Source organism: Pan troglodytes, chromosome 1 (genome assembly GCF_028858775.2).
Source record: "Pan troglodytes isolate AG18354 chromosome 1, NHGRI_mPanTro3-v2.0_pri, whole genome shotgun sequence".
NCBI classification, from domain to species: Eukaryota; Metazoa; Chordata; class Mammalia; order Primates; family Hominidae; genus Pan; species Pan troglodytes.
Window position 1 is genome coordinate 223,935,319 of NC_072398.2, and position 61,674 is coordinate 223,996,992.

Consider the following 61,674-nt stretch of genomic DNA (forward strand, 5'->3'; position numbering starts at 1 on the left):
TTGGTGAGGTTGCAGAGATAAGGGAATGCTTGTATGCTGTTGGTGTGAATGTAAATTAGTTCAGCCACCGCGGAAAGCAGTTTGGAGATTTCTCAAAGAATGTAAAACAGAACTAACATTTGATTCAGCAATCCTGCTACTGCGTATATACCCAAAGGAAAATAAGTCATTCTACAAAAAAGACACATGCACTCGTATGTTCATTGCAGCACTATTCACGATAGCAAAGATCCAGAATCAACCTAGATGCCCATCAACAGTGGACTGGATAAAGAAAATGTGGTACATATACACCATGGAATACTATGCAGCCATAAAAAAAGAATGAAATCATGTCCTTTGAAGCAACATGGCTGCAGCGGGAGGCCATTTCCTAAGCAAATCAATGCAGGAATGGAACATCAAAGACTGCATGTTCTCACTTCTAGGTGGGAGCTAAGTATTGAGTACACATGGACATAAAAATGGGAACAATAGACACGGGACTGCTAGAGGGAGGAGGAGGGGAGAGGAGCAAGGGGTAAAAATCTACCCCTTCAGTACTATGCACACTACCTGGGTGATGGGATCATTCGTACACCAAGCCTCAGCAACACACAATTTACCCAGGTAACGAACCCGACCATGTATCCCTTGAACCTAAAATAAAAGTTAAATAATAATAATAATAATAATGTCTTCACTGTCTGGAGTTTAAGGTCTTGTGATTCTTCTTAATCATACTTGATACATGCAATTAAAACTTATTAGATATTAAAAGTTTTGGCTATTAAAAATCTTGTAATCAGGCCAGACCCAGTGGCTCATGCCTGTAATCCTAGCACTTTGGGAGGTGGAGGCAGGCGGATCACCCGAGGTCAGGAGTTTGAGACCAGCCTGGCCAACATGGTGAAACCCCGTCTTTACTAACAATACAAAATTAGCCGGGCGTGGTGGCACATGCCTGTAGTCCCTGCTACTTGGGAGGCTGAGGCAGGAGAATCACTTGAACCTGGGAGGTGGAAGTTGCAGTGAACCGAGATCATGCCATTGCACCCCAGCCTGGGCAACAAGAGTGAAACTCTGTCTCAAAAAAAAAAAACAAAAAAAAAGAAAGAAACCAATCTTGTAATCAGAAAAATCGTGGAATCTGAAGCATAAATCTTTTATTAAAAACTAATAAACTAAATAAGTGCAAGTAACGGGATGATACACCTTCATTTTTCTTGGCCTATAAAGTTAGGAAAGATTAAAAAAAAACATTAACACTCATTGATAGCAAAATATAGAGGAAATGAACACTGAAACACTGTTGGTCAGAGTGTAAATTAGTTTAACTTATTTGAAAGGTAAGCTAGCAATTGGTATCCAAAGATTCAATCATTTCCTTTGATCTGATCATTCTGCCTTGATCAATTTTTTCTAAGGAAAAAATTAAAGATGTACAATAAGTTTGGGGTGAAAAGTTGTTCATTTCAGCATCATTTACAATGATCAAAATTAGAATCACCCATGCACGGGAGAACTGAGAAAATAAACTGCAATTCCCGATTGGTATGGTCATGGAACCAAGTGTCAGACTTTGTGTGTGTGTGTGTGTGTGTGTGACGGAGTCTCGCTCTTGTTGCCCAGTCTGGAATGCGGTGGCCCGATCCTGGCTCACTGCAACCTCCGCCTCCTGGGTTCAAGCGATTCTTCTGCCTCAGCCTCCCGAGTAGCTGGGATTACAGACACACGCCACCACGCCCTGCTAATTTTTGTATTTTTAGTAGAGACGGGGTTTCGCCATGTTGGTCAGGCTGGTCTTCTACTCTAACCTCAGGTGATCCGCCGCCTCGGCCTCCCAAAGTGCTGGGATTACAGGCTTGAGCCACCACACCCGACCAGAAATGTTTAATTGTCACTTCTAGTTCTGCTAAGTACGTTAATATGAGGCAGGCAATCTAGGCACTGCATTCTTCAGAAACAGAATATATTAGTTTAATAAACTGTAGGTAATCTACCAGTCAGTCAAGGCTCTGACTAAAATTACTAAGCCTAAGTACATTAAACTTTTCTGCCCAAGAATATAAAATTCCAGCCTGGCGCGGTGGCTCACGCCTGTAATCCCAACACTTTGGGAGGTCGAGGCAAGCGGATCACTTGAGTTCAAGAGTTCGTGACCAGCCTGGCCAACATGGTGAAACCCCGTCTCTACTAAAAATACAAAAAATTAGCCGGGTGTGGTGGCGCACGTGTGTAATCCTAGACGCATGGGGAGTCTGAGGCAGGAGAATCGCTTGAACCCAGGAGGAGGAGGTTGCATTGAGTCGAGATTGCACCACTGCACCCCAGCCTGGACGACAGAACGAGACTCCATCTCAAAAAAGAAAAAGAATATAAAATTCCTTTGTTTGAAGTTTTTCATTTTCCTGAGGAAAAACACTATGGATAACTAGCAATTTCTTACAACTGATTTTACATTATGCAATTATTTATTTCACAGATGAATATAGCAATAAATAAAATAGTTTAAAAAGTATTTTCTCAAATAAAATCTATGCAATTTACATAATGGCTTCCTCATGGGATGAATAAAGGGCTCAGTAAATATTATTTACTGTCACAGCCAAGAGCTTTACATATATTGATTCACTAAATCTTCAGCCCTATGAAGTGGGCCCTATTATTATCCCCATTTGACAGACGGCACGCTGAAGTACAGGCAGCTTAAGTAATTTCCCCATATAACCCAGATAGGAAATGCCAGAGGCAGAACCAGAATCCAGGCAGTCAGCATTCAGAGCCAGAGGCCTCAACCGCTGTGCAACCCTGTTTTTAAAATGCAATAATTAGATACAAATATCGTAATTAAAACTCATGTAACCGAGATTAATATTTAAAATGCATTGGGATTTTGGTTCACTAGAAGCAAGAGAGGGGCCATGAGTGCTGGCTCATGCCTGTAATCCCAGCACTTTGGGAGGCCGAGGCGGGCGGATCACTTGAGGCCATGAGTTTGAAACCAGCCTGGCCAACATAGTAAAACACCGTCTCTACTAAAAATACAAAAATTATGTGGGCACAGTGGTGCACATCTGTAATCCCAGCTTCTCAGGAGGCTGAGGCATGAGAATCACTTGAGCCTGGGAGGCGGAGGTTGCAGTGAGCCGAGATCCAGCCATTGCACTCCAGCCTAGACAACAGAGTGAGACTCTGTCTCAAAAAAAAAAAAAAAAAAAAAAAATTAGCTGGGCGTGGTGGTGCATGCCTGTAATCTCAGCTACTTGGGAGGCTGAGGCAGGAGAATCTCCTGAACCTGGGAGGCAGAGGTTGCAGTGAGCTGAGATTGCACCACTGCACTCCAACCTGGGCAGCAGAGCGAGACTCCATCTCAAAAAAAGAAGAAGAAGAAGAAGAAGAAAGAAGGAGGAGGGGGAGGAGGAGGAGAAAAGGGAGGAAAGAGATGATCAAGGAAGGCTTATCCTGGAGGTGGTGATGCCAAGGCATCCACGGAGGTCCCAGGTCCGGTGGGGGCAGGCTGGTGAAGAACATTCTAGGCCAAGAGTAAAGTTTAGCTGAAAGGACGGACCATGGTTTGTCCCTGAGGCTAGAACACCTGCGAATGCAGAAGGAACAGTGGGCAACGATTAAGAGGCAAGGGCTCTGTGTCTGACCTTGCCTTTATTCTGTGCCTGAGTCTTATGTTGTCTTTTGTTTTATTCTGTGAGAAATGAAGATGGGAGGATTTTAAGTGGCAGCGTGACATGATCAGGTATTGTTTTCAAAACAGCCATCACCCAGGTGGCAGTGTGAAAGATAGATTGCAGAATGGAAGATCTTGGAATCAAGAAGACCAGTTAAAAGGCAAGAGATATAGCAGCTGCAGGCAGCTGGACTGCAGGGAAGGGATGGATGAAGTGTCATTTAGCAGCTGGAACTCAAGGCTTTGATCCCCAGTTAGATCTGAGGGATTAAAAGAACAGTAACAGGCCTGGCGGGGTGGCTCATGCCTGTAATCCCAGCACTTTGGGAGGTTGAAGCAGGCAGATCACCTGAGGTCAGGAGTTCGAGACCAGCCTGACCAACACGGAGAAACCCTATTTCTACTAAAAATACAAAATTAGCCGGGCGTGGTGGTGCATGCCTGTAATCACAGCTACTTGGGAGGCTCAGGCAGGAGAATCGCTTGAACCCGGGAGGCGAAGATTGCTGTGAGCCGAGATCGCGCCACTGCACTCCAACCTGGGAGACAGAGCAAGACTCCGTCTCAAAAAAAAAAAAAAAAAAAAAAAAAAAAAAAAGAACAGTAACAGTGTGACAGAGATAATTGACTAAAGAAAAACTAGAAACTAGTTACACACATACACATATATTTTAGAGGTATCATGGTGATATGGTTTGGCTGTGTCCCCACCCAAATCTCATCTTGAATTCCCACGTGTTGTGGGAAGGACTCAGTGGGAGGTAACTGAATCATGGGGCAAGTCTTTCCCATGCTGTTCTGGTAGTAGTGAATAAGTCTCACGAGATCTGATGGTTTTCAAAAGAGGAGTTCCCCTGCACAAGCTCTCTCTCTTTGCCTGCCGACATCCATGTAAGACGTGACTTGCTCCTCCTTGGCTTTCACCATGATTGTGGGGCTTCCCCAGCTGTGTGGAACTGTAAGTCCAGTTAAACCTCTCTCTTTTGTAAATTATCAGGTCTCAGGTATGTCTTTATCAGCAGTGTGAAAATGGACTAATACACATGGTAAGTAAACTACTTTTCGTAAGACCACTTAGGTTCCTAAGAGGGGAGTCTATTTTTTTCCCTCCTGACATTACCTTTCCTTATAATAACATCCTGAATCACAATTATTCTGATTTCTCTATTAATTACTAGGTCACCTCAAAGGAAGCAAAATATGAAAAGCAGAGAATTTGCTTCTCCAGAATTACGCCTTTGCATAATCATTGAAATTGAATCATGTCGAAGAACTCATATTGAATGTAGGCAATTCTTGAATCTTGTTTTTTGTTTGTTTGTTTTGTTTTGTTTTTTGAGATGGAGTATCACTCTGTCACCCAGGCTGGAGTGCAGTGGTGCGATCTCAGCTCACTGCAACCTCTGCCTCTTGGGCTCAAGCAATTCCCCTGCCTCAGCTTCCCGGGGAGCTGGAATTACAGGCGCCCACCACCACAACCAGGTAAGTTTTGTATTTTCAGTAGAGATAGGGTTTCACCTTGTTGGCCAGGCTGGTCTGGAACTCCAGACCTCAAGTGATCCACCCACCTTGGCCTCCCAAACTGCTGGGATTACAAGGCGTGAGCCACTGTGCCCGGCCTGGAATCTTGTTTTTTAAAACACTTTTTAAAAAAAGGTTTTTCAAGTATAGATCTGATATTCTGATTTAGAAATGCAAATACCAGCCGTAAATTCAGTTATGTTTTATGTATAAAAAAAATTATAAAACGGCAACTCAAAGTACTGTTTAAAAAGTTCTAAATGACTTTTTAGCTATACCTGCATCCTTAAAGTAGTCAATTCGGTTTTAAAAAATACGGTACATTTAAAGGAATACGATTATAAATTTATGTTCTGAGGATAATTCAACAACCAAGTTAAGTATCTTAGTAGATAAATGTTCCTTTATTAAATGTACCTTCACCTTATATAAACTGCAATTGAATTCTAATTCGGGATCGCAAATTGTTTGAATAATGTTCAAAGCTGATTAAATTATGAACTAATTGGCCGGGTACAGTGGCTTACGCCTGTAATCCCAGCACTTTGGGAGGCAGAGGCAGGCGGATCACTTGAGGTCAGGAGTTCGAGACCAACCTGGCCAACACAGCAAAACCCTGTCTCTACTAAAAATACAAAATTTAGCTGGGTGTGGTGGCGGGCACCGGTAGTCCCAGCTACTCGGGAGGCTGAGGCAACGAATAACTTGAACCCCCGCGGCGGAGATTGCAGTGAGCCGAGATTGCACCACTGCACTCCAGCCTGGGTGACAGAGCAAGACTCTGTCTAAAAAATAAAAAATATGAACTAATAAACACATTTTTCAATTAAACAATAAAAGCCTTTGAAAACTACTAAAGCACTAAAAAAATAATAATAATAACATTTAAAAATTAGCCTTAAAGAACCAGAAAGCAGCCTCTGAAAACCCCATCCTGGTCACAGTGCTGACAGCACTCCAGAGTCCCAAAGCAAATCTGCTGTCCTCAAAGACAGGACGCAGATCTCTCCTAAAGCTGCAGGTCCCGACCTCCCCGGTGATGAGGCTGAATTACAGCCTAATTAAAGCCAAAGAAGAAGGCTTTGTCTCTGTCTCCTCCCAAGAGATGGAAAGGAAAAGCTGGAATTGCAATTTGCAGGATAGCCTAGCCCAAGCTGTAACTCCCGCACCATCCTCTGAAGTAAAAGCTACGTATCTAAAGGGAAGGCTTTAATGGAAATATAAGACCCTGAAACAATGCCAAAGAAGGCTGTTTTAGAAAAATGACAGAGTACACATATCCTCTAAATCCAGTAACATTCCCTTTTAGCAGCAATTGGTGTCATCAAGCAATAATGGGAATAAGCAAAAGCACACAGGCTTCCAAGTCAGACAGACTGCCACCGTTTAGTAGCTGTGTGACCTTGGGCCAGTTACCTAACCTCTCTGACACCTCATTTTCTTCATCTGCAAAATGGTGATAATTATACCTACTTTTAAAAGATTATGGTATAAAGGTTAAATGAAATAATATATGTAAATGCACAATGCCTGGCACACAATAACCTCCAATAAACAGTCACTACAATCGTTTGCCTGAAGATTCTTCGTTGGCTTTGCATTTCTAATAAATAAATAAATGTTTCGAGACTTTCTTTTTTCTTTTTACCACCAAGTGAGGCAAAGCTGACTCTGCTTTCTGTCCAACCCTACTTTTTTTTTTTTTTTTTTTTTTTGAGACAGGCTGGAATGCAGTGGTGCCCTCATGGCTCCCTGCAGCCTTGACTTCCTGGGCTCAAGCAATCCTCCCACCTCTGCCTCCCAAGTAGCTGGGATCACAGGCGTCAGCCACCATGCCCCGCCAATTTTTGTATTTTTTTGTAGAGATATTTGCCTTGGCTCCTATCTCATCTCTTGATTTGAATCGTGACAAAAATAGAAGCAAAAATCCTTGAGTGCCAACTCATGGGTCCTGAATACAAACAAGAAGGTGAGACTTCCATAAATGAAGCAACTAGAATGAGGTTTTAAAAATGTATCTCTGAGCCAGGCACAGTGGCTCATGCCTATAATCCTAGCACTTTGGGAGGCTGAGACATGAGGATCACTTGAGCCCACGAGTTGGAGACCAGCCTGGGCAACATAGTGAGACCCTGTCTCTACAAAAAAAAAAAAAAAAAAAAAAACTTAAAAAAATAGCTAGGCATGGTGGCACACGCCTGAGGTCCCAGCACTCTGGGTGGCTCAGGAGAGAGGGTCACTTGAGGACAGGAGTTTGAGACCAGCCTGAGCAACATAGCAAGACCCCATCTCTATGAAATAAAAATAAATAAATCATAAATAAAAACTGTATGGTCCAGGCTGGGTGCAGTGGCTCACACCTGTAATCCCAGGGCACTTTGGGTGGCCGAGGCAGGTGGTTCACTTGAGGCCAGTAGTTTGAGACCAGCGTGGCCAACATGGTGAAACCCTGTCTCTACTAAAAATACAAAAAAATTAGCCAGGCGCATGCCTGTAATCCCAACTACTCGAGAGGCTGAGGCAGGAGAATCACTTGAACCCAGGAGGCGGGAGGCAGAGATTGCAGTGAGCCAAGATGGCGCCACTGTACTCCAGCCTGGGCCACAGAGTGAGACTCCGTCTCAAAAAAACAATAATAAACCTGTATAGTCCAGTCCTAGATTATGTGATGTAGACTGAAATACTATGGTGATTCACAAGTGGCAAAATGTGATATGGGTTACAGCAGTGACTCACAAACTTTCTGTGATAAAGGGTCACTTCTTTCGTTTTACTTTGTTTGGTTTGGTTTTATTTTGTTTTGTTTTAATTTCCACCCCTTCAGGAACCAAAAATCAGTCCTATTGCCCATGACTTTAACACAGCTCATGCAGCATGCAACTCATCACAAGTTCAACAGCATCCAAAGGGGTCCATGCCCCGTCAAGACTAATTCCCTGATCATATGCTTGGGTGTTGGGGACAAATGCTCAATTGCTAAAAAGTCTCTTACCCTTATTTACTTTCGATTTCTGCGTTCCTCTTGTCACAAACCGTAACAAGCAGATTCCGAACTAGTTCTAAACTAGTAGTTCGCAAACTACTCTGTGAGTTTGTCCTGATCTGGATGTAAAGGGTAGGATTTTGGTTCTCAGAGGAGCATCCCGGAAGGAGCAGTGGAAGACAAAGCCAGGTCCTAGAGGCTGGAAGAAACCCTGCATGTACTTGGTATCATTATTTTTATCACAGCTCAGTACAAATCAGTAGAATTTGGGGTGGGGTAGAAGATACAGCAAGAACCTCTATATTTCATAAAATGAGGGGAAAATTATTTCAGTAAGGATCCCAAAAACAACAAAAAGAAGAAACATACATGAGGGTGTTTCCAAACCACCACCTATCTCACTGGCTTAGCAGCGGCAGCTGAGGAGTGGAAGCCAGAAGTACATTCCCATGGAGGAAAGTCAACACTTCATGTTTGCACATCCATCTCAGGAATCCTCTTAGTCACTGAAGGAAAGCAGACAGGAGTGAGTCCAAGGTTTTGGTCAAACCCTGCCTGGCATGAACTAATGAGCTCAGGCTCAGGCCACACTGCCTGGGTTCAGATCCTGGCTCATCCATTTCCTAGCTGTGCAGCCTGGGGCAAGTTGCTTGACCTCTCTTTGCTTCTATTTCCTCAGCCATAAGGTGGGAACTACCCTTCATCAAAGAGTAGCTGTGAGGACTGAAGGAGGCAACACATGTAAGTCCTTTAGAACAAAGCCTATTACATTGGAAGTGTTGTTATTATTATTATTATTATTATTATTATTATTATTATTATTGAGACAGAGTCTCGCTCTGTTGCCTAGGCTGGAGTGCAGTGGCACAATCTAGGCTCACTGCAGCATCCGCCTCCTGGGTTCAAGTGATTCTCCTGCCTCAGCCTCCCATGCAGCTGGGATTACAGGTGAGCACCACCACACCAGGCTAATTTCTGTATTTTTAGTAGAGACAGGGTTTCACCATGTTGTCCAGGCTGGTCTGGAACTCCTGACCTCAGGTGATCCGCCCAACTTGGCCTCCCAAAATGCTGGGATTACAGGTGTGAGCCACCACGCCCTGCCATTATTATTATTATTCTGAGACAGGGTCTTGCTCTGTTACCCAGGCTGCAGTGCAGCGGTGCGATCGTGGCTTACTGCAGCCTAGGCTTCCCAGGCTCAAGTGATCCTCCCAGCTCAGCCTCCTGAGTAGCTGGAACCACAGGCACACACCACCATGCCCGGCTAATTTTTTTATTTTTATTTTTTGTAGAGACAGGGTCTTGTTATGTTGCCCAGGTTTATTTTTTATTTTTTATTTTTTTGAGACAGAGTCTCACTCTTTTGAGTTGCTCAGGCTGGAGTGCAATGGCGCCATTTCAGCTCACTGCAACCTCCACCTTCCGGGTTCAAGCAATTCTCCTGCCTCAGCCTCCCAAGCAGCTGGGATTACAGGTGCCCACCACCAAGCCTGGCTAACTTTTTGTACTTTTAGTAGAGACAGGATTTCATCATCTTGGCCAAGCTGGTCTCAAACTCCTGACCTAAGGTGATCCACTCGCCTCGGCCTCCCAAAGTGCTGGGATTACAGGCATGAGCCACTGCACCTGGCCCCAGGTTGACCTTGAATTCCTGGGCTCAAGTGATCCTCCAGCCTCGACCTCCCAAAGTGTTGGGATTCCAGGTGTAAGCCACTACGCCCAGCCAGCTATTACTAGTACTGCTACTACTGCTACTATTACTATTTTTATTAGGCTTTTTTCTTCTTGCAGGTTCATTCCCAAGACCAATTTTAGAAGTATTTAAGAAGTCCTAGTCTAATTCAGCAGCTCAGATGATGAACCCCTGATATTCAAAAGCCCTAAGTCTGAACAGAGCCTCTAGGAATTACTGTTTCATTGGCCCCCTTCTCGCAGTTAGTTGCTACTCACATCCTTCAAAGCCCTGATCAAATCTCACCTTCTCAAGTAAGCTGTATTAATTAGAAATTGTGTATAACTGCATGGAATAGAAACCCATCTCTTCGACCAGGGGCAGGGTCTCACACTTGTAATTCCAACACTCCGGGAGGTTGAGGTAGGATTGTCTGAAGCCAGGAGTTTGAGACCAGCCTGAGCAACAAAGCAAGACCCCTGTCTCTACAAAGAAAATAATAATAATAATAAAAGAAACCCATCTACTGTGGCAGAATGAAAAAGGAGCACATTGTCATCACTTAACAAGAAGTCAGGACAGAAAGACCAGGTCTGGGCCGGGCACGGTGGCTCACGCCTCTTAGTACTTTGGCAGGCCGAGGTGGGAGGATCACTTGAGCCCAGGAGTTCAAGACCAACCCGAGCAATACAGTGAGACCCTATCTTTACAAAAATAAATTTAAAAATTAGCCGGGCGTGGAGGCACATTCCTGTGGTCCCAGCTACTCAGAAGGCTGAGGTGGAAAGATTGCATGACCCTGGGAAGTTAAGGCTGCAGTGAGCTGTGATTGCACCACCGCACTCCAGCCTGGGTGACAGAACAAGACCCTGTCTCAAAAAAAGAAAAAAAAAAAAAAAAAAAGAAAGAAATATTTACATGCCTTATAAGGTTAATGTTATGAAGAATATGTCAAAAGGAAACCAAGAAGCAATGGGAAAATATGTTGGGTAAGAGCTTGATACATGTGGTGACAGAAATGCCAGAACCTTAGTATTCATATGGGATCGACTTCAAGATCATGAGAACAGAAAAATGTCAAATAGGGGAATCCCAGGAATACGAACTGTGTTATTTGGTAATAAACATGGGAGATGGAGATAATGAGATGAGAGGTGGGGACATATTTATTTGGTTGTGGTTGTCTTTTTCTTTTCTTCTCCTGGTTCTCTCTTCCCAGTAAAAGAGGGACATGTTTATATAAAGTGAATTAAACTACTCAGGGAAACTCACTGACCAATACAAGCTTTTTTTTTTTTTTTTTTTTTTTTAATTTTTTAGACAGAGTTTCTCTCTTGTTTTGCAGGCTGGAGCGCAATGGCACAGTCTCGGCTCACTGCACCTTCCACCTCCTGGGTTCAAGCGATTCTCCTGCCTCAGCCTCCCCAGTAGCTGGGACTACAGGAGTCTATCACCACACCCGGCTAATTTTTATATTTTTAGTAGAGATAGGGGTTTCACTATGTTGGCCAGGCTGGTCTGGAACTCCTGACCTCAGGTGATCCACCCACCTCGGCCTCCCAAAGTGCTGGGATTACAGGCATGAGCTACCAAGCCCGGCCAAGATGTTTATCTTTGTTCACTTACTTAACAAACACTTGTTGGAGCCTGCTGAGTCCTAGGTGCTGTAGTAGGTCCTGGGAGTACATGGTAATCAAACAAACTTGGTCTCGACCCACGTGGCACTGATATGCCAGTTGGGGTGCTAGGGCAAGTCAATAAAGAAGTAAACAATCTCTCCTCCCACTGCCCAAGATGCCAAAAAGAAAGAAGCCCAAGGGGAAGAAGGCGGCTCCCGCCCCTGCTGTCAAGAAGAAGCAGAAAGCCAAGAAAGTGGTGAATCCCCTGTTTAAGAAAAGGCCAGGCCAGGCACGGTAAGGCCAGGCCAGGCACGGTAGCTCACGCCTGTAATCCCAGCACTTTAGGAGACTGAGGTGGGTGGATTAGCTGAGGTCGGGAGTTCGAGACCAATCTGACCAACATGGAGAAACCCCCCGTCTCTACTAAAAATACAGAATTAGCTGGGCGTGGTGGCACGTGCCCATAATCCCAGCTACTTGGGAGGCTGAGGCAGGAGAATCACTTGAACCCGGGAGGCGGAGGTTGCCGTGAGCCGAGATTGCGCCATTGCACTCCAGCCTGGGCAACAAGAGCAAAACTCTGTCTCAAAAAAAGAAAGAAAGAAAGAGAGAAAGAGAGAAAGAAAGAGAAGGAAGGAAGGAAGGAAGGAGAAAGAAAAGAAACAGCCTAAGAATTTTGGCATGGGACAGGACATCCAGCCCAAAAGGGACCTCACCGGCTTTGTGAAATGGCCCCACTGTATCAGGCTGCAGTGGCAGAGAGCCATCCTCTATAAGAGGCTGAAAGTGCCTCCTGTGATGAACCCGTTCACCCAAGCCCTGGACCGCCATACAGCTACTCAGCTGCTTAAGCTGGCCCACAAGTACAGACCAGAGACAAAGCAAGAGAAGAAGCAGAGGCTGTTGGCTCTGGGCTGAGAAGACAGCTGCCAGCAAAGGGGATGTCCCCACTAAGAGACCACCAGTCCTTCAATGTCCTTCAAGCAGGAGTTAACACCGTCACCACCTTGGTGGAGAACAAAAAGTCTCAGCTGGTGATCACTGCACACGACATGGATCCCATCGAGCTGTTGTCTTCCTGCCTGCCCTGTGTCGTAAAATGGGGGTCCCTTACTGCACTATCAAGGGGAAGGCAAGACTGGGACGTCTAGTCTACAGGAAGACCTGCACCACTGTTGCCTTTGCATGGGTTAACTCGGAAGACAAAGGAGCTTTGGCTAAGCTGGTGGAAGCTATCAGGACCAATTACAAAGACAGACACGACGAGATCTGCTGTCACTGGGGAGGCAATGTCCTGGCTTCCAAGTCTATGGCCCGCATTACCAATCTCAAAAAGGCAAAGGCTAAAGAACTTGCCACCAAGCTGGATTAAATGTACACTGTTGAGTTTTCAGTATATAAAAATAATTAAAATAATACAGATTTTCCTTCCAAAAAAAAAAAGATGTAAACAAATATACTGCTGTAAAAAGCACAATGAGAAGGCACCCATGAGAACAGCCACGGAAAGAACACTGGCACTCTAGAGAACAGAAAGAGAAAAGGCACAAGACAGCAAGGACAGGTGTGTTCCAGGAATGTGACAAGGCCAGGTGGCCGGCAAATCACAATCAAGGGGACAGTGGCTCGACAGGGTCCACCTTTCTGAATGCATCTCCTAGCACTGGCCCTCACTCTAAGGCCAGCCTTGCTCCACTTGAACAAGTGAAGCACTCTCTTGCCTCAGGCCCTTTGCATGGCCTCAAACACTCTTCCCCTGTGTCTTCTCATTGTTCACCCTCATTCAGATCTCTGCTCAATAGCCCCATATCAGTGACCATCCCTCTAAAATAGCCCCTTTACAGGCCAGGCACAGCGCCTCATGCCTGTAATCCCAGCACTGTTGGGAGGCCAAGGCAGAAGGATCACCTGAGGTCCAGGAGTTCAAGACCAGCCTAGCCAACATGGTGAAACTCCATCTCTACTAAAAATACAAAAATTAGCCAGGCATGGTGGTGCGTGCCTGTAATCCCAGCTACCTGGGAGGCTGAGGCAGGAGAATAACTGGAACCCGGGAAGCAAATGCTGCAGTGAGCCGAGATCGTGCCACTGCACTCCAGTCTGGGTGAGAGAGTGAGACTCCATCTCAAAAAAATAAAATAAAATATGCCATTTAGCCCCACTCTGTCTTCTAACTTTACTGCACCTTTTTCCCTTAATCATTTGTCTACTTACTGTCTTGTATATAAACAGATACATTATCCGTCTCTAGAATGTAAGTGCCCTAAGAGCAGGAACTTCATTTGCTCATTGATGGAGCTGAGTACCCATAAAAGCACCTGGAATGGAATAGGCTTTTAATACGTATTTGTGGAATGCATAAATGCATTACAAGTGTAAGAGCAAGCCAGAAAGAACAGAAGATACATAGAACAGTAAAATTGCCACATCTTCTCTGGGTTCATGAGTCATCACAAATGGGTTACGTCAGATTACTTGAGGATATGAAAGAAAATAGATAACTTCAAAAGCGATGCCTTTCAATATAGAAAAAAAAAACCAGGCCAGGTGTGGTGGTGCACGCCTGTAATCCCAGCACTTTGGGAGGTTGAGGGGGGTAGATCACTTGACCCCAGGAGTTCGAGACCAGCCTGGAAAACACAGTGAGACCTTGTCTCTAAAAAAAATTTTTTTTAATTAGCTGGGCATGGTGGTGCATGCCTGTAGTCCCAGCTACTAGGGAGGCTGAGGTGGGAGGATTGCCTGAGCTCAGGAGGTCAAGGCTGCAGTGACCCATGATGACACCACTGCACTCCAGCCTGGGTGACAGGGAGACCCTGTCTCAAAAAAAAAAAAACAAAACAAAAACAGGAAGAAAAGAAAAAGAGGTCGGGCACGGTGGCTCACACCTGTAATCCCAGCACTTTGGGAGGCCGAGGCAGGATCACTTGAGGTCCGGAGTTCGAGACCAGCCTGGCAACATGGTGAAACCCCATCTCTACTAAAAATACAAAAATTAGCCAGGTGTGGTAGCGGGCGCCTATAGTCCCAGCTACTCCGGAGGGTGAAGCATGAGAATCTCTTCAGTCTGGGAGGCACAGGTTGCAGTGAGCCAAGATCATGTCACTGCACTCCAGCCTGGGCAACAGAGTGAGACTCCATCTCAAAAAAAAAAAAAAAAGAAAAAAGAAAAGAAAAAACACTCTGCTAAACCTGTAAATAATTTTTAATTGTACCCCAATAAAGCTGAAAATGGCAAAATAGATGCCAAGAGCAAAGGATTAACTGTGCTTATCATATAGCAAATCCCTCTCCTGTAAATTAAACAAATAGATTATAACAAGGCAAGAGATATTCAAGACTTAGAGAATGAATCCAAGAAACCCCTTTGTACTAAACAAAGGTACCAGGGTAATCAGGAAAGATCAGCAATGTGGAAACTAGGCTGGAATGCAATGGGGTGATCTTGGCTGATTGCAACCTCCACCTCCTGGGTTCAAGCGATTCTCCTGCCTCAGCCTCCTGAGTAGCTGGGACTACAGGCACCCATCACTACGCCCAGCTGATTTTTGTATTTTTAGTAGAGACTGGATTTCGCCATGTTGGCCAGGCTGGTCTGGAATTCCTGATCTCAAGTGATCCGCCGGCCTCGGCCTCCCAAAGTGCTGGGATTACAGGCATAAGCCACTGCATCTGGCCGGAAAAAGGAACTTTTCTAAAATTAAAATTAAAATTTTCTCAATGAAATCCTAGTATCATTATTAGGCTGCATAGGAATTTTCTCAGGAACACTCTTAAAAACAAGAACAAAAGAAAACAACAGAAACCAAGGCTCTAAACATTCATACATCCATTTCTTAAGTTTTCAAACCAAAACTTAGAAAGAAAACCCAGAAAACATATCCAAATAAAAGTGATTTGACCTCAGAGCTAAGAGAAAGGTTACTAGTCCCACAGCTACAGTGTACCAAGCTCACATTTCTGAAAGGTGAATGGAGACGATTTTCAGAACTAGAAAGGTGAAATAATCCGTAAAGATTAGTGACTACAAGCCAGGCACGATGGCTCACACCTGTAGTTCCAGCATTTTGGGAGGCTGAGGCAGGTGAATTGCTAGAGCTCAGGAGTTTGAGACCAGCCTGGGCAACATGGCAAAATGCAAAATGTCATCTCTACCAAAAATACAAAAATTAGGTGGGTATGGTGGCACGCCAGTGGTCACAGCTACTTTGGAGGCTAAGGTGGGAGGATCACTTGAGCACAAGAAGCTGAGATCACGTCACTGCACTCCAGCCTGAGCAACGGAGTGAGACTCTGCCAAGAAAAAAAAAAAAGAAAGAAAGACTAGTGAGTACAAATTTCATGTTGTAGAAATGTAAAAATAGAGAGAAAGAACAGAAAAAAATCAATAAACACTAGTGACAGCTTTGATCACAATCAGAATAAAATAGGCAGCTTAAAGTATGTGAAAGCAGACAGATAAGTAGATTAACTCAATAAAAAGCAAAACCAGTAATAGCAAGTTATCAATCAGTAAACAGAGTGTAAAAACTATAAAACGTGTAGAATTTCAAAAAGAAGGTTAGACTACTAAACCACAATTTGGAGGAGAAAGAGGATTAGAATGAACCAAATTTATCTTTCCTGTAAGGAAGATCGAGGTTTAGGTAAGTGAAATAAATTAAAAGTAGAAATATTGAAAAGCAGACATAAAAGTCAAAATAACCACCCAATTTACATTCTTAAAGCAGCCCTAAGACATTCACTCAAAGAAACATTGTGAATTAAAAGAAGCAAAGACTGGCAATAAAGTGATAAGGAAATTGACGATGCTCCAATTATCTTCATTCTTGCATTGACTAAACACATATTTATTGGGCACCTCTGTACCCCAGGCACCGTTCTAGGCCCTGGGGATGTAATGATCAGATGCAAGACAAAGTTCCTGCTCTCATGGTCCTTTCTGGGGAAAGCAACACCACACAAACAGACATAAGACCAGGATGAAGTGTAAGCAGATGAGAGTTTCCATTTTAGACAGGGTGGTCAGAAGAGGCTTCTTTGAAGAAGGAAGTTTTGAGCAGATTACTGAAGGGCCTAAGTAAGCCATGAGAAGCTGGAGGCAAAGAGACCAGCAAATAAGGTCCCAAGGCAGAAAATACCTTTTTTTTTTTTTTTTTTTTGAGACGGAGTCCCACTCTGTTCTGTTACCCAGGCTGGAGTGCAGTGGTGCAATCCCAGCTCGCTGCAACCTCTGCCTTCTGGGTTCAAGCAATTCTCCTGTCTCAGCCTCCCGAGTAGCTGGGACTACAGGTGCATGACACCACGCCTGGCTAATTTTTTGTAGTTTTGGTAGAGACGGGATTTCACTATGTTGGCCAGGCTGGTCTCGAACTCCTGACCTCAGGTGATCTACCCATCTCGGCCTCCCAAAGTGCTAGAATTACAGTGCCCAGCCAGAAAATATCTTTTATAAAAACCACAAGAAGATACCTCAATGAAACTTAAAAAAATTCATTATGTATGCAGATATGGGGGATCTTTTGGGGTGATATGTTCTCCAACTGGATTGTGATGATATTTGCACAACTTTACAAGTTTATTTAAAAATCTTTGAATTGTGGATTTAAAACAAGTGGATCTTATGGTATGTAAATTATGCCTCCATGAAACTACTTAAAGCACTTTTTTGGGCTGGGTGCCATGGCTCATGCCTGTAATCCCAGCACTTTGGGAGGCTGAGGCAGGAGGATTGCTTGAGCTCAGGAGTTCAAGATCAGCCTGGGCAACATAGTGAGACCTCGTCTGTACAAAAAAATAAAAAATTGGCCGGGTGCGGTGGCTCACGCCTGAAATCCCAGCACTTTGGGAGGCTGAGGTGGGTGGATCACCTGAGGTCAGGAGTTTGAGACCAGCCTGACCAATATGGTGAAACCACATCTCTATTAAAAATACAAAAATTAGCCGGGCCTGGTGGCCAGTGCCTGTAGTCCCAGCTACACCAGAGTCTGAGACAGGAGAATTGCTTGAACCTGGAAGGCAGAGGTTGCAATGAGCCAAGATCGTGCCACTGCACTCCAGCCTGGGCGACAGAGCGAGACTCCGTCTCAAAAAAAAAAAAAATTCAAAAATTAGCCAAGCGTGGTGGCATGCGCCTATGGTCCCAGCTACTTCAGAGACTGAGGCTGAAGAATTGATTGAGCCTGGGAGGTTGAGGCTGCAGCGAGCCGTGATCGTACAGCTGCACTCCAGCTTGGGCGACAGAGCAAGACCCTGTGTCAAAAAAAAATAATAAAATGAAATAAAGGCCGGCGCGGTGGCTCATGCCTGTAATCCCGGCACTTTGGGAGGCCAAGGCAGGTGGATCACCTGAGGTCAGGAGTTCGAGACCAGCCTGGGCAACATGGTGAAAACCTGTCTTTACTAAAAATACAAAAATTAGCTGGGCATGGTGGCGTGGTGGCGGGTGCCTGTAATCCCAGCTACTCAGGAGGCTGAGGCAGGAGAATTGCTTGAACTTGGGAGGTGGAGGTTGCAGTAAGCCAAGATAGCGCCACCGCACTCCAGACTGGGTGACAGAGTGAGACTCCGTCTCAAAAAAAGTTAAATTAAAATAAATTTTTTGAAATCCCCCACACACAGAAAGTCAGGAACACAACAGCAAAATGAGGGGAAAGTGCAGTGAGGTGAGGGTGAAACAATGCAGCACCCTGAGCCCAAGACTGGCAGTGTAGTTTGTGTTCTGATGGTTCTGGGAAGCTGCGGGAGGGTTTTAGCAGGGGAATGGCATGTTCTTGAAAGATTCTCTCTGGCTGCTCTGTGGACAACCGAGAGCAAATTCTTGGCCAGTGTGGAAGCAAGGAAACTATACAGGAGGTTACTAAGTATTCCAAGCAAGTGGGGACAGTGGCTTTGGTCAGTGCCATGGAGTAGTGAAAAGCAGTGAGGCTGGAAAGACATTTTGAAGGTGGGCTGATGGGACTCCCTGATGGATTGGATTTCGGGTGTGAGCACAAAAAGAGAAGTCAAAGTTGACTCCTGGATGGCATCTGGCCTGAGAAATCATGTGGATGGTGCTGCCATTTACTGAAATGGGAAACACTGAAGGAGAAGCAGGTGTACAGGGTAGAAATTGAAAATTCTCTTTTGACATGCGAAGTTTCAGATGCTGTTAGAGGTTGAATTGCGTCCCTCAAAACAATATACTGAAGCCCTAACCCTCAGGCCGGTGCAACGTAATCTTATTTGGAAATAGGGTCTTACAGATGCAATTTTTTAAAGATGAACTCATTCTGGAGTAGGATGGGCCCTTCATCCACTATGACTGGCACCATGGGAAGATGGAGGCACAGCGGGGGAGGGGTGCAGCTGCAAGTGAAGGAATGCCAAGATTGCCAGCCACAGCCAGAAGCCAGAAGAGGCCAGGAAGGATTCCACCCAGAGTGCAGCATGGCCCTGGTGACACCTTGATCTTGGACTTCGGGCCTCCAAAGCTGTGAAAGAATAAATTTCTGTTGTTTAAAGCCACCCAATTTGTGGTACATTCTTTTTATGGTTTGTTTGTTTGTTTGTTTGTTTGTTTGTTTGTTTGCAATGGAGTCTCACTCTGTTGTCCAGGCTGGAGTGCAGTGGCGCAGTCTTGACTCACTGCAACCTCTGCCTCCCAGGTTCAAGCAATTCCTCTGCCTCAGCCTCCTGAGTAGCTGGAACTAAAAGCAAGTGCCACCACGCCCGCTAATTTTTGTATTTTTAATGGAGACGGGGTTTCACCATATTGGCCAGGCCAGTCTCGAACTCCTGACTTTGTGATCCGCCCACCTCGGCCTCCCAAAGTGCTAGGATTACACGTGTGAGCCACCACGCCTGGCCTGTGGTACATTCTTAAAGCAGCCCTAAGAAATCAACACAAGAAATGTCTAGGCAGGGCAAGGTGGCTCACGCCTATAACCCCAGCAATTTGGGAGGCCGAGGTGGGAGGACCACCTGAGGTCAGGAGTTCAAGACCCGCCCAGCCAACATGGCGAAACCCCATCTCTACTAAAAATACAAAAATTAGCTGTGCATGGTGGGGGCATGCCTGTAATCCCAGCTGCCTGGGAGGCTGAGGCAGTAGAATCGCTTGAACCCAGGAGGCAGAGGTTGCAGTGAGTCGAAATCGTGCCACTGCACTCCAGCCTGGCCGACAGAGCAAGGTTCCATCTCAAAAAAAAAAAAAAAAAAAAAAAAGAGAAATCTCTAATACAGATACCTATTAGACATCCAAGACCTGGAGTCCAGGGAGTGGGGCTAAAGATATAAATGTGGAGATAAGTTACATATAACACTATGAACAAATACACTAGACCTCACTATACAGCAAAACCCAGTCATCTGCTGTCTACAGGAGTTATGAAAACACAAACAGATGCCAACCTTTGAAGTAAGATGATGGTCTTCAGGCTAAGGTATCGTGCAAACTGAGGAGGAGCAGAACTGATCGCTGTGGTATGAGATTAAATCAAAGCCCATAGCAAGGAGCATCAGCAGATAAAATTGCCAAATAATGGTAAAATATTAAATCATACAAATGTAACACTCAATTCATGATCCAATTCATATAATAAAAATCTCTGAAATAGTGGAAATGGAATAAATAGACATATATCATGGTAATGGATGACCTCAATACTTATCAAAGTGATAGAATTAAATATCAAAGAATTTGACAAAGAAAGTAGCTAGCCAGGATGATACAATAAGTACAACAGAATTGGCAGGCATACATCAGAGAAATGCAAATCAAAACCACAATGAGATACCATCTCACACCAGTTAGAATGGCGATCATTAAAAAGTCAGGAAACAAGGTGCCGGAGAGGATGTGGAGAAATAGGAACACTTTTACACTGTTGGTGGGACTGTAAACTAGTTCAACCACTGTGGAAGACAGTGTGGCGATACTTCAAGGATCTAGAACTAGAAATACCATTTGACCCAGCCATCCCATTACTAGGTATATACCCAAAGGATTATAAATCATGCTGCTATAAAGATACATGCACACGTATGTTTATTGTGGCACTATTCACAATAGCAAAGACTTGGAACCAACCCAAATGTCCATCAATGATAGACTCAATTAAGAAAATGTGGCACATATACACCATGGAATACTATGCAGCCATAAAAAAGGATGAGTTCATGTCCTTTGTAGGGACATGGATGAAGCTGGAAAACATCATTCTGAGCAAACTATCACAAGGACAGAAAACCAAACGCCACATGTTCCCACTCATAGGTGGGAACTGAACAATGAGAACACTTGGACACAGGGTGGGGAACATCACACACCGGGGCCTGTCATGGGGTGGGGGAAGGGGGGAGGGATAGCATTAGGAGATATACCTAATGTAAATGACGAGTTAACGGGTGCAGCACACCAACATGGCACACGTATACATAGGTAACAAACCTGCACATTGTGCACATGTACCCTAGAACTTAAAGTATAATAAAAACAAACAAACAAAAAAAATCAAACAAACAAAAAAGAATTGGCAGGCATAGCTTGAGAAAAGTAAAGAATAGGACAATAGATTTCAAGTGTACATGCCCCTCTAATAAAAAGTTAACAAATTCTAGAACAGAATCTGATCATATGTGTTGAGCAAGACTACAGTGAAAACAAAACATGAACAAAAAGTACCTTGAAGCAGTTAAAACTTACAAACTATTAAACAATATCTAGGCTGGGATAAAATTCAGACCAGTGAATTCACAGTGGAAAAGATAACTATAATACCTCCATTTAGATACTGCTGTCTTTTTTTAATTTTTAATTTTTGTGGGTACATAGTAGGTATATATATTTATGGGGTACATGAAAAATTTTGGTACAGGCCTACAGTGTGTAATAATCACATCAGGGTAAATGAGGTATTCATCACCTCAAGCGTTTATCCTTTGTGTTACAAACAATCCAATTATACTCTTTTAGTTATTATTTTTTCTTTTTTGCAGGGAGGGGTTGAGAAGTCTGAAGGTAATGGCATGGGAGGGGGTCTTTAGTTATTTTAAACTGTAGAATTAAATTATTATTGACTGTAGTCACCCTGTTGTGCTATCAAGTACTAGATCTTATTTATCCTTTCTAATTATTTTTGTGCCCATAGATAATGCTGCCTTAAACTTAAAATTATGTCCATTAGGTTCTTGGGTGTGAGAAAAGTACGACTGGGAAATCCATCATCCCACTGGTAGTGGAGGCTGAGTCTCTGGATTGGTCAGGCTAAGTGTATCCTTGCCAAAGCTCAGGCCCCTTCCTGGTGGAGCAGGGCTGGGCTATTCCATAGCAGCTGTTGCTCTCCTTACGGGAACTTTACATAAGTTCTTTTTTTCTTTTCTTTCTTTTCTTTTTTCCCAAAGTCCCTTTGAGAAATCTCATTGCATCTAAAATTCAGGTCCAAATTTTTATTTCAGCAGCCTCATCAAATTAAAAACTGTGTAAAATCCATTTTTAACAAACGATGGTTCTCGGACTCAAATGAGTTTAAGTGGGTGTTTGGCAGTGTCAGGGATTTCCTGTCTCCTCTGTTTGATGAAATCTCTAGTTATAATATTGTTATGTCACCAAGATTCATTGCTTGCCAAACCTCATCTTAGACATTTATGTGGGTTTTCCCAAATACCCTTCAGCAACTTAAATCCTAGATGTTATTGCCAGCTACCAGGGAAATTAAATAGGGGATACAGGAAATATAAAGTGACTAACAGTTAGCAATTGCACAACTCTTTCTCATGGGCATTTTCCATGGCTGGGAAACAAACTCGAGGGGACAGTGGAACACAGAAAATATTCACAGACATCCTGAAGTTCAGCGTCTACAGACATATGGAGAAATTTCTGGTTCTGTTCCTGGAAGGGCTGAATGTTTTAGTCGTAACTTCTGTGCCTGGGGCTTGTTCAGTTATATCTAAGTAGTCATGATTAAACACAATTGGAATTGTGTTTTACCAAAGGTCGAGTTTAAAAGTTTTGCAGGTATACAATCACCTTTCTCTCATTAAAAATAATGAATTCATAATCATTTGAAATTAAGAACTATCAAAAGAAACAATTTACACCTTCCTAGTCAAGCATAACATTCCACAGACATATGAGATTGTCTGATACCTTCATGAAAAACAGAAAACCTAGGTCATAAATGCTAATTTGTTGTCTACATACAGAATGGAAATAATGTTAAGAGACTACCAAGGGTGGACGTTACTCAGCAATGTGACAAAACTGCTGGAGATGAGAAAGCCTGGGAAGGTTGTGTAATTCTTAGGGAAGTAAAGGACATGAACAATGTCAGCTGTCTGGGACCATATGCTCAAGTACATGAAAACAAAACCACTGAAGGTCAGAAAACCTAACATGAAAACAGAATGCGAACCTGTTGGAAATGGACTGAAACAATCCGTTCCACAAAATGGAAAACAGAATATTTTGTCCAGGAGCCCTTACATCTGGAATCTCCTCTATTTTTATAATAGGAATCAACACCCTTACTGAAAACTTCAATTTTATAATAGGCTTATTTAGTCTTAGATTTTTCTGTGGGTTGAGTTTAATCATTAATTTCAATATTAGTATATGAATGTACTCAACACAGGGAAGTCTTAAAAGTTGACAAGATCGATCTCTTTCTCTCTCTCTCTGTGTATGTATCTGCAAAAATGACAAAACTTTTTTTTGTTTTTTTTTGTTTCTTGTTTGAGACAGTCTCTGTGTCACCCAGGCTGCAGTGCAATGGCGCGATCTCGGCTCACTGCAACCTTCATCTCCTGGGTTCAAGCAATTCTTTTGCTCAGCCTCCCGAGTAGCTGGGACTACGTGAGTGCGCCACCATACCTGCTAATTTTTGTATTTTTAGTAGAAACGGGGTTTCACCATGTTGGCCAGGATAGTCTCAACTCCTGGCCTCAAGTGATCCGCCCACCTCAGCCGCCCATTACAGGCATGCGCCACCACGCCCGGCCTAAAACTTTTAAAAAGAGAACTTGTTATTTGTGCAAAATATGCTTATCTAAAATCTGTGACTTATATCCTAGAATAACAAAGCATTTACCTATTTGCCAGAAATTTCGCTAGACAAGAAAACAGTTTGCTCTGTCATCTATTTTTGTAAAGGTTTTTCCTCATTTTAAACTATTTATATTAAGGCATGTAATCGCAAAATAAGTAGCATCTGCTTCTTCTGTCCCCATTCATCCTGCAACTAACCAAAACAAGGGGAAAAACTCAGAATCTATGAAGTCCTGCTTCTGTGAAATGTTCTTTGTAGCCAATAACTCCATCTCAAAACCTAACAAACCATTGAACTCCATATTAGTCCACCCTCCAGAATACACATTAGAGCCAGATGGAAAATCCACTGGCTAAATTAAAACACACTAATTGGGCATCAGATTTCTTCTGAAAATGACAAGGTATCGTGTGGGTGTCGGATGTATGACTAAGAGGAAATTCATTCTTTCTGTACAAATAAATCATTCAGATTCACTTTACTAAACTTTCTTTTTCTTTTTCTTTTTCTTTTTCTTTTGAGACAGAGTTTCGCTCTTATTGCCCAGGCTGGAGTGCAATGGCGCCATCTCAGCTCACCGCAACCTCCGCCTCCCGGGTTCTAGCGATTCTCCTGCCTCAGCCTCCCAAGTAGCTGGGATTATAGGCATGTGCCACTACTCCCAGCTAATTTTCTATTTTTAGTAGAGACGGAGTTTCTCCATCTTGGTCAGGCTGGTCTTGAACTCCCGACCTCAGGTGATCCGCCTGCCTCGGCCTCCCAAAGTGCTGAGATTACAGGCGTGAGCCACTGCGCCTGGCCTCATTTTACTAAACTTTTTTATTGGCTGCTGGAAAAGATTAAATAGGTTGTGGAAAATTTAACCGTTCAAACATTCAAAAGGCTTATTCAGTGAATGGAAACAAGAATCAGTGTCATCGGACAGCTAAATCATTTCTAGAGAACATGTGTTCCTTTGCAAAACAATTCTAGAAAATCAAGGACTATATCTGACATATGGATACATATAGATGTTCTCACCTCCGCATGGATACATGCAAAAATTTTTGCAGTCACAATAATATGCCAAAACTTTTAAAGAACAGATTTTTTTTTTCCTGAGACGGAGTCCCGCTCTGTCGCCTAGGCTGGAGTACAGTGGCGCGATCTCAGCTCACTGCAAGCTCCGCCTCCCGGATTCACGCCATTCTCCTGCCTCAGCCTCCCGAGTAGCTGGGACTACAGGCGCCCGCCACCACGCCTGGCTAATTTTTTGTATTTTTAGTAGAGACGGGGTTTCATAGTGTTAGCCAGGATGGTCTTGATCTCCTGACCTCATGATCCGCCTGCCTCAGCCTGCCTTAAAGAACAGATCTTAAGACTCTGTTCTAGGCTGGGTGCAGTGGCTCACGCCTGTAATCCCAGCACTTTGGGAGGCTGAGGCAGGTGGATCACCTGAGGTCAGGAGTTTACGACCAGCCTGACTAATATGGTGAAACCCTGCCTCTACTAAATACAAAAAAAAAAAAATAGCCAGGTGTGGTGGCGCATGCCTGCGATCTGAGCTACTTGGACGGGTGAGACAGGAGAATCGCTTGTACCTGGGAGGCAGAGGTTGCAGTGAGCTGAGATCGCGCCATTGCACTCCAGCTTGGGCAACAGAAAGAAAAAAAAGGAAAAGACTCTGTTCTAACATTAATTTCTAGTTCACAGCATCACCAAAAACACACTGCATACTTGTATCGTTTTTTAGAGATGGGTGTCTCATTATGTTGCCCTGGCAGGAGTGCAGTGGCTATTCACAGCCTCCATCATGGTGTGCTGCAGCCTTGGATTCCCGAGCTCAAGCAATCTTCCCACATCAACCTCACAAGTAGCTGGGACTACAGGTGTACACCACCACGTCCGGCTCTCACACTATACCAAATTAAACTTATGCTTAAAGAAGTCCCATCAATATATGTATTTGGGTTCATGAATTGCAATGAATATGACAGTTTTCTGTTGTAGATTTCATGGTGATTCAATGACTCAACCCTTCAAATTTTGTTCAGAATAGTTGACCTGAACGTCACTGATTATGTTTATGTAGGCCTTAGAAGGCTACGTATTTCTCAGCAAGGTGATCAAGGTCAACATCAATGGTGATAAATCATGTTACTGCATTTATCCATGATACGATGTCATGAAAATGGAATTTTACCTTTGTGGTCTTCCTCTCAAAAACTGGTAACTCCGGCTGGGCATAGTGGCTCACGCCTGTAATCCCAGCACTTTGGGAGGCCAAGGTGGGTGGATCACGAGGTCAAGTGATCGAGACCATCCTGGTCAACATGGTGAAACCCTGTCTCTACTAAAAATACAAAAATTAGCTGGGCGTGGTGGCACACACCTGTAATCCCAGCTACTCAGGAGGCTGAGGCAGGAGAATCGCTTGAACCCAGGAGGCGGAGTTTGCAGTAAGCCAAGATCCTGCCACTGCACTCCAGCCTGGTGATATCCATAGAAACCCTCCTGGTATGGAATACTTCAACACTGCAAGCAAAATATTTTTTAAATCTTTATAAAGGTATGACTGAACTGACAAAATAGTAAGTGAAATCCTCAGAGGCATGACAGAGAGAGAAAGCATGACACCAACTGGGCAAGAAAATGATGAAGTTGGCATCTTCCCTGAGGGCATCTGCCAATTCCCGATGGCCTAGAGCAGGAGTCAGCAAACTGTGGGCCACATCCAGCTTGTCACACATTGTTGTAAATAAAGTTTTATTGGAACACAACCACTCCTATTAATTTATGTATTGTCTATGGCTGCTTTCATATTACAACCACAGAGATGAGTAGTTGTGAGAGAAACCATATGGCCCACAAAGCCTACAACGTTTACATCTGGCCCCTGACAGAAAAAGTTTGCTGATGCTTAGCCTTGAGTTTTAGTAGGTTGAGTTTGTGGGATTTGGGAGACAAAGCCTGGGACCTAATCGAGTGGGATGCCAAAAGAAAGGCTGCATAAAGTTGGGACCCTAGAAAATGTTTGTCCTGAAGAAGGGGATGGAGGGAATACTTGCTTACTCATGTCTTGGCTGTGATAGAAAGAAAAAAGTTTCCCTGAGAATTCTTCACCAAAAGTTCATCCTTACACAGTAATGAGATATCTGGGCCAGGCGCAGTGGTTCACACCTATAATTCCAGCACTTTGGGAGGCCAAGGCAGGTGGATCACCTAAGGTCAGGAGTTTGAGACCAGCCTGGCCAACATGGTGAAACCCCGTCTCTATTAAAAGTACAAAAAATTGCCCAGGCATGGTGGTGAGCACCTGTAATTCCAGCTACTCAGGAGGCTGAGTATTACTCCTAATTATAAAATTCTCATTAGCATATGAATAGATAGTCTGTATTTTACTTGGCCAGTTGTCCTGGTGGTGAGCACCTGTAATTCCAGCTACTCAGGAGGCTGAGTATTACTCCTAATTATAAAATTCTCATTAGCATATGAATAGATAGTCTGTATTTTACTTGGCCAGTTGTCCTACTACCAGGCCAGTTTTTCACTCTTATGAATAACACCATATTGAACCTCTTTGGGCATAAAGCTTTCTGTATTGTGATTACTTCCTCAGTTTTTTGCTGTTTTTGAGATGGAGTCTCACTCTGTCGCCCAGGCTGAGTGCAGCAGCAGGATCTCTGCTCACTGCAACCTACACCTCCCAGGTTCAAGCAATTCTTGTGCCTCGGCCTCCTGAGTAGGGATTACAGGCACAAGCCATCATGTCCAGCTAATTTTTGTATTTTTAGTAGATATGGGGTTTCACCATGTTGGCCAGGTTGGTTTTGAACTCCTGACCTCAAGTGATTCACCTGCCTCAGCCTCCCAAAGTGCTGGGATTACAGGCGTGAGCCACTGCGCCTGGCCTATTTCCTTAGAGTGCTGGTAAAAATACTGGTTCAAAGAGTTTATTTGATTCTCGAAAAATTTTAAGGAGGTAGAATCTACAGCCTTGGTCTGATGAGGCTTCTTTTCCATTTTTATATCAATTAGGCTGTTTGTATCCACCTGAATTTTCCATCCTATAGTTTAAGCTTATGGCCAAGACAGTCAACAGTGGTGCTGTGTGCTATAAGAGATACAAAAGAAATCATAATCTTTACTAGGATCATATACTCTAATGAGACAGGACAAATGCATATAAAGAATTAAAGAAAACTTCAAATAGAAGCAAAGTTCAAATGACTAGAAATTTTTCTGGATTTTACTTTGAAAAAGTAGAAACCACTAGAAATATATGTAGTAAGATACTCAGTAAATGTTTGTTGAATGAATGTAATGGTTACCATGGATGTCCTGGGGTACCTTCTGATGCCTCAGGATGGTGTGCACTAATAGGAAGTCGATTTTATTATATTTCTAAGTCAGTGAAAACTAAGATTTTGTTACATTTTTTTCCCAGTTTTTATGAATCACAGCTCCCTAAGGTTAATGACTTAATTACACTTATTTTACAAGAGAAACTCAACAACACAGGAATGGTCATGTGTCTTAATTACACACACACGCCTGTTCTAGGAAAAAAAAAAATCTGGCTGGGCGCGGTGGCTCAAGCCTGTAATCCCAGCACTTTGGGAGGCTGAAGCAGGTGGATCACTTGAAGTAAGGAATTGGAGACCAGCCTGGCCAACATGGTGAAACCCTGTCTCTACTGAAAATACAAACATTAGCCAATTGTGGTGGTGGGCGCTTGTAGTCCCAGCTACTCGGGAGGCTGAGGCATGAGAATCACTTGAACCCAGGCAGCAGAGGTTGCAGTCAGCTGAAATTGCCGCTGCACTCCAGCCTGGGCGACAGAGCAAGGCTCTATCTCAAAAAAAAAAAAAAAAAAAAAATCTGACACCTTTAAGATATCAGGCATTTACAGTCATTATTTTTAAGAAGATTACTTTAATCCCACAGTCTTAGATGGACTGAGGAAGAGGTCAGAAACAACTCAAAAGAAATTATGGTTCCAGATGCATTGGCAAATTTAATTCAAGGATCAATCAATATTCATCTGACCTTCATAAATGATTTGAAATTTATATCCTTTCTTATAAAAGGAGTATTAAACCCAAAGTCCTGAGTTCTAGTGGTGTCTCCATTAGATATCTGTTGCTTTTGCAATGTTGTTGACTCCAAGAGACAGATCATGGATAGGAATCTGTATTTCCCAAAATAAGACTGCCAGCCAGCCACTGTTTCTGTTACCCTCAGTGGCTGAAGACCAAAGAGCTGAGCCTCTGAGTGAGCTGCCCTTCATCCCTAGAATCCAGGTTACTAACCACAGGGATCTCTGCACAAGCTTTCTTGAGTAATATGAAACCAGGTTGCCCATCTCTACCCACATTTTCCACAGGACTGCTGAAATGAAGCATTTTGGAAAACTTACTGTGCTTCATATCTCTCTTGCCATTAGGTCTTCAGCTAAGTTATAAGCCCCACTGTTTATCAGGGGGTACCATCTCCCATACTCCAATGCCCAGCTCCCTCCATCTCCTACTCAGTAAACTACTGCACCATCGTTCACCCAGTTATTTAAGCCAGAAAGCTGGAATCATCATTTATTTTATTTTTCCTTCATTTCTCATGTGCAAGTTACCATTAAGTCCTGTCCATTCTAGATCCAAAATTTATTTATTTTATTTTATTTTAATTTTTTGAGACAGGGTCTCACTCCACCACCTAGGTTGAAGTGTAGTGGCATGATCTCCACTCACTGCAGCCTCAACCTTCTAGGCTCAAGTGATCTTCCCACCTCAGCCTCCCAAGTAGCTGGGAGCTGGGACTACAGGCGGGCGCCACCACGCCCAGCTAATTTTTGTATTTTTAGTAGAGACGGGGTTTCACCATGTTGGCCAGGCTGATCTTGAACTCCTGACCTCAAGTGATCCTCCTGCCTCAGCCTCTGAAAGTGCTAGAATTACAGGCGTGAGCCACTGCGCCCGGCCTAAATCCAAAATGTAAACTTAGAATCAGTGTTCGTGGAACCTTTTTGCTCTGCTCCATTCCAAGTACCACAACTCTCCCTCAAGCCATCAGTTCTCACTTAGACACAGGCAATAGCTTCCTACGTGATTTCAGACTGACCTCCTCCAAGTTTCTCCAACACACCAAGTTCTCTCCTATTTTCTGGCCTTTATTCCTGCTGTTTCTGTACCCAAAGTGTACTTTCCCCAGGCTTTCACCTGGACAGCTCCTTCTCACACTTCAGGTCTCGACATGTCATCTCCCCCAAGGTTGCCTTCCCTGTCCACTCAGTCTAAAAACTCATCTCCCGCCACCACCCCATTGCCCTCTGTTTCAGGACTTTCTGAGAGCACACTACTTTTAGAATGACTTACTGTATTAGTTACGGTACTCTAGAGGGACAGAACTCATGGAATATAAATATATATATATACACATATATATATATATATATATGGGAGTTTATTAAGTATTAACTCACATCATCACAAGGTCCCACAACAGGCCATCTGCAGGCTGAGGAGCAAGAAGAGCCAGTCCAAGTTCCAAAACTGAAGAACTTGGAGTCCGATGTTCGAGGGCAGGAAGCATCCAGCACGGGAGAAAGACTAAGGCTGGGAGGCTAGGCCAGTCTCTCTTTTCACATGTTTCTGCCTGTTTATATTCTTGCCTCGCTGGCAGCTGATTTGATTGTGCTCACCCAGATTAACGGTGGGTCTGCCTTTCCCAGCCCACTGACTCAAATGTGAATCTCCTTTGGCAACAACCTCACAGACACACCCAGGATCCATACTCTGTATCCTTCAATCCAATCAAGTTGACGCTATTAACCATCACACTTACATATCTGCTAATTATGTATCATATTTCTTCCCCATTAGACTGTAAGTTTCACAGAGGCAAGGGTTAGACCCATTTTGTTCACCAATGCACACTCAGTGAGTGGTAGGACAGTGCCTGGCATGCAGGTGCAGTTTGTCAGTACTGGTTGAATAACTGAATGAGTGCTTTGAGATTCCTCTTACGAAAGACTTTTGTCTTAGGTAAGACAAGTTTTTCTACTGGGCACACAGGACTTACCATGTGCCATGAATGCAACAAATTCCTACATTCACCACCTTTTCACTGAACACTTCCTCCACCTGCTTGCTCCTGACTCATACTTTGTTCTATGAGGACCCAGCTTCCCCAGTGGTCTCTCCAGCTGAAGCGGTGCCTTCTCCCTTTCAGATGCTGGAAGGCAAACTCGCTCCAGGACCTCACTAAAATCAACACAGCAGAAGAGGACCCACTAGCTTCTTAAAGAAAACAGTTTAGTGTGACAGTCGTAGGAATGGAGAATTAACAGAAGTACAGAAAATGAACTACATACATTAATTTTACAACCTAATTCAGCCGAGCATGGTGGCTCACACCTGTAATCCCAGCACTTTGGGAGGTCAAGGCGGAAGTATCCCTTGAGCCCAAGAATTCGAGACCAGCCTGGGAGACATGGCAAGATGCCATCTCTACAAAAAAAAAAAGTTTTTTTTAAACAGTAGTGGGACATGGTGGCACACCACGTAGGCCACACCTGTGGCCCCAACTACTCTGGAGGCTGAGGCGGGAGGATCGCTAGAGCCCAGGATCAAGGCTGCAGTGAGTGTTTGCACTGCTGCACTCCAGCCTGGGCACAGAGTGAGACTCTGGCTCAAAAAATAAAAATAATAAAAATTAAACCTAATTCACAGCTTTATGATTCTGTGACATGGCTAAAAATCATTTTCCTACTCAATAATTTTTTTAAAAAAGCAAAATGCAAATATGAGTAGTTCAGTAAAACTCAACTAACACTGATACTTTATTTTTTATTTTATTTTTTGAGACAGAGTCTTATTCTGTCACCCAGGCTGGAATGCAATGGAGCGATCTCAGCTCATTGCATCCTCAACCTCCTGGGCTCAAGCAATCCTCCCACCTCAGCCTCCTGAGCAGCTGGGACTACAGGCACGCGCCACCATGCCCAGCTCATTTTTGTATTCTTTGTAGACAGAGGGTTTCAACATGTTGCCCAGGCTGGTCTTGAACTCCTGGGCTCAAACAACCCTCCTGCCCTGGCCTCCCACAATGTTGGGATTACAGGCCTGAGCCACAGCGCCCGGCCTTGACACTGATACTTTAATAATTATACCCAGTTTGTGTTCCTCTACTGGCCTGGTAAATTTGTTTCTTTAATGATTATACCCAAATTTGCATACCTTGGTACACAAATGTTTTACTCTCCTTAAATTGTTCGATAGTTTAACTGTGTTGTTTTGTTCTTTCCAACTTCAATTATGTAAAAGCTTGTTTTAAAATTAAAAAGCAGCTTTTTGTACCTAACATTCTCTGAAAGGCAATGCCTCTCCAAAAATCTGTGCATATTTCTCTCTACATCCCCTTCCTTTTTTCCTGTCTGTTTCATAATTCCTGCCAGGGGGCCAGGTGTGGTGGTTCACACCTGTAATCCCAGTACTTTGGGAGACCGAGGTGGGCAGATCACTTGAGGTCAGGAGTTCAAGACCACTCCGGCCAACATGGTGAAACCCCATCTTTACTAAAAATACAAAAATTAGCTGGGCACGGTCGTGGGTGCCTGTAATTCCAGCTACTCAGGAAGCTAAGGCAGAAGAATTGCTTGAACCCAGGAGGTGGAGGTTGCAGTGAGCCAAGATGGTCCTACTGCACTCCAACCTGGGCAACAGAGCAAGACTCCATCTACAATAAATAAATAAATAAATTTTTAAAATAAAGTAAAATAAACATAATTACTGCCAAGGACTGGTGCAAATGTCTGTGTCCCCGAGTTAGAATTGATGCCCTAGCCGGAAATGATAACTCAGAACTAAGAAGATGGCCCAGCACTCCCCAGACCCAAGTTCTAAACTTTCTGGTCATACAATGCCTCTGGCAACAAAAGAATCTCTCTAAAATGCAAATGTCAACTTTCGCTGTCCACCGGAACCTTGTTAATGACTACTCTACTTTTAGCAGGAAGTCCAAACTTCTTAACACTTCCGCAGTCAAGTAAAATCTGGCCTCTAGTTAACCTCTCCAGCCTCATTTCTTACCTTCATTTACAGTGAATTTGGCTTCCTCGGACATGTCACATTCTGAACATTTGCTCTTTACCCTCCTAAGAACATCCTTCTCCCTTTGTTGTCCCCCTGTCCACTCTGAATCACCTTTCAATTCTCGTGGTTGGTGTCTATCCTACGTACCCCCATAGCACCCCACAGGCTCCTATCACAGCATGACATCACAGCTTCCTGTGTTCTTACCTATAGCTCCCACTGCACTGCAAGCTCACTAAAGACAGTGATGGAAACTCCTGCATGCTGCTGGATACTAGCATAGGACTGTCACATAGGAGGAGCCATATATATATATATATATAATTTTTTTTTAGATGGAGTTTCGCTCTTGTTGCCCAGGTTAGAGTGCAGTGGCGCGATCTCAGCTCACTGCAACCTCCGCCTCCCGGGTTCAAGTGATTCTCCTGCCTCAGTCTCCCGAGTAGCTGGGATTACAGGCGCCCACCACCATTCCCAGCTAACTTTGTATTTTTAGTAGAGATGGGGTTTCGCCATGTTGGTCAGGCTGGTCTTGAACTCCTTACCTCAGGTGATCCACCTGCCTCGGCCTCCCAAAGTCCTGGGATTACAGGCGTGAGCCACCCTGCCCAGCCTCAATAGACATTTATTGATGGATAAATGAATACATGTATGAATGAGCAGTTAGAAATCCCAAGAAGTGTTGGCATTCATTCAGCTTTTACAACATTACTGCATCAAGTCATTGAGTATATCTGTTGTCCTTATACATTCCAGAGAAAATTGTAAAGCTGTTCCTATCAAAAGGTTCTGCAAGGACTTTATGTTAAATAGATTTATGTATAGGCTAAATGTGTTTTTTAAAGGAAACATGTCTATGGATGTTTATGACTATGGGCTTAGAAGTAACTGCTCACAGACTTACGGTTACTTGTGAGCTTGCCTTCAGGAATGCTAAGAAGATTCTCTGTGCCCTTAGCATATCTCCCCTATGGATTGCTGGTGCTATCAACTAATACACAGCCCTTTCTTTGTCTTAAGGTTTTGTAGTCTCTTAAGTGGAATACTGCAGAGTCAATTAAGACATTTTATCTTATAAGTCATTTATGCCCCCTGGGATTTAAGGAAACAGCCTTCTGGACTAATTAAATCATGTATACTATCAAGCAATCAAGAATTTTTCAATCTTGCAATCACAGATGTTCAAAAATCTCCCAAAGAATATGTGACCACAACAATGAAAATAACAATAATAAAAACAGGCCGGGCGCGGTTGCTCACGCCTGTCATCCCAGCACTTTAGGAGGCCAAGGCAGGCAGATCACTTGAGGCCAGGAGTTCAAGACCAGCCTGGCCAACATGGCGAAAACCTGTCTCTACTAAAAATACAAAAATTAGCCAGGCATGGTAGCACACGCCTGTAGTCCCAGCTACTCAGGAGGCTGAGGCACAAGAATCACTTGAACCCAGGATGCGGAGGCTGCAGTGAGCCAAGATCACGCCATTGCACTCCAGCTGGGGTAACACAGCAAGCCTTGGTCTCAAATAATAATAATAAAAAATGTAACATTTATTGAACCCTGATTGTGCTAGACAATATTATAAGCTCTTTTACATGTACTATCTCAATTATCTGTCCAATAGGAACCACTCTTATCCCCATATTACAAGGCCTCAAGAGGTTAAGTGACTTGCCCAAAGTGGAACAGCCGGTGTTCAAACCGAAACCCTGAGTCCAGAGCATATGCCTTTCATTCCTACACCACTTTTCTTGTTCTTCTTTATCCAGAATAAAAGAAAATATCTGCTCCAAGGCATCAACTTGGTAAAATAATACCAAATTATTTTAGAACTAAGCCAAGGAGTAAGCATCTCAAAGTTTTCCTTTTTTAATATAGCAGTGTTACTTTCCTTATACCCTGCATCTGCATATACCTGCATCTATATAAACATATCTCATATGTGACCAGTGTCAATAAGAAGTGAAATATATTTCTGAAATCTCTCAATGAAGAGTTTATATTAACATTTTAAATTAATTAATTAATTAATTTGGCAAGGGACTAGAGCACACCCTACTGGCCAGCTAATAGGAAATACAGCATTTACTTAGGAGAAAATGCTTAAATGTTTAAATAATTTGAAAATAAAGTCAGGCTAGCGTCTAAAAGAAATTTGAAAAATTGTCTTGTAAACATCTAGATTATGTATCTAAATTAATGTATCCATAAGACTTGGCCAGGCGCGGTGGCTCACACCTGTAATCCCAGTACTTTGGGAGGGCGAGGCAGGTGCATCACCTGAGGTCAGGAGTTCAAAACCAACCTGGCCAACATGGTGAAACCCCGTCTCTACTGAAAATACTAAAAATTAGCCGGGCATGGTGGTGGATGCCTGTAATCCCAGCTACTTGGGATGCTTAGGCAGGTGAATCGCTTGAACCTGGGAGGTGGAGGTTGCAGTGAGCTGAGATTGCGCCATTGCGCTCCAGCCTGGGCAACAAGAGCAAAACTCCATCTCAAAATAAACAAATAAATAAAAATTAATTAATTAATGTATCCACAAGACTAAAAAATTTACAACAGTTACACATTTTAAAGATGGGATAGAATTAGAAACATAATAACCACCAATAGCATTTAATGTTAAGAGAGCATTTGGTAAATGAAAGGTAGCTCAGTTAAAAATAAACAACTACGCGAACAGCCTGTCTAAAACTCCTACTAAGAAAAAGCAGTGAAGCCCTGGCCCCAACACTTAAAATAATAGACTGGGAAATTAAAACCAACCTGCTCAGACTTCCACAGGCGAAGTATCCTTTTTGGGGAAAAACTAGGAAGGGAGAGCAGTACCCCTAATTAACTAACGGAAAAATGGGCCGGGCGTGGTGGCTCACGCCTATAATTCCAGTACTTTGGGAAGCCAAGACAGGGAGATCACTTGAGGCCGGGAGTTCAAGACCAGTCTGACCAACATAGAGAAACCCCGTCTCTACTAAAAGCACAAAATTAGCCGACGTGGTGGTGCATGCCTATAATCCCAGCTACTCGGGAGGCTGAGGCAGGAGAATCACTTGAATCTAGGAGGCAGAGGTTGCGGTGAGCCCAAATCACGCCATTGCACTCCAGCCTGGGCAACAAGAGCAAAACTCTGTCTCAAAAAACAAATAAAAAACAAAACAAAACAAAAAAGACAAAAAAACAGAAAAAGGAAAAATGAAATGTTGCCAAGAAATATATTTTGTGTGCTACTTTTCAAATGGCCACTAAGGTTGAAAAGTGAAAAGTCCATGGAAATCTCTTTGGGGTTGTGGTATTCCTCATGGGTGAATCCAGGCTCTTATCAGCATGTGTGTTTTAGAATCATCCAGAGTTCACCAGGCGCGGTGGCTCAAGCCTGTAATCCCAGCACTTTGGGAGGCCGAGGCAGGCGGATCATGAGGTCAAGAGATCAAGACCATCCTGGCCAACATGGTGAAACCCCGTCTCTACTAAAAATACAAAAATTAGCCGGGCGTGGTGGCACCCACCTGTAGTCCCAGCTACTAGGGAGGCTGAGGCAAGACAATCACTTGAACCCGGGAGGCGGAGGTTGCAGTGAGCTGAGATGGCACCACTGCACTCCAACCTGGGGACAGAGTGAGACTCCGTCTCAAAAAAATGAAAAGAATCACCTAGAGTTTATTTTATATGTTAGGAGTGTGTGTGTGTGTGTGTGTGTGTGTGTGTGTGTGTGTGTACATGCATGCGTTTTGGAAACATCCATGAACAGAAATATGAATGTTCCCAAAATGCAATGTAGCACACTAAGCAAACACCCTCTAGGAAATGTAATTCCTCTCTTGGTTGTATTTTTTTATTGCACACTTATCTATAAAATAGTTTAAGTGCATAATATACATTTATATTATGTATAGACAGAAACAAAGGCTCTAGGACCAAGAGGGATGTACAAAATGTGTTTAACTTTAAAATATTTATTATAAACAAAGTAGAAACACAAAAACTTCTATAATCAAGAAGAATAAACACCAAAATGTGTATGTTCTTCTACAGGATTAAAATAATATCAAAATACAAATATAAATTTAATAAGGCTCCTGTCCAGCATGTTATACTTACACATGACTTGTGGCATTTCTTTGAGATGAGAGAAAGAAGCAATGTTTTCAGGAAAACAGTGTCTGTGATTCTAAGGTTTCTGAGCCAGAACCTCACCCTTGTTCTCACTCCAAAGACAGCTTCTTCTTACACTGAAAGAAGGGCAAGTGAAAAGTGACAATTTGGGTCAATGTGATGCAAGTCTAACGTTTTAGATGTTGAGTTCTATTAAAAAAATCAACTAATATAAATTCCTTGGAAAATGGCCTCAAAATTAAGCAGACTGTGAGAGATATAAAAAACACTGTCTTACTTTAAATGTCATGCTTTTCTGGAGATAATTTAAAACAAATTGGGTTCAGGAAAAAGAGACTATTTCCCCGAATCTCTGGTGTAGTGTTCTAATCTATTAAAGGTCAATGAATAATCACTTAATAAACACAACATGCTAGTATTACTTCAAGATGCTTAGCGTTTTGCTTTTAAACTCTTCCCAAGATGTCCTACAATATTATTGACATATCAATGTTACTATAACACATCATTAACAGACTATTAGATAAAAAATTTGTGGGGTGTAAGTCTTCTCATGTAATTCTTCCACAGCTGAGAAAGCCATATTATATAACTGCAAGCTAAACACAGCAAACTAGTGGCTAAACAGGTTTTCCCCAAAAAATGAATAAATCAAGTTTATTTTGCAAGTTGTTTAAAATAGAAAAATCAGATTAATCACGTATTACTCATGGGATTTTATGATTTTTGATAATTTACCAAAACATTAGCACATCATACAGCTCACAACTGCAGAGTGAGTATCCTGTTGATCTTCTTTCTCTAAAGAAGGGGTGTGTTTGATGGTTGCTCTGGTGATTATCACTGTTTTATGAATAGGGGAATGTAAAAGCACGCCAATAAGGCCGAAGCACAAATTACAACTGTATTGTAGTGACTTGAAATAGTATAGCCAGGGCTCCTTTCAGATGAAACTTGAGCTCCTTTAGGTGCCCATTCAGTAAATCCTGTCCTGTGAGGTTTGAAAAGATGTACCCTGGCAAGTTCTCACACTGATCTTTTTTTTACACTGATAACAGCATATGGGTAAGCCACAAACATAAATGACGCCAAAATGGGAGGAAAATCGGGACAGATTTTCTTTGGATCAAAAAACCTAATTAGTTGGTAAGGAACTCTGCAATTAATTGTGACTCATTTCCATCATCCTAAAATAATACTAAATGAATGGCAGTAAGAAGATAGGTTAACTGAATTGTTGACAAATGGCATAGGCATGAAAATGACCCAACAGCCCCTTGTAAGCCAGAAGAGCCATCAGAAAGGAAGCCAGATTTCTCTCTGCAAAACGTTCGTTTGTTTTGCAAGTGAGAGAGGGCAAAGATACTTCAGATTCTTTTTCTTTTTTTTTTTCCTTTTCGTCCTTAAGGCCTTGAATTCAAAATTAGGCCTTTGAATTAAATTAAAAAGAATGTAAGTAAATAATAGTGGGGGAAAGGCAAATCAGTTCATGGGGTGTAGAGTTAATAGTTAACCTGATAATAAGGCCAGAATCTCATTCCATATGTTAAACTACCCCAATTAGCTAGTGATCAGTGTCTAACTATCAGGCATTATTGCTGAAGTGCAAGCAGGGGCTCCAGGAGGCTAGAGGTCAGCGACAGGTCTCTGGGCTCTCGCAACAGAGGACCAGCCAGGGAATTTGTTCTAGTTAAAACTAGAGGGTTTCCGTCTGTTTGCTTTTTTTCTTACTTTAGTCACTCTTGGTTTGTTATCATTTGTATTATTTATTTTACGGTTAAACTATAAGCCTAAGTTGCATCACTGGCGCCCCGAGAACCCTCCTCCCACAGGCCCGCTGGGGCTTTGTCCTTGGGCATCCGTGGCCTCTCCAAAGCCAAAAGACGTCGGGGCCAGCTCAGGTCGCCTGAGTAAACACAAACCTGGGAAGCCGAGGGCCCCCTAAGTCAGTAGTGAGGGAACTCCTCCTGGAAACCCACAGCGACCCTGAAGGGCTCCACCTCGAGCAGGACCTTTCCTCCATATTCCAACGCAGTCAGAGGAGCCCTGGGTTTCCCCCGCGTAGCCTCACCGCCCCACGCCGGCCCACTCTGTCCCCTCATCCTCCCTTGCTGTCCTACTCTGTCCCTCGCCATCCCTCACAGTGCCACACTGTCCCTCACCGCCCCTCACAGTACCTCACCGTCCACTGTCCCACACTGTCCCTTGACATCCTTCATTGTCCCACACAGTCCCTCACTGTCCCTCACCGCCCCTCACAGTGCCTCACTGTCCACTGTCCCATATTGTCCCACACTGTCCCTTGCCATCCTTCACTGTCCGAGTCCCTCACAGTCCCAAAGTCCCTCACCGTCCCACACAGTCCCTCACCGTCCCACACTGTCCCTCACTGTCCCACACCGTCTCTCATCGTCCCGCACTGTCCCACACAGTCGCTCACCGGCCCACACTATCCTTCACTGCCCCACACAGTCCCTAAGTGTCCCTCACTGTCCCTCCCACGCCGCAAGCCCAGTCGAGAGCGGCTCCCCTCTCCCCCTCCAGGGCTTCTTCGGCCCACACGGCCAGCGGCGGCCCGCGGAGAGGAAAAAACACACAATCTTGCCCGGAGCCTGAATTTATGGGAAATCCCGCGCGAAGCGCGATGTGCCCTCAGTTCGGGCAGGAACGGCGGCCGAGGCCCGGGTGGCCGCGGGCTTCTGAGGAAAGGTCGGCGTTGAGAGGCTCCCAGGGCTGCCGCACGGCTCGGGCAGAGGAGCGGAGCTGCGGCCGCGGTCAGCCCGGAGACGCCTCTCCGGGAGACAAAGCCGGCTCCCGGCAGCGCCGCGCTACGCCACGGTGGGCCCGGCGCAACGCCTCGGCCACGGCATCGCCCCTTTAAGCGGCGCGCGCCCTGATTGGCTGCGGGAGGAGGCGGGGCGGGACGCGGCGACCTCACGGCCCGGCGGCCTATGCTATATATAGAGGCGGCGGCGGCAGCCGCGGCGACGGCGGCCCGGTGCGAGGCAGAGTGCTAGCGGGAGCGCGAGCCAGCAAGAGGCGCCTGCGCGATGTCCGGGCCCCTGAGCCCGCGGCGCTGAGCCAGCCGGGACGGACATGCGCGGGAGGGCGCCGCGGGGCAGCCGCCGCTCCTCCGGGGTAAGGGGCCTGGCGCGCTGAGGGGGTGGGGAGGGCCACGCAGCGCTCCGTTCCCTCAGGGGGCCCCGCGCCGGGCGCCGGGATCCAGGCGGCTCCCCGACGCGAGGGCGGGCGCGTGGAGGGCGCGGGGAGGGTCGCCGCGACGCGGAGTCTCTGGGATGGAGGGAGAGGCCGGCCGGTCGCTCGCGGGCTTCTCCCCATTGAGGTGTGGAGGGCGGGACCCTCCCCGGCGGCGCAGCCCGGGCCTGGGGACGCCGCGAAGTGCCGGCGCCCGCCGCCTTCTCCACGCCTGCCGTCGTCGCCGCGCGGCCCCTCGGCTGGCCGGGGCCATGCACCCGAGCGCCCGGGATACGTCCCCGCAGCACCGGGACCGCAGGAGCGGACGGGGGTTCGGGAGCGGCGAGCATGAAGGTCCTCGTCCCGCAGCCTGCGCTCGCGGGGTTGCCCGGCGGGGATGAGCGTCTTCGGGCCTGGGGACTTGTTTGATTTTTTTTTATTTGTAAAAATCGGGGTTGCGTTGTCTTGTTCACACCGTGTACCCGTAAATCCTGTCTTGAAAGCTGGGGTGGGAGGCTCGGCGATTGCTTGCGGTGGTTGGTACCGGTTCTCTGGCGGTCAGCCCCGCTCCTTCTGCCTAATCTCACAGCGACGATGGTAATGCCGAAATCAGTATTTAAAAATTCGTCTAAGCTGTTCTGAACTCTTCCTTCTCTCCTAGAAACGTGATTCTTTGCTCTGAGTGTCTTAAGTACGGCTTTGAATGGAATGGGACTGCAAAATTATGTGTTCAAGACGTGAATGCTTATTGGGAATTTTGTGTGTGTATATGTGTATCATAGCCCTGTACAAATTAGATGACTCTTTAACCGTGAATGGTGCTGTATTGGTGCTTGCTAAGTCTTTATTAGGATTTCATCATTGCTTGAAAGAAACCAGTCTCTTACCTGATAAAAATATGAATAGATGATTAGTCATAAACTTAAGTCAGAATGGAGACTGTAGCTTTAAAAGAGATGTGTCGGTGACTTGAGGTACACCTGCAACACAGGTAGGGCAAGACTGGTTTCTAGGCAACTGTCAGGGGTGAAGAAAGGTGAGGTTAAAATGCCCTTTTTTTCCCTTCCAGAACAAATGTTCAACCTTTTATAAATGTGTAAGAATGCAGTGGGTACACACATTTGTTGAGACTGAACATCCCAAGTTCACCGTACCTATTTTTTTAACTGCATTTCTTTTCTTATATTTCTGTAATTACAATATACAGTTTTAAGTGAAATTTTATTTGAACAGAGACCAAAGACAGGCTAGGTATCAGCAAATGATCAAATTTTGCAAAGACCAAAATGAAAGAAGCTGGTTTCTTGCTAACATGCTGGCTATAATTGGTTACCAATATGTTATCAAGCAAGCTCTTTTCCAGATATTAGCAAGTTTGAAGAAAAATAACAAAGGATTTAGCATGGACTTCAGAAACTATTTGTCATTCCCTTCGCTTCAAGCAGAAGTTTATTTTCACCTGTGTGTTCCAGGGGACACTCGATAATAAGTGATAGAGGTCTAGGACTAACGATTTATAACCTGACAGATATATTAGATTGTAAACTCCTTAAGGGTAGGCACTCTGCCTTGTATAGCTTCTATCTTACGCAGCCTTGCACATAGTTGATGTTGATAAATAATTGCATGAAAGCATGTTTTACCTTTTAAGGCTCAGCAGGATTGGAGCAGTCATTGATAAGGGTTGGAAAGCAAATCTGTTTAATTTTTTTATGGCTGTTATGAAATGCCTGAATTATTGATATTTTTGACGGGTAAAACTGTTGTTTCAATCATCGGTTTTCCTACTTGCAGTTCACAGTATATACTGGTCACTCTTTATAAGATTTAATTATGCTTGAGTTTTTGTGTGAAAATACCTCTTGACTGCTGCTTCTCAAAAGTTGAGCTAGATAATACTTCCTTTCTGCTGAAACTAATGGTGGCTTTTCAAAGCAATTTGCGTAAATTACAGGCACAATCTAACATGCTTGAAACTGACCTGATTGTCTGCATACCATCAGATTGCTTTAGAAAGGAGCAGAGGAAGGAAAGGAGGTGTCAGGGGTAACTCCAGGAATTGGAATGGCATAGGCTCCCTCTGCCAGAGAAACAACTCTGCTCTTAATCTAAATAAATTTGAATTGGTACCTCATCATCTGGATCCATTTGGATACATTTAGCATCCTTTGCGGGTGTCTGGCTATACAAAAGCTAATAAAGAACTCGCTACATAAACGCAGTCCAGTTGTGGTATTCTGGCATTGTTTACACAGCATAAACACGTGCTTTGTAAAGGTAGATGAGGCGAATGAGTTTGAGGGTCCTAAATGTAAGTTACTACCTTAACAATTAGTTTTAAGATAGGGAAAAGTTACTGAGGGGGGTTCAGATTTCAGAAGGTGGTGGGGAGGATTCTCAGATTTCAAGTCTTTGTTGATACTGTAGTCCAATTCCTCACACCATAAAATTGGGCAATATTATGAAAAGACCACTCTTCCAGGTCTCAATGAATGTGTCTTTAAAATGTGGGGCTTTTGGCCGGGCTCAGTGGCTCAGGCCTGTAATCTCAGCACTTTGGGAGGCCAAGGCGGGCAGATGGCTTGAGCCCAAGAGTATGAGACCAACCTGGGCAACATGGTGAAACCCTGTCACTACAAAAAAACACAAAAATTAGCTGGGTATGGTGGCACATGTCTGTAGTCCCAGCTACTCAGGAGGCTGAGGTGGGAGGATTGCTTGAGCCTGGGAGGCAGAGGTTGCAGTAAGCCAAGATCACACGACTGCACTACAGCCTGGTGACAGAGTGAGGCCCTGTCTTTAAAAAATAAACAAAAAAATGTGGGGCTTTGGCTACAGAAATGGAGCCCTTTTCAACTTGGAAACAATAGGAAGGTAAGGATTGGAAGACATTATCCAAAAGCTCTTATTCAATACCCCAGATGTGAAACTGGACTAGTTACAGATTGTTTTTTAAACAACTATTCGCTCAGTAGAATTGTCTTCTGACTCTTGTCAGGGCTGCCTCTTTTTCAGCCTTTAGATTTCCATTTAAAAGTCACCTACTCAGAGAGGCCTTCCCAAACCACCTGTGTAAATATATGCTCCTCTGCCTCCTTATCCTATTGCTGCTGTACCCTGCTTGTTTCCTTGGAAGGTATCGCCATCTAAAATTGTTTGCTTGCTTGGCTATTCTCTTCCTCCCTCATTAGCTGGAAGGCTTCTTCAGGCAGCAGCCATCTCTATTTTTCACCTCACATGGTGTCTAATCCAGAATAAGCACTTGATAAATATTTGTGAAAAGAATTAATCCTTGCCCTCTAAGAATTTTTGAGCTGAATGAGCACTATGAGTTGAGTTTCTGTTCCTGCCTCTGCTATTGACTAGCACTTAGGTCTTGAGCATTTAACTTAACAGCCTTTTGCTTCAGTTTCTCCATTTATAAACAAGAATGTTACAAGGAGAAATGAGGTTGTTGCCTAAAATGAAGATACTATAGAGTGGAGAGGTAGTGAAAGTGTGGGGAAAATGCTGGATTATAGTACAGAAGAGCCATGATCGCCCTTTTGCTTATAGCAAGATATTTAACCTCACTTTGTTTCCTCATCTGCAAAATGGAGATTCTAATCCCTGCCTCTTCTTACAGGGATGTTGTGGGGATCAAGTGAGATAATGTGTAAGAAGGTGCTTTGTAACTTGTTGAGTGCTTTACAAATATAAGGTATTCTATTGTTAAATTCCGGATTTTACAATACAGTGTGATTATAATGCCATCATTGGGATCCATGCTGTGAAAGCGTGTTAAAAGGAGGCCCGTTGGGTATATGTAGTAACCGCTTATTACGAGTAAAAACAGACTTGTGTTATATGAAATAACCATGTTGTAAAGAGTTCTGTTGTGGTGGGGCATCCGTGGATCGTTAAAGATTGAGGGCTTCAAAATAGTTGTTTGAAGTGGTAATAGAATGTCAAATTGATGCCTTAACCCACCCATTTTAGAGGATACATAGGCCAGATCTACAATTAATAACTTTTAATAGGAGAATTTGAGGGAGTTGAAGTGAAACAGGAACTTTCATAGGCTACAGGTTACCCAAGAAAAACTATTACCAGTAAATCCATAAAAAAGGATCTGTGCTACCCTTACAAGTTGAGCAGTATAGTCAGTCGGATCCTACTTCGCCACTTTAAAAAGCCGTAGGGACTGGAAGAGGCAGTGTGGTGTGTTGGTGAAGGGCCTGGACGCTGAGGCCGGGCTGTCTAGTTGAAGTCCTGGCCCCATTGCTCACCAGGTTTGACCTTGAGCAAGTTCTTTAACTCTGTGCCTCAAGTAAGTGAGAGTAATAATAGTAGCCCACCTTATGGCATTGTAGAGAGGATTAAATAAGTTCATACACATAAAGCACTTAGAACCATGCTTGCCTGGCAGTTGTATGTCCAGTGAATGTTAGTTATTATTAATGGTTTTATATTAATTGTAACAATCTAGAGTTACCCATCGGGTAACTTAAATGCTTGTTAAATAAATTTGAAGTTTTAAAGACTTGCGTCCCATCATTAGACCATCGTGCTCGTTGTCTTTAGATTAGAATTCACTTTTATAGTAAGAAATAATCTATTGTTATATGTCAAAAAGAAATAATATTTTTCTCCCCTCTGTGTGTATATATAGTTACTGATTGTGCTACTCTGTAGGAAAAATACAAAGGACAAAAGAATGTATTCCTGCTATCCTACTTTTCTGCTGTCACACTAAAATTGTGTGGGAGGCTTAAGTGAGTTGAAAGACTGGATTATGGTAGTTGAGGGAATGGGTTTTTTGTTAGTTTACCATTTTTTAAAATACTTAGCTAGAAAGCATTCTGAATTATTGAATAAATTATGTCATTTATTTTTTATTTGACAGTTTGAAGATAAATTATTTTCTCTGTTGCCTCTATTTCACCACCTACAAATGGTCCATTATGTTCTGGACATGTTTAAGAGCCTCTGAGGAATGGAGCTGCAAACACAGACACAAATGTTCATCTTTGCCACACTGAACTATATTTTAATATTTACTGAAGCCATCAAGCTTTTCTTGAATTCATGCAGGAGTATTTTAATTACATTAAAACATGACATTATTTTAAAAGTAATCTATGTTTTTAATTTAAAGGCTATTTATGCTTACCATGGTAGAGAGTACAACTAAGGAAGTTTTCTTAACTTGCCTCCCTCTTTCTTTTCCTACCCCTACCTAAATCATAGGCTATTAAAAGGAAATCTGGGCCGGGCGCGGTATCTCACGCCTGTAATCTCAGCACTTTGGGAGGCCGAGGCAGGAGGATCACCTGAGGTCAGGAGTTTGAGACCAGCCTGACCAACATGGAGAAACCCCATCTCTACTAAAAATACAAAAATTAGCCTGGCGAGTTGGTGCATGCCTATAATCCCAGCTACTCGGGAGGCTGAGGCAGGAAAATCGCTTGAACCTGGGAGGCGGAGATTGTGGTGTGCACCATTGCACTCCAGCCTGGGTGACAAGAGTAAGACTCCGTCTCAAAAAAAAAAAAAAAAAAAAATTGGTGTTTTTTTGTTTGTTCGTTTGTTTTAATTTCCTCACAGGTGATTATTTTAGACATTTTAAAAAATATGCAGAGATTGGTATATTTGGGGAGGATCTAAAATCATGGAGTTTGTCATATTCCTAAATCAGTTTCCTTTTATAAATTTTGCCTTTAAATGTAGTTACCTTATTATCTTCCTTGGTTATGGAAGTACTTAATGTAGGTGATTCTTAAATGGAACTGAAAAGACCATTTATCACCCTGAATAAACAGAAATCAGGTTCTAGAACCAGATTGAAAGGAGGAAATTACATCACACTCTTAAATAAGGAAGCACTGGGCAGAACTGGATGAGTTGTATGACAAAAATGTGCCCCTCCTCCTCCCATGGATGGCTCCTGAGATTTATTAATGAGATCTGGTGGCCAGGTAAGCATATCTAGGTTACTGCCTTAAGGTAGCCTGCATTTTTCTTTTTCTTTTTTTTTAAGCAGTTTCAAAGAGACTGTCCTCAAGCTAAAGGCCTATGATTTCACCTTAATGAAGAAGGTGCAGTGTGCTTTTGGTGTAACTTTTTTAGAAAAATGAAAGTCACCTTAAATTCAGCAGCAAAAACACAGTCTAGAAGGAATAGTGTTTTAAGAGAAGGCAAAACACTGTTTTAAGAAAGTACCCCCCCAATTGCTTCAAGTAAATATACTGTAACAGAAACCAGTTTAGAAAGCTACACTGTTAACCACTGAAGCTTACAATTTTTACTCAGTCTACAAACTGTCTTCTTTGAATTCTGGAAATGAATTTCATAAAAATTCCTTCCTGTTACATATCCTAAGGTTGTTACATTATTATTGGGCAGTCGCCTCACTCCAGCACGCATTAACTTTATCCTTTATAAATCTGCTTCTCCCCTGAGCTCTTCACTGACTCACAGTGTATGTGAATCTTTCATGTCATTACCTTTTAAAAATGAGATGGATATTTTCTCAGTATCCATTTAATAAATAATAGACATGAATGATGCCAAGATCTACAGGGGGAAAGCATAAATCAGACATCAGTTCTGTCCTAGATGATTTGAAGAGTGGAAGGGGAATTGGGGCCCAGCACAAAATAACACAAGAACAGAGCGCCGCTGCTCCGGTGTTTCATGAAAGGGAGCGGCTTCATGGAGAAGGTAGGGTAGAGCTGACCTTAAAGGATGAATCGAATTGTAACAGAGATTTGGGGAAAATAGAAGCGAGCTTGAAAATATAGATTAGGTTTATATTGTGGAGGCCCTAAATTGCCAGGCTGAGGAGGTTTTATTTAGGAGCCTTTGAAGGTTTTTTGAGCAGCAGCAAATCTTAGTTTGAGCTGTTGTTAAGGAATATTGACTTGGTACTAGTGTTGTAGAATAGGTTGCATATTGCCAGACCCCAGGAAGAATGATGCCTGTCAATGGAAGGGTAAGATTTGAGAAGCCATGTAAAAGTAGTCTGTGGAACTTGGCAATTGAATGTACATGGCCTCAGGTTAAAAATGGTGCCTTGAGAAGTGTGATCCTCTTAGACCCTGAACTGGTTTGGGGAGTGGGGAATGGAGTATGAAGTGAAAGGAGGAGTTTGGTTTGTAGAGTTTGAGATGCCAGAGGGCCATCCAAGTGGAAAGATAATCACCAGACAATAGGAAATGCAAAGTTGAAGCTCGAGCCAGGCTGGAGTCATTGATTCAGGAGCTGTCTATGAGTTGAAGCTATACAAGTGGATTAATAAAAGGATAACCTCAAGAAGCAAATGATTTTAGGGCTTCTTTTTTCGTTGAATTTAGAAAAGAATCAAGTTATGTTAACAGGAAAAGGTGGTTCACATCTGAAATTTGGTATTTAACTGCATTTTAGACCCACTGAAAAAGCTAAAAATAGTTGAGGAAGTTTGGAGAAGTTATGCTGCAGGTTATTTGGGTCCTTGTCTAAGCCATGCTGTCTGGACTCACATTCGCTTTCCTATTCTTGGATTCCGTAACATCATCCCATCTTGTACTTTTTAGATACTGATTTCCCCACATAGGTACATTTTTGCAATTGTTTTCCTCTAATGAGTTGTAAGACAGATAAAATGTGAAAAATTGGCATTAAACATCACTTGGGAAGAGTTTGTTTCTTTTTAGCTTGAGGTTGGTAAAATGGATTTATTTACTCCGCCGCCCCCCCCCCCGCCCCCCGCTTCCATTTGTGCTGAATACTAGAAGGTTTTGAGAGAGAGAGAAAGTTTCAGGTGGTTTCATACCCTCAGTTTACAATCTGAGAAACATTTTTTTTAAAAGCTTCCTTCCAAACCTGTAGCACATTGCCCTTTTTGAGTCTACAGTTTGAAGTTATTTTCCAAAAGAAGAGAACATGGCAGTTATATTGCCCCCCTCGTCTCCCATGCTAGCAAGTAGGAAGTTCGGACAGTTTCATAACATGGCCCATTCACAATTCCCCATTGAAATTTAGAGGCAGGTCACCTTCTATGAATACACAAAGACACTATTGTGGTCAGAAGTGAGCTGGCTTAGTGAACACAATTCTTTTTATACTAAAAAAATTTTTTTCTTAAGAAAGCTAACAAGTAGGTGATGGAAACAATGAATAAAAAATAACTTTTTCTAGAACATATAAATAATTTTAAGTGACCATTGAAATGTAAGTTTAGAATTCCAAGGCAATTTCTGCAGAGGCGATAGTTACACAATCATTCTGTTGAAAGCTAAGATTTAGATGGCATTAGGAGGCTGACACACAGTAATTACTAGTAGTACTTGTTGGCTTGCAGACAGGTGGGGGTTGGGCCTCCAGAATCCCCTGCAGCATTTTCCTGTAATCTGGATGAGCGATCTTCAAACGTGTGCTTTCAAACTACTTAAATACCATATTCTTCCTATCTTGCCTTTCATTTTTATATTACCACAGATACTTTCCTCATAGTCTTGCCAGTGCTTGTAGAATGCTTAGAAAAAGCTTGATAAACCACTGGGCTAAGTACACAGAGGGAGAGGCTAGCAGTATTTTTAAATTGGTTTCTAAATTTTTTATAGCTTGATGGTAGATAACACATTTGCTTCATTGAAGTAATCTGAAAAACCAATCCTCAAAAGACCTCTCAATTAGAATTCTTAAATGACAGTGTTTTCTTTATCATATATTTGAGAGATTGATTTAAAGAAAAATAATGCTTGACTATCTGAAATAATATTTTAACCCTATCATAAAATCTCTGCCTGGTAGAACAGCTAACTGTGGAAGGGTAAAATGCAGAGAACCAGTCATTGGATCTCCCTTCTCTACTTTGTTACTGAAATCTTGAACCTGTAGAACATTACTTATCACTGTGTTCCTTTCTAATGGGAAAATAATAATAAACACTTGCAGAGTATTTTTTAAAGGTTTTTAGCTTTAAAAAAAAAAAAACCCTGTGCCTTACACAATGTGTATATTGAGTTGATACTGATTATGATAATTAGATGGTATTATACAATCATTCATGCAGCAAACATTCACTTACTGAGCACCTACTAATGTTCCAGGTACCAATTGTTAAAAGGTGATTGAGACACAGCCTCTGTCCTGAGCTTAGTCTAGTAGGAGGTGACAGATTTGTAAATAATAGATTTGAAGTTGCTGAGCAAAAAAAAAAACAAAAAAAACCTGTGTACCTCTCCCCCACAGCAAATGTGTCACATTTGCACAGTGCCCAGCCTTTGCACAGTGCCCAGCACTCAGCTGTGCAGATATTATTTGCACTGATCCCTTACTAATATTTAGTGAGAGAATGAGATCGTGTTAAAGAGTGTATATGTACGTGCCCCCAAAAGGGGTCAGTGTTATACAGATAGTTGACAAATAATATCCTGGTGCCTAAGGAAAAAAACCTAAACTTATAAATAAACTTGGCTATCTGAAGACAGCAGAGATTGATGCTGACTAACACATAACGAATAATAAAAAAGGAAAGTGAAAAGGGGGCTATAGGGACTCCAGACCTGTAACATCTGACAAAGGGGATTGGCGGTCCTGAAGTTGAGGAACTACTAATTTAAGAAAAATGTACTTATTTTGTTATCCATGCCTTGCAGCTAAGCAAGATATGAGTTACTGGGTATTTCACAAAGGAGAATGTAAAGAATGTACCTTTAACTTGTCTTTAAAAGGGAGGGAGGAAGCTGTCCCAGGCTTTTACTGAAGCCAGTAATCTTGCAGAACTTGATTTTTACAGGATAATGGAAATTAGTATCTTCATATATTACTGTTTGTTCCTTGAACAAGTAGTAACTGGAGAATTTGTCTTCCCATGGCCAACCCTGAAATACAAAATCCAGATAAATGCTAGACCCTGGGGTAGTCAGGTGCCAATACTGTAGAAACTCTTGCTTAGTTTCAGCATTGTGTTTTAGTGAGTATTAGTTCTACAGCATAAAATACAGTGGCTTCTGAAATTACCTTTTTAGCTTGGGAAAAATAAGCAGGATCCACTGGTGCTTCATGCCCAGTGCAGCCGTAACTTAGAAGGCTGGTTTAATAGGTCAGGGGAGGGTCTGTGTGCATTGCCAAGTGAGTGTGATTTGTTGTGCAACTCTCAGGCTGTGCAGTAGGAGGTCTGCTTTTGCTGGCAATAGATTATTTCTCATTTCACTAAAACATTTCATGTCTTTTGGATTAGCATTTACACAAAAAATCATTTTTAGTGTTTACATATAAGCACCCTCACGAGCTGTAAGAATTAAGTGAAAGTCTACAACTAATTTTTTCTATTCAGCATCCCCCAAATCCTCTCATATTAGCTTTGCTGTAATTTAGACTGTCCTAATGGAGGTATTTCTGAATTGTTTTCTTTATTCTCTCATCTCTTCTACCCCCCTAGGGAATGAAAGCTACTGGTTGATTTTAAAGTGCCTGGGCCTCACAGGTTTGGAGATGTCCCAGAATAAGGCACAATGTCAATAGCAGGAGTTGCTGCTCAGGAGATCAGAGTCCCATTAAAAACTGGATTTCTACATAATGGCCGAGCCATGGGGAATATGAGGAAGACCTACTGGAGCAGTGGCAGTGAGTTTAAAAAGTAGGTAGAGGATGTAATGCTGCTGTAATCTGGATAAATATGTGACACTAAAATGGGAGAGGCTGTGATTGCTCTTCGCTTATGACCAAAGTATCTTCGTCTCCTTTCAGCAACTTTTTAAATATTGACCCGATAACCATGGCCTACAGTCTGAACTCTTCTGCTCAGGAGCGCCTAATACCACTTGGTATGTATTCTGAAAATCTGATCACAGTAAGCATTTGAGAAGAACAGTCTGGATTCGGGTTAGCTTGTCCTCCAGCATTATTTTTTAAATGAGGAAACCTGAACTATTTCCAACAACAGCCTGACCCCTAGTGGCAACAGATTCAGAAGATAACTGTGTTTTTCTCAAGCTATTGTACTCGACTGCCTTCATTCTGAGTCACTGATTGCTAAGTAGGACTGTTCATGGACGTGGGATCTTCTAAAATCAAGAATTAGTTCTCATTCCAGCTCTGATGCATACTTTACTTCATGAAACCTTAGGCGAGATTTCCCACCTTTCTTACTAGTATCGAATGCATGTTTGACAGTAATAGATGAAAAGAGTATAAATGTTCCTCAAAACTTAAAAAATAGTATTTTTAATGTGAATATTCTGTTCCTTGGATCTTTGTCAAGAGCTGTGTGTGAACTGAACACATTGCAGGCAAGTCCGTTCACTCACGATATTATGATGTGCCAGCAATAAGGACTTTGTCTTATCTCATTGGTACCCTACGTGCCTAGTATGGTCGCATGTCTTAAATGGCAAGGCTGGTACAGTATGGTATTCATGTAAATTATATGCTATTCATCTTCCGCGAATTTTACACACGTCACAAAACTTGCCTGTGATGTGTGGGTGTGCGCTGTGCACATGTCCAAAGGAGATAGAGGAGATAGTTTGTTCTTTGAACCACACCATGTGCGTTAAGAATCTTCTGCTCTCTAATTACACCTGTGGTGGTTGCATGGGTGTTCTCGGGGTGACAGCAGTCAAGTGTTTCACTCAGGAAGAAAGCTGTGGAAGCATAGGTAGCTGGGGTGCTCTCTCCTTCACACAGGTGGAGAGAGGATTGTTGATCTTTTATTAATATCTCTTGTTCATTCCAGGGCATGCTTCCAAATCTGCTCCGATGAATGGCCACTGCTTTGCAGAAAATGGTCCATCTCAAAAGTCCAGCTTGCCCCCTCTTCTTATTCCCCCAAGTGAAAACTTGGGACCACATGAAGAGGATCAAGTTGTATGTGGTTTTAAGAAACTCACAGTGAATGGGGTTTGTGCTTCCACCCCTCCACTGACACCCATAAAAAACTCCCCTTCCCTTTTCCCCTGTGCCCCTCTTTGTGAACGGGGTTCTAGGCCTCTTCCACCGTTGCCAATCTCTGAAGCCCTCTCTCTGGATGACACAGACTGTGAGGTGGAATTCCTAACTAGCTCAGATACAGACTTCCTTTTAGAAGACTCTACACTTTCTGATTTCAAATATGATGTTCCTGGCAGGCGAAGCTTCCGTGGGTGTGGACAAATCAACTATGCATATTTTGATACCCCAGCTGTTTCTGCAGCAGATCTCAGCTATGTGTCTGACCAAAATGGAGGTGTCCCAGATCCAAATCCTCCTCCACCTCAGACCCACCGAAGATTAAGAAGGTCTCATTCGGGACCAGCTGGCTCCTTTAACAAGCCAGCCATAAGGATATCCAACTGTTGTATACACAGAGCTTCTCCTAACTCCGATGAAGACAAACCTGAGGTTCCCCCCAGAGTTCCCATACCTCCTAGACCAGTAAAGCCAGATTATAGAAGATGGTCAGCAGAAGTTACTTCGAGCACCTATAGTGATGAAGACAGGCCTCCCAAAGTACCGCCAAGAGAACCTTTGTCACCGAGTAACTCGCGCACACCGAGTCCCAAAAGCCTTCCGTCTTACCTCAATGGGGTCATGCCCCCTACACAGAGCTTTGCCCCTGATCCCAAGTATGTCAGCAGCAAAGCACTGCAAAGACAGAACAGCGAAGGATCTGCCAGTAAGGTTCCTTGCATTCTGCCCATTATTGAAAATGGGAAGAAGGTTAGTTCAACACATTATTACCTACTACCTGAACGACCACCATACCTGGACAAATATGAAAAATTTTTTAGGGAAGCAGAAGAAACAAATGGAGGCGCCCAAATCCAGCCATTACCTGCTGACTGCGGTATATCTTCAGCCACAGAAAAGCCAGACTCAAAAACAAAAATGGATCTGGGTGGCCACGTGAAGCGTAAACATTTATCCTATGTGGTTTCTCCTTAGACCTTGGGGTCATGGTTCAGCAGAGGTTACATAGGAGCAAATGGTTCTCAATTTTCCAGTTTGATTGAAGTGCAGAGAAAAATCCCTTAGATTGCAAAATAAAATAGTTGAACTCTCTGTCTTCATGTGGAAGGTTTAGAAAGCAGTTGTGAGATGCTGTTATGCTGAGAAACCCTGACTTTGTTAGTGTTGGAAAAAAGTCTTACAAGTCTATAATTTAAAGATGTGATGGTGGGGAGGGGAAGATGGGGAAGCTTTTTATATATGCATACATTACATACCTATATATAAACTTGTGGTATAACCATAGACCATAGCTGCAGGTTAACCAATTAGTTACTATCGTAGAGTAATATATATTCAGAATAATAAACTCAAGCTGGAGAAATGAGTCCTGATAGACTGAAAATTGAGCAAATGGAAGAAGATACAGTATTGTTTAGATCAGAATCATTAAAAAATATTTTTGTTTAGTAAGTTTGAAGATTTCTGGCTTTTAGGCCTTTTCTATTTTGTTTCATTTATTTTTGCAGGCAATCTTTTCCATGGAGGGCAGGGTATCCATTCTTTACCATGGGTGTACCTGCTTAGGTTAAAAATCATACCAAGGCCTCATACTTCCAGGTTTCATGTTGCGTCTTGTTGAGGGAGGGAGAGCAGGTTACTTGGCAACCATATTGTCACCTGTACCTGTCACACATCTTGAAAAATAAAACGATAATAGAACTAGTGACTAATTTTCCCTTACAGTTCCTGCTTGGTCCCACCCACTGAAGTAGCTCATCGTAGTGCGGGCTGTATTAGAGGCAGTGGGGTACGTTAGATTCAGATGGAAAAGTATTCTAGGTGCCAGTGTTAGGATGTCAGTTTTACAAAATAATGAAGCAATTAGCTATGTGATTGAGAGTTATTGTTTGGGGATGTGTGTTGTGGTTTTGCTTTTTTTTTTTTAGACTGTATTAATAAACATACAACACAAGCTGGCCTTGTGTTGCTGGTTCCTATTCAGTATTTCCTGGGGATTGTTTGCTTTTTAAGTAAAACACTTCTGACCCATAGCTCAGTATGTCTGAATTCCAGAGGTCACATCAGCGTCTTTCTGCTTTGAAAACTCTCACAGCTGTGGCTGCTTCACTTAGATGCAGTGAAGACACATAGTTGGTGTTCCGATTTTCACATCCTTCCATGTATTTATCTTGAAGAGATAAGCACAGAAGAGAAGGTGCTCACTAACAGAGCTACATTACTGCAATGTTCTCTTAACAGTTAAACAAGCTGTTTACAGTTTAAACTGCTGAATATTATTTGAGCTATTTAAAGCTTATTATATTTTAGTATGAACTAAATGAAGGTTAAAACATGCTTAAGAAAAATGCACTGATTTCTGCATTATGTGTACAGTATTGGACAAACGATTTTATTCATTTTGTTGCATTATTTTGAATATTGTCTTTTCATTTTAATAAAGTTATAATACTTATTTATGATACCATTAGTAATGTTTCTTGCCTAAAGTCTTATAAAGTGTATGAAGCAATTTGACAGCATTATTTTTAAGCACAAGCGAAGATTCTTTGAAGTTTAATGTATTCTTGAAACTCTTATTCTTTAGAATGAAACATAATTTGTGCAATCTTTTTCACATATTATGAAAGTATACAGTGGAAATGAGCTGTTTGGTTTTACCTTTAACAACTGAAAGAGAACTGGATTCTGGGGTTACTATCAGAAACAACGTTGGGGGTGGGAGTCCACATCAAGGAGAACGTGACAGAAGAAACCAGTTCTGATGTGTAGACTTGGTTTGACTCATTCTGATTTTTAGGACGAGGTCCCGGTTACTCTGGGCCCTTTGGCAGGCTTTGCTTCTTGCTTGTTTAAGGCCACCCAAGGAATCTGCGCCTGCCTTGGCCTGTCATGGAGATGGCAAGTCCACAGTGGACAAATGGGCTCCTGGCAGCCTTTGGATGGAGGCAGGGGCTGGAGTGCTCTTTGTGAGGAGGCTTAGTCCCATGTCACCTAGCCCTGTGCCTGGTTCTCTTCACTGTCCTCTGCAGGCTCCTTTGTCCCCTGGGAGAGGGTGGGAGCCCTCCACGACCTTCATCGGGCACCTGCACTGTCTTGCCACTCTCCAGAGTGAAGAGTGAGGGCTCAAATTATCTGGGTTGAAGTTCCAACTTCATCCCTTTCTAATTCTGTGTGAGGCAGATTATTTTAAATCCCTGTACCTCAGTTTTCTCATTGGTAAAATGGGCAGAGAGGTGGGAATTATTTTGTGACAACTGCATATAAACTATATTATCTGGTACATAGTGAGGGCCCCATACATGAGAACTGTTTTTGTCATCTAAAGGCTGGGTGTCATTTATGGCATTTTACAGATGAAGATGCAGGCTTGGGACGTTCAGTCAACAGACATTTGTTAAATCCCAGCCCCATGCTGGATCCTGCGAAAACACATCCCTTTCCCTTATGGAATTTAAAGCAGATAATGTTAATTATGATTACATCTTATATTAAGTGCTAAATAAAAAGGTAATGAACAATGGGAGCAATGAGGACTGATAATGGGACCTGTGAGGTGTTAAGCTCTGAAGGGTTAGAATGGAAGCTGAGGGAGGGGAGTGAACAGGTAGGTGTGTTACCAGTGGAGGAAGCAGACAATGTGTGAGACCCTGAAGTAGGAAACAGCTGAGCAGCTTCCAGAAAGTGGCTGTCAGGAGGAGGAGGGGCCTGGAAAAGTGTAGTGGGTGCCACTGAAAGATCCTAAGCAGGAGAGGAAGGTGATGGTGATTTAAGAGGACAGTGGCTGTTGTGTGGAGGACAGATCGGAGAGAAGCAAAAGGAAACGGGAAGACTTAATGGACAGAGGCTACTGTAGTCCTGAACTGAGACAAGACTGCCTTGGCCAGTGGAGATGGAGAAAAACAGTAAAAGATACCTGGGAGTAGTAGAAACAGTGAAGTTCCAGATCACGCAGGCCCGTGTGCACGGCTCCCTGGCCAAAGAGGGACAGCTCCCCAAGCGCAGGGACTGAGCTTCCTGTGCACTGTCATGACGCACTGCCTGACCCAGGGGTGCAGTAAGTCCCTGCTGACTGGATGTCTGAATGCAGCACTTGCAGAACTTTGTCTGCTTCTGAGACTTTTTGCCTCTCCCCTCCCCTCCACTACCTTTACTTGGTCATATGGTCAAGAATATGTTTCATTAGTTCTGTTTGCTTTCCATCTTACCTTTGTATTTTTACTTGTGTTTGCAAGCATATACCTTTTCCCTGATTTTTCCTGGCTAAGCAAATGTGCCTAGCCGCCATGCCAATGCCACACTACCACCGGAACACATCCCCTAGCACCTTCTGCCCGTCAACTTATTCCTCAACCAGCACACAAAGCAAGTTAATTCTAAAGAGTTCTCGTGGCATAGGTCAAGCCCGGGACTTCTGACACTCTTCTCTGTTGCTAAGTAAGATGCCAATAGGAAATCAGCTGCGTGTTAGCTGCCACTTTATGCACTGTTGAGTTCTCAAAGATGGTTATGTCACACAACAAAGTACTGGCCTAAAACCCAGGTTCCTGTCTTGACTTCTCCCTTTTTTTTTTAGACACAGAGTCTTCTTGCTCTTGTCACCCCAGGCTCCAGGCTAGAGTGCAGTAGCACCAATCTTGGCTCACCGCAACCTCCGTCTCCCGGGTTCAAGCGATTCTCCCTGCCTCAGCCTCTCAAGTAGCTGGGATTATAGGCAGGCGCCACCACGCCTGGCTAATTTTGCATTTTTTTAGTAGAGACAGGGTTTCTCCATGTTGGTCAGGCTGGTCTTGAACTCCCAATCTCAGGTGATCCGCCTGCCTCGGCCTCCCAAGGTGCTGGGATTACAGGTGTGAGCCACCACGCCTGGCTGACCTCCCACTTTCTATAGGAAGGATTCACTTCACTTCCCTGAGCTTTAAGTTCCTTGTCAGTATATGTGAGGCCATGCCAGAGCGCACTGTAGTGCTATGCACACCTAAGGGACTGGTTAGTAGGTACCATTTCGTGGCAGCAAACAGAAGCCAAGGATAAGGGGGCTCTCTTACAAGTGAATTCAAAATTTGGGTTAATAGTAAATGTCAGTTTTTCGTTTTTTTGTTTTGAGGCAAAGTCTTCGTCACCCAGGCTGGAGTGCAGTGGCACCATCTGGGCTCACTGCAACCTCTGCCTCCAGGGTTCTAGCGATTCTCCTGCCTCAGCCTTCCGATCAACTGGGATTACAGGCACCCGCCACCATGCCCGGCTAATTTTTGTATTTTTAGTAGAGACGAGGGTTCACCATGTTGGCCAGGCTGGTCTCGAACTCCTAACCTTAGGTGATCCACCCACCTCAGCCTCCCAAAGTGCTGGGATTATAGGCGTGGGCCACTGTGCCCAGCCAATTTTGTCAGTTCTTATGCTGCAACAGTCAAGTATGTGATGTGTATCCTCTTGTTTTTAATAAATTCCAAAAACACACTAATGGAAGTTTAATACTGTTTGTTGCTTATCCATCTCTAGGTCTCAAGAGATGTCTTAACTATGCTGTGAAAAGTAAGAACTCTCTTTAAGAGGATGTTTCTTGGCTGGGTGCGGTGGCTCACGCCTGTAATCCCAGCACTTTGGTAGGCCAGGGCGGGTGGATCACCTAAGGTCAGGAGTTCGAGACCAGCCTGACCAACATGGTGAAACCCCATCTCTACTAAATACAAAAAAATTAGCTGGGCGTGGTGGCTCATGCCTGTAATCCCAGCCACTTGGGAGGCTGAGGCAGGAGAATCACTAAAACCCGGGAGGCGGAGATTTGCAGTGAGCTGAGATTAAGCCACTGCACTCCAGCCTGAACAACAACAGTGAAACTCCGTCTCAAAAAAAAAAAGAGGATGCTTCTTCACTATTAGGGGCCCTAAAAAATAAAATAAAAGGCCATAGAGTTTCATCTTCCAGAGCAATTCACAGTTGACTAGAGAAAAAAGAGCCATATTCATATATCTACTGGTTCAAGAATCAACATGTATTTTAAGCTAGTCTCTATTTTGGTTCTTAATTTCATCACATAATTAATAGTTTTAGGATATACTGGAGCTTTTCTCTTAAAAATAAGTAAAGCTCCTAGCGCAGTTTTGTGTTTCTTATATAGTTTTTTTTAACTTTTCATCTTGATGTAATTATACACTCAGAAGAAGTTGCAAAATAGATCCCCTATGCCCATTACCCAGATTCCCCCAGTGATGACATCGAATTGATCAAAATCAGGAAACTGACATTGGCACAATACTCGTATAGGATTTTATCTGGAAGTAGTTACTATCAAAATGAACTTAGGTGCTACTTTTTCAAATTAATTTAGAAATTAATTTTGGCCTTCTGGCATTTTGTAAAAAGCTAATAAAACTCTAAAAATATGTTGTCAGGCTGGGCACGGTGGCTCATGCCTGTAATCCCAGCACTTTGGGAGGCCGAGGCGGGCGGATCACCTGAGGTTGGGAGCTTGAGACTAGCCTGGCCAATGTGGAGAAACCCCATCTCTACTAAAAATACAAAATTAGCTGGGTGTGGTGGCACGAGCCTGTTAATCCCAGCTACTTGGGAGGCTGAGGCAGGAGAATCACTTGAGCCTGGGAGGCGGAGGTTGCGGTGAGCTGAGATCGCACCATTGCACTCCAGCCTGGGCAACAAGAGCAAAACTCTGTCTCAAAAAAAAAAAAAAAAAAAAAATATATATATATATAGAGAGAGAGAGAGAGAGAGAGAGAGTGTGTCATGTAAATAATGCATTATGGCCATTGTCATTGAATAGATAAAATTAAGGCATGTTAACTTTGATCTGCCATGGTTTCCTGCAAGGTTAATTTGCATTTGCTCTAATAAAAACAGTCCTTTACACTTTAAGAATTCATGGCCGGGCACGGTGGCTCACGTCTGTAATCCCAGCACTTTGGAAGGCTGAGGCGGGCAGATCACGAGGTCAGGAGTTCGAGACCAGCCTGTCCAGCATAGTGAAACCCCATCTCTACTAAAAATACAAAAATTAGCCAGGCATGGTGGCGTGTGCCTGTAGTCCCAGCTACTCGGGAGGCTGAGGAGGGAGAACTGCTTGAACCCAGGAGGTGGAGGTTGCACTGAGCCGAGATCACACCACTGCATTACAGCCTGGGCGACAGAGCCAGACTCTGTCTCAAAAAAAAAAAAAACACACACACACAAAAAAACATGAATTGTTTTTCTCTTAAGGGCCTCAAATATCTACAGCCTTGAGGTTCCATATTTTCAAATTGGAAGTGCGTGACAAGCCAGGAGGCATAGTGTGAATTTCTAACTTAGTACTAGAGCTTCGAGGTATTCTTGTCCTTAGGAAAATAAGTTTTGTTCAAACTAAAATACAGTCAAGGACTTGTTTTCTTTAGACTAGATCAATTGACAAACAACCTGGCCCTTTTCCTCTCGGCATGTGAATCATACAACTTGTTAAAGAGGAGTATTGGGTTTTATTCGGAGAAAGGAGGAGAGGAGAGTAGAATTGGGTAGAAGGTTCAATTTGTCTGAACTTGGTTAGCCTCACCCTTCACTGCTTGTTAACTACATGAAATCATGATTTAGCCATGTCTAATGTAATTTGATTGCTGGGAGGATGCACATTTTCATGTTTGCTTTTCACCTGAATGTATCAAATTTCACTATGCTTTAACCTCAGCCACTAAGAAGCTATTACTAAAGCGTGTTTAAACAAGCTTACTTCGGCCGTCATGTTATCTGTCCAGAATTCAGAGTGGCAAACCATACTTGGTGTGTATGTTTTTCTGCACCTGAGGAAATCATTTACATTAAGGCAGCTCTGTGATAGTCAGTGTTCCTCAGCGTCCCTGCCACATGGCAGCAGGTGGGGTTTTGGTGTGGGGAGGGGGCTCGGGAATGGAAAGAAAGGACTCCTTTCCAGGTACTAGTTTGCACTTGTCTTAGAGAGAGAGCTGTGGGGGCTGGGCATGGTGGCTCATGCCTGTAATCCCTGCACTTTGGGAAGCCAAGGTGGGCAGATTACTTGAGGTTAGGAGTTCGAGACCAGCCTGACCAACATGGTGAAATCCCGTCTACTAAAAATACAAAAATTAGCCGAGCATGGTAGTGCATGCCTGTAATCCCAGCTACTCAGGAGGCTGAGGCAGGAGAATGGCTTGAACCTGGGAGGCGAAGTTTGCAGTGAGCGGAGATCGCACTACTGCATTCCAGCCTGGGCAGCAGAGCAAGACTCCGTCTCAAAAAAAAGAAAAAGAAGGCCAGGCACGGTGGCTTACGCCTGTAATCCCAGCACTTTGGGAGGCTGAGGCGGGTGGATATTGAGACCAGCCTGGCCAAGATGGTGAAACCCCGTCTCTACTAAAAATACAAAAATTAGCTGGGCGCAGTGGTGGGCGCCTGTAATCCCACCTACTCCGAGGCTGAGGCAGTTGAACTCGTGAGGCGGAGTTCGCAGTGAACCAAGATCGCGCCACTGCACTCTAGCCTGGGCCACAGAACAAGACTCCATCTCAAAAAAAAAAAAAAAAGGAAGGAAGGGAGGGAGGAAGGAAAGGAAGGAAGGAAGCTGTGATCTCAGGCTATCAGTTTAGCGTGCCTCTCTTTGGCCCATCACCTCTCACCCTGGGAATCCTGAAACCTACCAGGAACCGCCAGCAAGTAAACCTGTAGCAAGCTCCCTAAAACAGCATCCAGGAAAACACTTATATTTGTTCTTTTTTTCCCCGCTAAAAACGCTGTCTCACTGAGGGACCAGTCCTGAGGAATGTACATGTTATCAGTTAACTTGACATTTTGCTCTGTTGTAGAAAGGCAACGCCTTCATTCCTTGGACATAACTCTGGGTCCTCGTCAAATAAACACCCTAGTCATGCTTCATGCCTATTTCTTCATTTTACAGTCATGAGGGTTTAGCCCAGTGCCTTCCCCTGAGACTGCATGACTTTTGTACACTCCCCTCTTGTGTAAGTCAGAGTGAATCGTGTCTTTCTGGCCCGAGCCCCAAACCTTCCTTGGGCTGAGCCTCAGAGCCGCCTGGGGTGCAACATGCAGGAAGCTGTGTTTTGTGTTTTGAATTCCTGGCTGTCCTGATGTTCTTGGATGAACCGGTGTCCTTGTACACAGTGTCTCTACTTAGTGATTGATAAAAGTTCTTGGCTGGGCAGAAGCCAGTTGACAGTTCCTGCAGTTGGGTGAGTCACGGGAGCCTCCGCTCATCCGCTCCGGGCTGCAGAGGCAACTCCAGGCACCCACAGCGGCTCAGACGCGTGATAAGACTTGTCTGCACACCACATCATCCCAGCCCAGGAGCCTCTAATTACACGTCTGGTGTTTGCAGGAGCCCAGGTGGCCTGTGCTTCCATGGGCCGAGAACTGTGAAGATAGCACGGGCTGGGTTCTCACTGCCAGCGCAGAGGCCAGGGTGGGGGAGGCACCTCAAAGTCCTAATGCGTCACCTCAATACCAATTATAATACCCGCATTCTAAAGAAAACAACAGTCCATTTAATCATGCGCTTCTTGTTTTCTAAAGCACTGCTACAATTTTATCTTCCCATAGACATTTCGAGCCCTTGTTTGTTTGTTTGTTTTTACATCTCACCTTTCCCTTCACCCTTCTTAGTACAGGCAGAAACCTACCTGGCACTGCGGGAGACTGAGTATAGGAGAAAGCAGGATGACGACGGGCCTGAATGGTGGTGTGTTTTCCTCCACACAATGTGGCTTTGTCCTCCAAGGTGCCTCACGTGATGGAAGCTGGCTGATCTGACTTGCTTGCAGATGTCTGTAACAGCATTAGCAGCTTCCAATTGTCAGGAGCTCGCTGCTTGCCAGGCACGCTGTCGGGCACACTGAAATGTTGTGGGATGGCACTGGGATCAGCCCTAGAACCATGA

At 43.5% G+C, this 61,674-nt stretch overlaps 1 protein-coding gene and 1 pseudogene across 2 annotated transcripts; both read left to right on the forward strand.

Annotated features, from left to right (window-relative positions):
• The first annotated feature begins 11,637 nt into the window (after positions 1–11,637).
• Positions 11,638–12,834, forward strand: LOC107966583 (large ribosomal subunit protein eL8-like; annotated as a pseudogene).
• Positions 12,835–39,610: 26,776 nt separating this feature from the next.
• ERRFI1 (ERBB receptor feedback inhibitor 1) lies at positions 39,611–54,244 on the forward strand. Of its 2 annotated transcripts, none has more exons than XM_001158674.7 (4): positions 39,611–39,812; positions 50,275–50,472; positions 50,583–50,659; positions 51,571–54,244. In XM_001158674.7, exons 2-4 carry the CDS (start codon positions 50,348–50,350, stop codon positions 52,755–52,757), a joined length of 1,389 nt encoding a protein of 462 aa, XP_001158674.1. In that variant the 5' UTR covers positions 39,611–39,812; positions 50,275–50,347; the 3' UTR covers positions 52,758–54,244. The 2 variants fall into 2 exon arrangements, with proteins under 2 accessions (XP_001158674.1, XP_024211924.1); XM_024356156.3 differs by lacking the exon at positions 39,611–39,812 and adding an exon at positions 45,131–45,376.
• Positions 54,245–61,674: the final 7,430 nt, after the last annotated feature.

Coding starts and splice junctions, on each gene's coding strand:
- ERRFI1 (XM_001158674.7), top strand. CDS start 50,348: ATGTCAATAGCAGGAGTTGCTGCTCAGGAGATCAGAGTCCCATTAAAA. Junction 50,473..50,582: donor AGTGGCAGTGAGTTTAAAAA/GTAGGTAGAGGA, acceptor GTCTCCTTTCAG/CAACTTTTTAAATATTGACC. Junction 50,660..51,570: donor GGAGCGCCTAATACCACTTG/GTATGTATTCTG, acceptor TGTTCATTCCAG/GGCATGCTTCCAAATCTGCT.